This window comes from Microcebus murinus, chromosome 1 (genome assembly GCF_040939455.1).
Source record: "Microcebus murinus isolate Inina chromosome 1, M.murinus_Inina_mat1.0, whole genome shotgun sequence".
Classification (NCBI taxonomy): domain Eukaryota; kingdom Metazoa; phylum Chordata; class Mammalia; order Primates; family Cheirogaleidae; genus Microcebus; species Microcebus murinus.
This window is the reverse complement of record NC_134104.1, coordinates 33,761,366-33,833,454: the sequence shown is the minus strand read 5'-3', so window position 1 is coordinate 33,833,454 and position 72,089 is coordinate 33,761,366.

Here is a 72,089-nt window from a genome sequence, read left to right as displayed (position 1 = left end):
TTTGGGGTAAATGCCCAGTAATGACTGAGGGTAATTGCTGTAACAATTAAAATAAATTTATAAATGCTGCAAAAGATATTGGAAAACATTTATATATAGGTAATTAAAGTGAATCATGATCTGTGAAATCCCTACATTATCCTTCTAGATATGGATATATATCTATACAATGATAGTAATATAAACTTGTGATGTCTTCAGATATAGTAAAGGCTACAGTGAAAATAATGTGATCTTGGGAAGTTAATATCAGACAAAATGTATATTTCTTTTAAATGAGTATAGAAATCAAAGAGAATCCAGGAGACAAATAAGTTAGATTCAGTTCATATATCTGATGGAGTCAATTGTGGAACTACGGGTATGACTTTTTAATGTAAAAATCCATTTATTTATTATAATCATGGCTTTTATCATTGAATAAAATAATTCATGTAAAAGCTCTGAAGATTTCATTGAACATGATACCTACTACATTAAGAGTGCTGATATTATTGTTATTGACTTTCCTTTGTGTTAACTGTCAGATAATACAGATAAGAGCAAATTATCCATTCAGGCTGCTATATCAAAAATACTATAAACTAAGTGGCTTATAAACACCAGAAATTTGTTTTTTACATTTCTAGAGTCTGAGAAGTCCAAGATCCAAACTCTAGCAGATTTGATGAGGGCTTCCTCTGTGCTTCATAAATGGTGCTTGCTCCATGTATGGTGCCTTGTCGTTGCATCCTAATATGGTGGAAGGGAAAAACAAGCTCCCTCCAGAGTCTTTCATAAGAGCACTAATCCCATTATCACCTCCCAAAGGTCCTACCTCTTTGTACTACCACAATGGAGGCTAGATTTTAACATATGACTTTTGAGGGGACACAAGCTTTCAGACCATGACACAAACATAGATGTTTCAACAAGTGTTTTCTTTTATGCTTTGTAACTTTCTTGTTGATTTCTGTTTTTAGTTGTACTTATTTTATTAACGAGCTTTTGTTCTAGCTCCTAAATCTGTTCACCAAGAATTGGGGACATTTGGTAAAGAACTGTGATTCATTCTACCCTTTCTGATTGCTCTGACTCATATTCCTCAGCTTCCTTCATAAAGAGAGAGAACTACACATCCACTACATTCAATCTTACAATTAAAATGGCAGGCTTTGTTAGAATCATCTTGTCCACACATTGTTTTAATCCCTTATTTAGAAGGATTCTACAATGGACTGAGTGTGTTTGCCCCTATCCAGAAATTGAGTTGTTGAAATTCTAACCCCCAATGTGTTGGTATCAGGAGATAGGGCCTCTAGGAGGGAATTAGGTCATAAGAGTGAAACCCTAATGAATGGGATTAGTGTCTAGTAACAAAAGACCCTAGAGAGCTTTCTCACACTCTCCCCTCCGTATGATAATAAAACAAGAATCAGCAGTCTGCAACACAGTATAGGGCCTTCTCCAGAACTCGACTATTCTGTCATGTTTGTCTCAGACTTCTAGCCTCCAGAACTGAAAGAAATAAATTTTTGTTGTTTATAAACCACCCAGTCTATGGTACTTTGTTATAGCAGCCCAAACTAAGACAGACTACTGGTATTTCTATATTGGTGATAAGATATCAAAATGTAAATCTGGTGCTCTATTGAAATAGAGACAACTGATTCTGACTCTGGGCAGTAAACTACATCTTGGTCTTTACTACTACTTGATTTCCTGGGTATATTGACTCTGGTTGTTAGACTAGTTATCATCTTTAGTGCTTAACTGTAAGAGCAGTTGCCAGGCATCACTCAGGGTGGGATAATGGGTAGTGTCCATTTCTCACTAATATGGACTGGTGAAAAAGATTGGCCAAAGGGGAAGAAAACTGGAGAGTCTCCCTTTGTGGCTCAAGTCTGAGGAAGGGGATCAAATGCTAATGCAATAAAAGCACAAAATCCCACCTTGAGAATCCTCTTCTAAAGAAGGAAAACTTTAAGGGAAAGGGAGAGCAGCCATTTTTTACCCTTAGGACACAATTGAAGACCTATTGCTGCTGAGGGAAGAGTAAAAACAAAATAAAACAAACAAAAAATCTCTACATTATGTATAGGGCCAGGGCTAAGAAACAATCATGGACACACAATTCTAAGTAGTGTTGGTTTCCCATTGTTCCTACAAAAAAAATTATTAACACCACAAACTTCGTATCTCAGGAAAGTAGATCAGACATCCTACAGTGGTCTCACTGAAATAAAATCAGTGTCAGCAGGGCTGTATTCTTTCTGGAAGGTCTAAGGGATACTTTATTTGCTTGTCTTTTCCAGATTCTAGAAATCTCATTCATCCCTTGGCTCTTGGAAGTTTATGCCATCTTTAGAGATAGCAAGACAATATTATCCTCTACCATTATTGTTTATCTGACCACAGCTAGGAAATAATCTCTACTTTAAGGACTCATATGATTACAAGAGCCCACCTGATAATTCAGGATAATCTCCCTATCATATCTGCAATGTCTCTTTTGACATTTAAAACAGCATATTCACAGTTCCAGTGATTAAGACATGGACATTGTTTTAGATCTGGCTGCCATAACACAATACCAAGATTAGGTTCTTTGACAACAGAAATTTAATCTCTCATAGGTATGAAAACTGGAATTCTAAGGCCATGGTACCATTATGGTCAGGTACTGGTGAGGGATCTACTTTTGACTTACAGAGAGCAAGTATTTCTGTGTTGTCACATGGTGGGAAAAGAGAGAGCATGGGGGGCTGGAGACAGAGAGAGAGAGAGAGAGAGAAAGAGAGAGAGAGAAAGAGAGAGAGAGAGAGAGAGAGAGAGAGAGAGAGAGAGAAATCTAGAGTTCTTCCTCTCCTTATAAGGCCACATTTTTATCAAATTAGGGCCCTACTCTATGATTTTATTTGACCTTAATTATAAAAGCCCTATCTCCATATATAGTTACATCAGTGTTTAGGGCTTTAATGTATCTATTTTAGATGGGACACAGTTCAGTTCATAACAGACATCTAGCCACTATACATACAAATACCAATAGAAATATCTCAAACCCTGGAAAGTGGATGGAAACTTGCCTGCATATGTCTCAAAAATTATAAGGCACATTTTTGACTAACATAGGAAAGAGGAAAAATATCACTGGGAAAACCTTACACTGATATATAAGTAAACATATCTTGCCTAAAACTGGGGCTGAGTCATGACATCCAACAGCCATTGTGCTGGACACCAAGGTAGCAAACATGGAATAAACAGCAGAAATAGTCTACCACTGGGAGAGGAGCAAGTGCAGTGAGAAAGAACACTTTGGTGGCACAGGTACACAGGAAAGAGTGGAAGTTGAGGATAAAACAGGAACATTAATTAAAACGTTCAGTCAGTCATCCTAAATCATACAAAGCTGGAGAAATTTGAAACTGACGAGACACTCAAAATGGATATAGCAACACAAAACTGAAAATTAGCTTACCATCTGACTAGATTGATGCAATCTCCCATTGTATTGACTTAGAAGAAAAAGGCATGTTTATTTCTAGGCATAAATATATTTTATTTTAATTTCTCCTGCTCTACATATGCTGTCAGGCATTCAATAAAATATAAAGCCCATGAAATACACAAAAAACAAGAAAATGCAACCCACTGCCAACATACAGAGCAATAAACAGAACTAAGCTCAGAGATTACTCAGATATTAGAACCATCAGAGACAATCTAATCATCATTGTCATCATAACTATGATTGCTAAGTGAAATATCTTGTGGAAATATTGGCAACATGAATGATCAGATGAGCAATTTTAGCAGAGAAATGATGACTAAGATCAAAGCAATTCCAGAAAGAAAATATGCAATAAAAAGTGAAAAGTCCTTTGAAATATTCATTAGTATTATCAATACAACTAAGACAATAATCAGTGAACTTGAAGCTAATTCAATATAAATGACCATACAGAAAAACAAGTAGTAAAAGACAAGTCTTTTCGACAAATGGTGCTGGTAAAACTGTATATGCATATGCAGAAGAATGAAAATACACACCTATATCTTACCATATATAAAAGTAAAATCATCAAATAAGTTAAAGATTTAAATGTAAAACCTGAAACTATGAAACTACTCAAAAAAAAAAAAAAAACTGGGGAAAATGTTCCAGGACATTGTTCTGGGCCAAGATTTTTTTTATAAGAACATAAAAACACAGGCAATGAAAGTAATATGGAAAAATTGGATCATACTAAGCTAAAAAGTTTCTTCATAGAAAATGAGACAGATAAGAAAGTGAAGAGACAGCCTACAGACAGGGAAAAAGATATTTGCAAGCTATTCAACTGACACAGGATTAATAAACAGACTATATAAGGAACTCAACAAAAAGGGGGGGCTAAAGTTATGAACAGACATCTTTGAAAAGAAGAAATACATATGGCCAGCAAGGATAAGACAAATTCTCAACATCACTAATCACCAGGAAATGTAAATCAAAATCACAATGAGATATCATCTCAACCCAATTAAAATGTTTTTCATCAAAAAGACAAAAAAAAAATGGATGCTGGTGAGAAATTTGCAAAGAATAATATTTGTACACTTTTGTTAGCAATGTAAAGTAGTAGAGCCATTATGGAAATAGTTTGAAGATTCCTCAAAAAACTAAAAATAGAACTGCCATTTTATCCAACAATCACACTACTGGCTATATATCGAAAGGGAATCACTATATCAAAGTGATATCTGCATTCCTATTTTATCATAGCACTGCTCACAATAGCCATGGAATCAACCTAAGTATCTATCAATGGATGAATGCATAAAGAAAATGTGATATTGACCGGGTGTGTGCAGTGGCTTATGCCTATAATCCTAGCACTCTGGGGGGCCAAAATGAGAGAATTGCCTGAGGTCAGTAGTTTGAGACTAGCCTGAGCAAGAGTGAGATCCCATCCCTACCTAAAAATAGAAAGAAAAAAATAGCCCTGCATGGTGGCATGCATGTATAATCCCAGCTACTTGGGAGGCTGAGACAGGAGGATTGCATCAGCACAGGAATTTGAGGTTGCTGTCAATTAGGCTGATACCACAGTACTCTAGCCCAGGAAACAGAGCAAGACTGTCTAAAAAAAAGAAAGAAAGAAAAAAACAGAAAGAAAAAGAAAATGTGGTATATACACACAATGGAATATTATTTACCCATAAAAAGAATGAAATTCTGGCATTGCAACAACATGGATGAAACTGGAGAACATTGTATTAGGTGAAATAAGCCAGGCAAAGAAAGACAAGTTTTGCATCTTCTCACTCATATGTGGGAGCTAAAAGCAACTGATTTCATTGAGCTAGTAGAATGATGATTACCACAGGCTGAGAAGGTTATTGTGCACAAAAATATAGTTAAAATGAATAAAATCTAGGGTTCAGAAGCACAATAGTGTGACTATAATTAACAATAATTTATTGTGTATTTCAAAATAACTAAAGAAATGGATTTAGAATGTTCCCCACACATATAAATGATAAATATTTGAGATAATATTTTATTGTAGTAAATTATAAAATAGTCTAGTATTTACATATATTTTATAAGTTCGTGGCATAACTTTTGTTTTTACAGAAAGAAAATTACAGTGCGCTAGCACTGCTTATATTAGAAAAGTGTTGAGGGGAAGGGCATACCTCTAACCCTTGCTAGGGAAAGGCAAAGATATAAAGTGTAACCAAAATGTTAAAAAAAGCCCAACATTTATTGGGTGTTGGGCAGGTGGGAGCAGGAAGTGCAATGTGCACTGTCTGGGGGATGGACATGCTTGAAGCTCTGACTAGAGTGGGGAGGGGAGGCAAGGGCAATGTACGTAACCTTAACATTTGTACCCCCATATTATGCTGAAATAAAAAAAAAATTTATTAACAGTTGAAATATTTTATTTCTGTAGTCTTCTTTTAAACACTTGACAAACATATTTAATCAATGCAACATACATGCATGGATAAAAATATTAAAAATAAGAGACGGGATGAAAGACATATTATAAAGTACAGAATTATTTGTCTTTTCTCAGTCTACCATCCAAATAACTTTATTTCAGAATATTACAGGGATACAAACATTTTGGTTACATGAATTGCTTTTGTAGATTTGAGCCAAAGTTATGTGTGTCTATCACCCAAATAGTGTGCATTGTGCCCATTAGGTGTAAATTTCCCCATCCCTATCCCCTCTCCCCTGCTTGGTTTCCAGTGAGTGGTATTTCCATATGTGCTCATAAGTGTTCATCGATTCGTTCCAATTTAATGGTGAGTACATATGGTATTTGTTTTTCCATTCTTGTGATACTTCACTTAGAAGAATTGTCTTTTTAAAAATGTATTTCAATATTTCTGGACTATGTGTTTTATCTGCAAGTTTTTTCAAATTATCACAAATCTCAAAAAGTCTTACCTATATATTTATTGAAAAAAATTTTCACAGAGGTTGATCCAACCAGTTTAAATCCATGTTATCCAAAGGTTAACTAAAGTAAAGTTTACTCGAAGTTTATTCGAAGGTTAACTAAACACACACACACACACACACACACACACACACACACACACAGTTTGTGTTTAACCTTCGGATAAACTTTGGGTAAACTTTACTTAAAAAAGACTCAAAAAGTGAAATGAATACTTTCACAGATATATCATTCATACTGTGACCTTCTTTTTCTTTCAGTTATTTAAAAATGTTCCTGCATTGTCTTTTGGCTTACATTCTTTCCAATGATAAAAAAAAATTCTGTCATTCTTATCTTTGTTCATGTATATATAAATTATATTTTTCCTATGGGCGAGTTTAAGATTTTCTATTAATTATTGTTTTAAGCAACTTATTATAATGTTATTTGTGATTTCTTTATGTTTCTTGTGCCTGGAATTCATTGAGCTTCTTGATATTGAAGGTACACATTATTTTTTATCAAATTCGGATAATTTCTTACCATCATTTCTCTCACTCCTCCGTTGTCATAATTCCATTTATTAATATTAGATTTCTTTAAGTTAGTTAATAATAGGTTAATGGTCTATTTTTTATCTTTTAAATATTTTTAAGCAGTTTGCATTTCTGTGTCTTTAAATTCATTGACCTGATTTCTTCATTGTCTAATTTTTAAGAATCATATTCAGTATATAGTATATCTAATATCAGATAAATTTTCATATTTATTAAAGTATATTTTGTTTATATAAGTTATATGTGTTATATAAATTTTCAAGTGTATAGAGTTTCTGGGTTCTAGGTCTACACTTAATAAAGTCAAACTATTTTTGCCTTCTTATGTGAAACATAATTGTATTAATTCTTTTAATGACCGTGTTCATTGATTTTGTCATCTGTACCCTTCTAGTTTTGTTTTTTCCTCATCATGGGTCATAATTTTCTTCTTTTTATACCTAGTAATTCTTGCTGGGCTATTGGACATTATAATTTTCATCTTTTTGCATATTAGGTATTTTTGTATTCATATAAATACCTTTGAACTTTGTTCTGAAATGCAATTTTAATTTAGATATTTTTGAAACTTTTTTTTTTACACCTTTGTTGGGCTAATGCAGAAGAACTTGAATCTAGAGGTTATTTGTTTTCTTTTTTATTTCAGCATATTATGGGGGTACAAATGTTGAGGTAACATACATTTCCCATGCTCCCCTTCCCCCTCCAGTCAGAGCTTCAAGTGTGACCATCCCCCGATGGTACGCATCTCACTCATTATGTATGTATATACCCATCCCCTCCTCCACCCTCCCACCTGCCCAACATCTAAAAAATGTTATTACTATATGTCCACTTAGGTGTTGATCAGTTAATACCAATTTGCTGGTGAGTCCATGTAATGCTTGTTTTTCCATTTTTGGGATACTTCACTTAGTAGAATGGGTTTCAGCTCTATTCAGGTAAATACAAGAGATGCTATATCACCATTATTTCTTAGAGATGAATAGTACTCCATGGTATATATATATATATACTACATTTTATTAATCCACTCATGTATTGATGGACATTTGGGTTGTTTCCACAACTTTTATTTTGCCCCACTTCTAAGCAGTATTCTCTAAGTACTCAATCTATCATCCCATGGATTATAAGGCAGGTGGGTATATGAACTATAATATTACCTTGGCATTAAGAAGTCTACTTACTTGCATGGGGTGATAGTATTTAGCTGGATTCACTAAAAGGACACTTGCAGATCTTTAAAACTCTTTCTGGAAATTTCTCTTCTCTGGTTCTCTGCTTTGAAAATTTTATCTATATATTTTCCTTGGATTTTTTAGTGCCATCCACTCAACAGATAAAACCTAACAGGTTCCTCCTAACTTTCCCCTGGTAGCCTGGGAACTCTCTCCAGTTGGTATCCTGGGGCAATCACAGGGTTCACTTTATTCATTTGCCCCCTCTCAAGGATCACAGTCCTACACTGCCTGGTGCTCAATATTTAAAAAAAACCATTGTTTTGTATAATTTTACTTCCAGATTTTAAGTTGTTTCAGGCAAATTGTAAATATTATCCTTGTTACTTCATTTTAGTCAAAAGAGGAAGTCAACAGATGGTGAATTCTACAGTAGATAAATCATACCTCAATAGACTTAACATTAAAAACTAAGTAAGTAAATCAGCGTTATACTGGGGAAAGGAACATTAAGAAATTTGTTGCTTTTGTTCTTGGGTGAAACTCTTTGGAATAAGAAATGTATACATTTTATTAAAGAAAGATTTACATGAAGAGATTCATATGGCTAGGGGTTTGATTCAGCTGTCCTTCACTTTTAGAAATGAATTTTAACACACAAAAGCAGTAAGGTGGCAACAATCTCCAGGATATAAAAAAATTACTCAAATTCAATAAAATAATATTTAGCCCAGAAGTTTCTCTGTCAATAAGCAAACACATTCCAGATGTTGAAATCTGTCATTTATTGCAGTTGTAGCAATTATTTACTTCTTATAAAAATATTGACTTTCCTCCAAATTAATTTGATGTAAGACTAAATAAAGTACACTTTGTCAGGGAGAAAGAAGGTCAAGACTGGACTATCCTTGTAAGTAGACAAAATGGGGAGCTTGGGCAGGCAAAGATAAGAATTGGAGAAATTGCACAGAAATGCACTACAGAGGTTTAAGTCTGTTTTAAACACCTGCAATTTTTCAAGGAGATTTTATTATAAGAATTTATCCACAGAGTTGCAAGAGAAGAGTTTTAAACTAATAGAGTCAATGTCTGTGTCCTCAATCTTTTTGTTTATCTTCTCTTAAAAATTTAGTTAATCACAGCTGCAGGCCCCACTCCCCTGGATAGAAAAGTAATACCTGCTTATTGTTAAGAATATATCATAACAAGGATATAAATTCAAGAAATTAATGTCACTTATGATCTCCTCCCTTTGCCACAACAGAAATAGATATCATTAATATTGTGTCTCTCCACTCTTGAATAAATACATTGGTACACTAATATTTTTCATTCAGTTCATATCCACATTTTTGTAAGAATTATAACAATTTCTTACAGCATTATATGTTTCATAACAATTTTAAGAGCTGCAAAATTTTTCATTTTCTATTTCTGTATATTTAGATTGTTTTCATTTTTTAATTTTTTTTATGTTTTCATTTTTTTATTTCAGCATATTATGGGGCTACAAATTTTAAGGTTTCAAATGATGCCCTTGCACACCCCACCCACCACAAGTCTGAGCTTCAAGTGTGACCATCACGTAGACGGTGCACATCTCACTCATTATGGATGTATATACTCGCCCCCTCCTTCCCCTTCCCACCTGATCAATACTCAATTAATGTAATTCCTATGTGTCCACTTAGGTGTTGATCAGTTAATACCAATTTGCTGGTGAGTGTATATGGTGCTTGTTTTTCCATTCTTGGGATACTTCACTTAGTAGTATGGGTTCCAGCTCTAACCAGGAAAATACAAGATGTGCTATATCACTATCGTTTCTTTGGCATACATATACCACATTTTAATAATCCACTCATGAATTGATGGGCATTTGGGTTGTTTCCACTGCTTTGCAATGTGAATTGTGCTGCTATAAAAATTCAAGTGGAGGTGTCTTTTTGTAGAGTGTCACTGGATCTTTTGGGTAGATGCCCAGTAATGGGCATGTATGCATCATGTTTTAGAAATAGAATATGATAGACTATATTAAATAATTCCCAATTTTATTATTCTATAATCCTCAAGTGCTTTATTACTCATGATTATGTTTATATATGTATTTATAAATACATTATGTACATTAATCAAATTATTTTTTAAATAATTTAACTGGGCTTTTACACAAATAAAATATTTATAACACTAAATAATAATTTACCTTTTAGGTCCTAAATCACCTTTATTATGATGGTAATATCACAACTCTAAAGATTTTTAACATTGTTGACAATTTCCAGTGGAGAAAATTTCTGACTCACACATATAAATTAATCTCATAACTTGGAAAACACTGGTTTTGATTCTAAATATGATTGTAGATTTTGGTAATGATTTCCAGCTATTCAGAGAGAGTTATATTTTAAATATACGGACCTGGTGGTAACATAAAAACATTTGATATGTTCTGATAAAAACTCCAAAGCCAATCTCAGAAATAGTTTGAGCAAAGTCAGCATAAATGAAACACCTACTAGTCTCAAAGCAATTACTTTGAAGGAGAAAAAAATCTACATGAATAGGTGAATTTTCATGTGTTTGTCAAATCACTCATATATAATATTATAATGTTTAACAAACATTTGTAACTAGAAGAATTAATGAGTCTGGGGTTGAGGACATTTGACTCAATCTCTAAAATAGTATAGGTGCCTGATTAAGTGGAAAAGGTAGACAGTTGAAACATTCTATACTGTGTGAGTGCCTATTCACAGAGGTTGTTTTTCTGGACCTCATTAAATAAATTACTTTTTCTTTTTAGCCTACACATTGTTTCTGTGTGCTTAACCTGCTAAATTTGAAGAGACAACTCCCATAGAAAGCAGGACAATTGCATAGCTCAAGGTGTGGTGAGAATAAATAACTCCCAGTGAATTGTTATATAAACCATCATTATAGATCACTAATTTCACTATGGGAGAAGAGGGAACAAAGTCCACGTTGGATATCAAATTTTCCTTACTCTTACTTTGTTCATGGTGTTTTGTTTGCCTGGTTTTTTTTAAATATAAATATCAACATATTCAGATATTCTTAATAAAATAATATAATCTTACTTTTTAAAGTTATCTATGTACTTGGGGAAAACTTTTCCAACATAATTAGTATCAAAGAATGAAGCAGCAAAAAGGCTTTGTAGCACTTTTCAGCATGTGAAATGGTGTTTTCTCCATCATTTTTCAAAAAAGATATATATTTATCAAGATTTTAGAGGTATAAAACCAATAATGTGTGCATAATCCTAGCAAGCAGCTGGTAGAAATAGACTTATTTCTGCAAATTTGTCTTTAGATGATTCTTTTATTATTATTCCATACTTGAATGCATGAAATACCATTTCCACTTTTATCTAAACTATTAAGTCCTATGAATATTGCACAGTTGACACTGGTTAAATATAACTAATAACAAAAACACCAAGTTGAAATGTTTTCAAATTGTGTTGTAGCAAGAAAAAGTGTCTTTTGTGTATATATAAAGGAGAATGTTCACATGCTCCAATTACCCTAGAATATCATCCCCATTGCCTTTCTAGATTTCAGGGGCTTAAGGAATGTTGGAGAAATTTGAGATGGTCCTCACGGAATTTTATTTGGTGATTTAAATCTTCTAGGTAGGTTGGGATCGGTGGCTTATGCCTGTAATCCTAGCACTCTGAGGCAGGAGGATAGCCTGAGCTCAGGAGTTTGAGACCAGCATGAGCAAGACTGAGATCCTGTCTCTACTAAAAATAGAAAGAAATTAGCTGGACAACTAAATATATATAGAAAATGTTAGCTGGGCATGGTGGTGCATGCCTGTTGTCCTAGCTACTCAAGAGGCTGAGGCAGAAGGATTCCTTGAGCCCAGGAGTTTGAGGTTGCTGTGATCTAGGCTGACACCACGGCACTCTAGCCTGGGCAAGAGAGTGAGACTGTGTCTCAAAAAAAAAAAAAAAAAATCTTCTATGTAAGTAAATTTCATCTGGGTAACTTTTTTTTATGTCCTTTAGTAAAACCAAACTGTGATGATATGTCTAAAATATAAATATTATTATCATATACAGAAATTTTTGGTATAAATATGACATGAAAATAGTATAAATATTATGTACACACTAATATCTTACATGCATAAACTTAGCTATGTATGAAGTGTTTTCTACACATTAAGCACAACTCCCAAATAAACTGTTGGCAGTTCATAGTGTGTCTTTATGCTTTCTGTTCAAGTTGGCATCACCTGTTACTTTACTTGATTCTCTTTAAATTACACTAGGACTTGCTGTCCAAAAACTGCTGAAAAACAGGAGCAAAGTGGGTTTAACCCTCACCTCTTGTAACTTTTCTGTCCACCCTCAATAATAAATGATTCAGTGTAAGGTATAAAGTCCCTCCTCAATTATTTGTTCTGCCTTTTGGCTGCTGTCAACCTTTGTGGCACATGATATAGCTGAAAGAGGCTTGCAATTATAATAGAACCCTGGCTCCAACAGTAATATGATTTTGGGGGAGTTTCTTTGCATTTCACTCACAACATCGTCTATAAAATGAGAGAATGAAATAAATGTTTTAATATTCTATGATGTGCTCTTCTTTCCCATAACACCATGAGAATTTCTAGGGCATTTCTGGGAACTGCAGTTAAAATTATTGTTTAAATCATACATTCTTGTAATGAGACAGACTTAAACACAAGGACAAATGCTTCTTTTATTTCCTACCTTTTTACAGGTAATAACATAACAGCTTCTTTGAGGGTGAACAGTCACGAAGTTTCCTACTGGTATTTTAGCTTTCAAAAAAAAGATATATTAACATATACTTTCTGATCCATCCTCTTTTTCATATATGAAATACAATCATATATACCCTGGCTGTTGTCCTTGGATAATTAACACTCCTTTTCACTTTCAAATGTGTCTTATTTTAAACAATAAATTTTATGATAACTTTAATCTTTAACCCACAGATTCCTCAAGTTGTGAAAGAACCTTAAGACATGTCTTACTTCTAGTGTAAAGTCTCATCCAAGCCTATTAATAATATGGCTTCATCTTCACTATCTTTAAGAAGAAAAACAAGATTCCAGAGCAAGATTGCTGACCAGAGATACCAGATGCTGAAGTGTCTCAGTAAGAAGGAGATGTTTTAAATGAAAGAGAAAAAAGTGAACAGACAGATAAAGAGAGATCAGATGTGGATCCAAGGGAAGGATGCCAGAAACTTCAGGAGATTCCATGGGAAGAAATTGCAGAGCAGAACAGAAAGGAGCAAGTATTGGAAGAAATCAAACCATAAGAGGCTTGGAGTCCGGTAAGAAGAGTAGGTGGAGTGGATTTTTCCTCCCTCCATAGCATCTCTGAAAGTTTGTGAGCTTCCAAGATGTTGGAGAGACATTTTGCCCACACCAGTCCTCAGGGCACTGCCGTCAGTGAGCTCCTGGGAGCCTCTTGCAGATGGAGCACCAGGCTTCTAGCCCTACTGAGGTGCCTCCCTTCTCCGCAGACCTGAGGTAAAACAGCAGAAAACATATTGCTTCTATACCTACTATGTGCCTTTGTCCTCTCCAGGGGTCTACAATTTTTCTGGTTTGTCTTGTTTGTTCCCACACATGCATTTCCCAACACTGGCCCAGACCGTGGAGCCACAGGGACCCAGTGGGTCCTGGGTGATCTATGTGACTCCACTGCCTAAATATTCTGGGTGTGTGGCCTCCTGGAGTGAGGGACAGACACAACTAGAGTGCTAGCATTCCTACATTCAGTCTGTTTTTCTCCCCATCTCCTCCCCTACCCACCACTGCTGAGAGTGGCAAGCCATCACACTGAGACTTCCACAGAGAGTGGGGCTCAGACCTTTCCTCTTGGGGTCTTGTAGCAGACTGATGGGTGCTTGGACTGTAAGCTCCCTACCTGCCAGCCCTCCCTGGTGTTAATTGCCCAATGACTCCATTAAAACAGAGTACACCCCAAGGTGGAGGGACATAGAACCTACTTGTGCACAGCACAACCAATACAGGAACAGCTTGCTTGGGATTGTCATGGATTGATCTTTGGGGACCTGGAGACAGACCTATAGGCCAAATCTGATACCCCAGGTTTTGATCATGTTGCTTAGGGGCAAGGAGAAGAGATTTGTGAATTAGTCTCAGGAGGCGAGGGAGCCCACAGGGGCAGGTCAGGGTGAAGAAAAGTGAAATGTGAGTCCTAGCTGCAGCATGCTCATAAGCCACTCCTGCCCCCACATGGGGGCTGTGCTCTCAGCTCAGACCAGGATCCTGGGCAAAGAATCTCCTGGCCCACATCACAGTCATGGGGAACCTCAGCTGGTTTGAGGTCCTGCCTGCCAGCAGATGCTGGGGAAAAACTGCAGAGCAGGTAAAGGTAGAGAGTAGTGAGGTCTCCTGTAGGCTGCCAGATTGTGAGTCGCAGATGGCCCTGCTTCTACAAACAGACTTGCTGGTTAGGTGTGGCCACATTAGCCCCTCCCTGGTGGATTTTCCCAGAAGCTGAGAGCAGACTTTTGACCTCTGCTGAAACAGATACTAGCCAGCTTTTTTGAAGTCTGAGGGGAAGTTAACCTAATCCAGCCCTGTCCAGCCACACTCTCCCACCCAACTCTACTGTGACAGAGAATAACGATTCCTGAATCTCTAGGGCCATCCCCACCTCCTGGGACATTTGAGTGCTTCTCCTGAGGGACTAGAGCCAGTTACAGGATTCACAAATAACACTGCAACTTGTTCCTTCCTGCAAATGTCACCCACTGACAGGGAAGGTCAATTTGCACACTCTTTACAGCATTTACTGGCTCAATCATATAGGGTGAGTTAATTCATACCCACAATCACCACCTACTCTCTCAGAGATTAAACTGTGCATGCCACCACAACTCACACTGTTAAGAAAACCACAGGTCTGGGGAAAGAGAAAGGGTATCAAAGACTTCTATCCTCCTTCATTAAGGACACACAGGGAACATGCTTATCACTCCTATAGCCTAAAAACAACTGGCAACTGAGAAAACCACTAGACCAAGTATATCTATAAATAAGACATCCAGAACCTAGATTGCCATCAAAGTACCCACAAGCAAAGCCAAAGGTTCTTACCCAACATATACTACAAACACACTCATACAAGCGAGGCAAGGGGAAAAAGCCCTATATAAACAAAAGAAAATCCAAAAATAAGAAGTCACATCTGCTCCAGATGAGATATTATTGGTGAAAAAAACTCCAGAAATATAAAGAATCAGAGTGAAATTTTACTCCCAAAAGGAAACACCAGCTCTCTAGCAATGGAAACCAATCAAAATCAGAATACTGAAATGACAGATAAAGATTTCCAAATATGGATTATAAGTAAGCTCAATGAAATACAACAGAAAATGAAAGACCAACACAAAGAAACCATAAGAAAAATCATAAAATTAATGAAAAAGTTGCTAAAGAAATCAAATTATTACAAGAAATCAAATAGAACTTCTGGAAATAAAAAATAATTTATGGAAATACAAAAAACAGTGGAAATCCTTAAGAATAGACTATCCCATGTGGAACAAAGACTCTCAGAGTTTGAAGACAACAACTTTGAATTAAACAAGTCAGTCAAAGATAAAGAACAGTATTAAGAGAAAGGAACAAATATTACAAAAAATACGAGATTATGTAGAGAAGCTAAACATAAAATTGTAGGCTTCCACAAGGGTGAAGAAGAAAACACACAAGGGTTGAAAAACTTATTTGAGGGAATAATTGATAAAAACTTCCCTGGTCTTGCTAGAAATTTAGATAATGAGATACAATAAGCTCAACAAACACTAGCAAACACCTGGAAAATTCATTGTAAAGAGGCAATCACCATAACATAGTCATCTGACTAGTGAAAGTCAACATGAAAGAGGAACTTCTGCAAACCATAAGGTGAAAACATCAGGAAACTTATGAAGGGGAACCCATAAGACTAACTGCAGGCTTCTCAACTGAGATCCTTACAAACCAGAAAAGATTGAGGCCCCATCTTCAGTCTTCTTAAACAGAATAATGACCGGCCTATAATTTGTATTCCACAAATTAATATTCAAATATGAAAGAAAAATAAAGACTTTTTCAGACAAGCAAACACCTGATGGAATTTCTCAAGACAGATCTGCATTATACATTGACCATCACAATAGAAACCACAAGTGTAAAATCACCCAAAAGCTAACATTCAGAGCCCATATAAAATAATGGTTTAAGAAGTAAAACAAAGCAATAAGGTTCTACCAAACAGGATGAACAGAAATGCATCCAACTTATTAATCCTTTCAATAAACATGAACAGCATGAATTCCCCTTCCAAGATATATAGGCTGGCTGAATATATATGAATATAAATATAAAATATGAATTTAATATATGAATATGAATATAAAAAAACAAAAGCCAAGTATCTGATGTCTCCAGAAAGTACATCTAAATCACAAGGATTCATTCACACTCAAGGTGAAAGGATCTAAAAAATTTTCCACACAAATGAAAATCTAAAGAAAGCATATGTAGCCACTCTTATATCAGATAACATAGTCTTCAAATCAATAATAATAAAGAAAGACAAAGGCAGTTACTATATAATGGTAAAGTGAAAAATTCATCAAGAAGACATAACAATCCTAAATATTTATGCACCCCAAACAGGTGCCCACAGATTCATAGAGCAAACCATAAGAAATCTAAAGAAAGTGATAAACAGCAACATCACAATTGCTGGGGACTTCAACATCCCACTGAGAGAACTAGATAGATCCTCCAAGCAGAAACAAAGAAACAAACAGACAAACAAAAAAACCAATTAAATGAAACTCTAAAGCAAATGGGCCTACACACATTTAAAGAAAGGAACACTTATGCACTGTTCGTTGTACTGAAAACTAGTACCTTCTATGGAAACGAGTATGGAGATTCCTCAAAGAACTAAAAGTAGACCTATCATTTGATCCAGCAATCTCATTACTTGGTATTTACACAAAGGAAAATAAGCCATTTTATCAAAAAGACACTTGAACTAGAGTCTTTATTGCAGCGCAATTCACAATTGCAAAGATGTGGACTCAACTCAAGTGCCCACCAACTCATGAGTGGATTAATAAAATATGCTATATTTATATCATGGAATACTACTCAGCTGTAAAAATGAATTAATGTTTTGAAACAAACTGGATGGAACAGGAGACCATCCTCCTAAGTGAAGTATTGCAAGAATAGAAAAACAAATATCTCATGTACTCTCTATATTAAATTGGAACTAACCTTTCAGCACTCATGTGTACACATGCAAGTAAAACTCAATGAAAATCATGCAAGTGGGAGGGATAAGGAAGGAATGGGTGAAATCATACCTAATGAGTACAATGCACACTGTCTTATTGATGGTCACACATAACTTTTACTCAAGCAGTGCAAAAGCAATTTATGTAACTAAAACATCTATACCCCCATAATATTCTCAAACATAAAAAGAAACAAAAAAGAAGAAAAATAAATTCCTAGAGATGACATATTGAAAAAAATAATAATAATTGAAACAGTATAAGTTTTGTCTTGATTTATGTAAAAATTCATAATAGCTGAGGCTTTGTAAAAATGATAACAAAAACAATAGCATCAACAGTGAAAACTAAAAGTTATTCCATGCCTGTGCCATTTTATGCACTTTGCATTGATTATATCATTTAACTTTCAAAATCGCTGTAAAGTAGGCATTATTACTACATTTATTTTAGAGAAAAAGGAGCCAAGTCTTGAAGAATTAAACAAAAAAATTCTCTCAAAATTGCCTACCTAGCAAGGATAGAACTTGGAGTTGAATCTAGTCAATCTGTTGCCTTTATGAGAACTCAAGCACATTGAAGCTTTAAAAAATGTTCTCTACAACTTCTAACTTAATTATTGATATTAATTAATTCTAATGTTATTACAAACTCTTGAGTTGATTAGGGAGATAAATCTTTGTTGGGAAAATGGAACATAAATGTCTTGGTTTTATCTCACTCTATATAGAGAGTAAAATTATTTTTCTTTACTACAGAGTTACTCAACTTATGTTACTTTATAATTGAATCCAACAGTTGTAAACTAATTGGTGACCCCAAAAATGTAAACTTATTTGAGAACCAGGCATCACAGTTAAGCTAGAAGCCAACCACTGAAGATATTATAAAAGGATAAAATAACTATAAGAAGAAAACTAGCACACCTTTTAAAATGTACTAATTCTATTGCCTATTTTCTCTTGCCATTAACTGGAATTTTAAGAAATTTAATATGAACATATATTTTATAGTTGTCACAAAATATTAAGAGGTAATAATAAAATTACCCCTTAAAATGTCTAGTGGCACATGCATTTTGTTCTCTTAATTAGAAGAGAACAAAATGTATTAGAAAGAGAACAAAATAAGGTTTACTTTAGGGCATATGATTTCTCATATGGGATGCTGGGAAAATCTCTAATAGTTGCCTGGTATCCCTTTCTGTAAAAGGTTTTATTGACTCATTAGAATAAACAAAACTAATTAATATGTCCAATATTGGAATCAAATAAACAGAAGACCGAAAGCCATTGTATGAAATGAAGTAGGTAAAGTAATTAAATTGATGCTTTTTTATTATCCATTGGACTCCTATGCCAGTCAGAACAAGATAGAGAAAAAGTAACATAAAGGATAGAGCATACATACTATACTATATCCACTCACTATATATTATACTATATATAATATGTAGTTTTGCATGATATAACAATGTTTCAGTCAATGACAGACTGCTTATAAGATGGTGATCCCATAATCTTATAATAGTATATTTTTGCTGACCTTTCTACATTTAGATACACAAATACTTACCTTTGTGTTATGATTGCCTACAGTATTCAGTGTAATAAAATGATGTACAGTTTTGCAGTGTATGGTCAACCCCATCGTTATGTGACATATGACTGCATATACATTCATACTTATATACATGCACACACCTATGCAAATAAACATCACATACCTATTAATAGGTTTATTCTTTAAGAATATTTAATTTAATTCTTTAACAATATTTAATTTTTAGGCTCCTAAATGTGAAGAAAAAACTGAAAACAGAATATCTGCTAAGATTTTATAGCCATGACTTTCAAGTATACTCATGTATATCAGAAAGAAAAATGCATTTATGTGTTTTATTGAAAAATTTATTTATTACTTTGTTTTAAGCATAAGAATTTAGTTTTTTATAGTCTTCCCTGTGTTTGCACTTGTTGTCTGTGCTTTTGGTGTCATATTCATGAAAACATTGCCAAGACTAATGTCATGAAGATTTTTTTCTATGTTTTCACCTAGGAGTTTTATATAATAATTTAACATTTTACATTTAATTCTTTAATTCATTTTGAGTTGATTATGTATATGGTGTAAGATAAGAGTCCATTTTCATTATTTTGCATGTGAATATGCTGTTTTCCCAACACTGTTGAAGAGATTGTCCTTTCCACATTGTGAATTTCAGTCACCCTTGTTGAAGATGAGGTGATGGAGTATGTGTGTGTATTTATTTCTCAGGTTTCTATACTGTCCTATAGGTCTATATATCTGTCTTTGTGCCAGTTTCATATTGCAAAGGAAACAATCAATAGAGTGAAAAAGCAACCTATGGAATGGGAGAAAATATTTGCAAATCATATTTATGATAAAGGATTAAATTTTAAAATATATAAGAAATTTCTAAAAGTCTATAGCAAAACAAGTAAATAAATAACCTGATTTAGCAATGGCTAAAGACTTAAATAGACATTTCTCTAAAGAAGATATACAAATGGCCAACAGATATTAACGTATGATGAATATGCTTTAAAAATCACAAATCATCTGGGAAATGTGAATTAAATTCACAGGGAGATATCACCTCACATATATTAGGGTGGCTCTTAGCAAAAATGTGTCTGTAATCCCAGCACTTTACGAGGCCAAGGTGAGAAGGTGGCTTGAGGCCAGGAGTTCAAAACCATCCTTGGCAATACGGTCAGACCTTGCTTCTACAAAATAAGTTTTAAAAAATTAGCTAGATGTGCTGGTGTGCGGTTGTAATTCTAGTTACTCAAGAGGCTGAGGCTGGAATATCACTGGTAATTCAAGGCTGCAGTGAGCTATGATGTCATCACTGCACTCCAGCCTGGGTAATGGTGACAGAGTGAGACCCTATCTTAAAACAAACAAACAAACAAACAAACAAAAAAGGCAACAAATGTTGGTGAGGATGTAGAAAAATTAGAACACTGTTGTACACTGTTGGTGGGAATGCAAACTGGTGCAAATGCTATGAAAAACAATATGGAAGTGCTGGGAGTTAGCTACTATTCCAGAAAAACAGGCCCCAAGGCAGGATTATAGCAAGAGATTTGGAAATAATAGGAAATAAAGGAATAATATAGATGAAGAAATGATTGAGATGGAGACAAAGTACAGTTTAAATAATAGGGGACTTAGGGGGTCTCCAGCATTCCTATGAGCTGTGAGACCATGAATGAAGTCCCACATCAGTATTTATTGTTACAGCAAATAGTTGTCTTTTGTTAAAGTATTATATGTACAGCTCCTTTTTGAGGTTTCCAGGGGAACCTTACCTAATTCTGTCTACAAGAATAGATCATTACAGTATTTTTCTAAGATAAACATGTTAAGCCATAAGTTAGACAGACCTAGGTAAGCATACAAATTAAAGATAAAATGTATAAAATAAGAACATTGAGTCTGTGTACTACCCTAATCTACTTCTTCTAAACACAGAGACACGTAGTCAGGAGTGAAGTAGGAATAGCTTTGAAGTTTAGGATAGTCCCAGCTTCATGTCATCTGCTGGGCAGACATTTTGATCAGCTTCTCCACCAAGGACCCAAACCAAGCTTCCTCCTTGCAAAAATGCTAAAGGCAATGGCCGACAGCAAAGAAGAAATATTGCTTTGCAAACATCCTATGACGATGCCTCCCTTGTTGGAAGCAGCTTCTATTCTGTGAACTAACATGTATACAGATTTCTTGAAGACAGAGCCCGGCAAAACCCCTGAAACTTTTCAAATCTCCTAGCCTATTTCCAAACATGGAAGTTTTTCAAAACATTAAAAATAGGACTATGATATGGTCCAGTAATCCTACTTCTGGGTATTTATCTAAAAGTATTAAAATCAGGATCTTAATGAGAGATTAGCATTCCCAAATTCACTGAAACACTATCCATAAACTATACACTTGGAAATGATTAAGATGATAATTATGTTATTTGCTCTTAACCAAAATTAAATATAAAAAACATAGAATATTAGTATTAAACTTAGCATACTAAATTACTTATATTAACATAAGATGATCAATATTATATCACTAGTTTTATTTACACTTATAGTGATATTAACATTTTAAAGTATATACATCCAGTTTGCATATGTGAAGTTTTCCTTCATTTTATGAAAAGCAATATTTAATTAGAAAATACAAATTCCCTTATTGAATAAAGATCAAAATGCAAAATCTTTAAAAAATAAGCACAAAATAAAAGTAGTGGGTTAGAAGTTTATATAACAAGAAAATTTACTCTGGAAACACTTTTAAGCAGCTAAAGAACAATTACTACATCCGTTCACATAATTCTAGTACATTTTTATAAAATGTATAAATTTGACTCTCCATGTGATTATGCTTTTTCAACAAATTATTCTTATATTTTATTCATATTAATGAATAATATGGCATGTTATCAATAATATGTGGCATTCTTGATGGTTTACTTTTTAAAAGATATTGTGAATAACACTTTTTAAATGTACAGTTCATTGTAGTAATAGTGCATTAAATATTCTCTACGTTAAAATCTTGTTTTTGAGGTGTAGCTAACAATAGTAAATGTAAGTAATAGTGCAGAAGTTATAGCAAGAGCAACTGAAACATACACAGGAACAAAAAGATGTATAAAATTTGAAAGATAAATAAAGAAAACTGGAGTCTGGCTGAACATAACAACTAATAAAAGTTCCAGAAGGAGACAACAGAGAAAATGCAGGGAAGATAAGCATCAAAAATTAATGCAGGGGTGTATCCTCTACTGAGGGGAATGGATTTCTAGGTTACCATAACAAATAATGAACAAATGACTGACATTGACCATATCATTGCAACTGAAATTGCAAAGGTCTGAGATTTTATTCTACTTGCATGTTAATCTGTCTACAGACCTAATTTACGTCAGAGTTTAGATTTTAATGCTCACATCAAGAAGAGCATCCAGAGTAGAATCATAATACAAATTCCCCATCCCCCATTTCCTCAAAGAGTGATTTAATGGCCAGGAGTTGCTCTAGTCACCATATTCAATAGAGTTTGTGTTATAGAAGATGCTTGGAGTTTATATAGGGAGAATTGCACATCCTCCCTCTGAAGAAGAAGGAAGGGGAAAAGAGAGCTAGCAAGAAAGCCAGAGTCAGAGACAGAAGGAGAGAGAGAGAGAGAGTGGGGCAAGAGAACAAAGGTGAAACATAAGCAAATCTTTTCCAAGGATAGAATAGAGTCTTTGAAGAAAGTTGAGAAAGTGTTTAGCATTCTTTCATTTCTCTTGAATCTGAAGAAACAGCTCTAGGAGAAAGAAGACCAAGTCATTCCAGAAAAATACACAATCTTCTAATGTTCAATATCTGTTTGTCATAGAAGCATACCTTTAACCTTGGTTATAAGTAATATTTGCTCTGTAAGCCTACCTTTAACCTTGGTTATAAGTAATATTTGCTCTGTAAATCCTGGTCTTACAAATGTGAAAATATTTTTGAAACATTGTTTTTAAAAACATGTTTCATAAAATCCTTGAAGAGTGAGTATAAAATGAAAATGCTAATAAAGAGGAAATAAAGTGAATTATATATACAAATGTGTGTGTGTGTATATATATATATATGTATATATATATGTATGTATATATATATATATAGTCAATATTCCATAGAATTCCACAACAGTAACACCAGCAGTGAGAAGTTAAAGGTGCAGCACCTTCTATATTCCAAGGAAAAATAAATTTTAACTGTGATTCTTTATTCAGTTAAATCTCAAATAAAAACAAAAGTAAAATAGGGACATTTTCAAGCTTACAATATCTCAAAGATGTACCATCTATGCAAATCATTATCAACACTTATCTGGAAGCCATAGTCTAGCAAAATGGAGGAAAAAACTGATCCAAAGAAGAATATCAGAAATAGGAAGAGCCAGCTGTGCTGCTGGCCCAGAGAACCAGAGTACAAATAGGGGCAAAAAGAATAGAAAGTGCCAAGAGGAATGACTCCAGGAAAGAAAATTAATTGGAACTGATACATCACCTGATGTGCTTCACTATGTGGGAAATTGCATTCTTGTAGAAAGTTTGGAAGAATTATAAATAGCAATGTAAAACATCAGAGAAATTAAAACTTGAAATAAAATCCTCTGGGAAAAATATTGCACAGAAAGAAAGTGTTGTCATAGTACATAGATTGGCATAACACTAAAAATATGTAAATAGGCATAATTAAGTAAAAAATGAATCTTGACATAATTGAATATTATGACATATCTATATTGGGAAGATAATGTGATAAAATATTGGAGTATATTGTTTATAAATAATCACAATAAGAAGCTAAAACTATTGGAAGTCTTTCCACCAGGGAGTGGAAATGAAGAGTAGGGATAAATGAGACAAAAGTGTACATAAATACTATTTGATGTATTAAATCATTATATATTTTCTTTAGTAAATAATAAAAATATAATTGTTAAGGTATAGTAAAAAAATATTGTGCCTTAAAACTATAGGAACTTAGTAAATGTTGGGATCATTCTGATCCATTTTTAACAATATTTGGTATCACCTTTTGAATGAAATATTCTTTTTATACAGAGAGTTAAGAGCTGGTGTCTGAAGACACACCAGCATATGTTGAACTATAGTTCCACCATTCACTGACAACATTGAACAATTCTATTAAACTCCCTGAGTCTAAGTTTCCTACGTAAAAATGAGGAAAATTATCTACTTATATTAATATCATGATGAATAAATGACATAATCCATGACAAGTGACTATGAATATTGTGAGTGTTAAGTAAATATTAGTTAATTAGTAGCAGTAGCAGAAGTCATAGTGGTAGTAATAGCTAATATTTTTACCCCCCAAAATTCTTTTTTTTAATAAACATTAGGTTATAATCTGAAATTGTCTTCAATGACAGAGCTAATCAACTGATGATGCTTTGGTAGAATTATATTGTCATTTCCTTATTTATTTGAATTATGGCAGAGATGGTCTCTGTGACATTTGTTTTTTGATAATAATGATCATATATCAAAGTTTTCATTGTTTTGTCTAAATTCTTTGAAAAAAGGAAGAAAATATTTGTATCATTATAATTGTTCTCTTCCCTTTTATTAGCAATACCACTATTTCTTGAGTGTAGTCATCAATTGTCCTGTATTATAATGTAAAAATACTTACTTATATCTTTTTTAAGAGTCCAGTAGATAGACATTTTTATTCAAAGTGTTTAATACTTTAAATCAATTACTGAGAGAATTACTTCTTTAATGTTTTGGAATTGGGAATTTCTTTTGCTCTATAGCTGGGGTCCCTAACCCCCAAGCCATGAACTGGTACCTGTCCATAGCTTGTTAGGAACTGGGCTACCAGTAGGAGTTGGCAGTGTGGGAGCAAGCAAATCTTCATTTGTATTTACAGCCTTTCCTCATTATTCATATAACTGCCTGAGCTCTGTTTTCTATCAGATCAGTGGTGGCATTAGAGTCTCATAAGAGTGCAAGCCCTACTATAAACTGTACATACAAGGGATCTACCTTGTGCATTCCTTATGAGAATCTAATGCATATGATCTGAGTTGGAGCTGATGTGGTGATGCTAGCACTAGGGAGTGGCTGCAATACAAATTATCATTAACAGAGAAGTTTGACTGCACAAAGACCATAATAAAACAATTGCTTGCAGACTCATATCAAAACCTTATCAGTGAGTGGCAAGTAACAACTAAGCTTCATTTGGTGGCAGGTTTTATAGTGGCAAGTGAGTTGATGTACTTCAATTGTATAGTTGCATCTGGTGGCAGGCTTTAAGTCAGAATCTGACACTTATTTCAGTCTGCAGGTGGCTTGCCCATTATTTATTTTTTATTTCAGCATATTATGGGGGTACAAATGTTAAGGTATGTATATTGCCCATGTCCTACCCCCTCAAGTCAGAGCTTCAAGTGTGACCATCCCCCAAATGTTGCACATCTCACTCATTATGTTTGTATATACCCATCCCCCCATCTGATAAATGTTATTCCTATATGTCCATTTAGGTGTTGATCCGTTAATATCAATTTGCTGGTGAGTACATGTGGTGCTTGTTTTTCCATTCTTGAGATACTTCATTTAGTAGGATGGGTTCCAGCTCTATCCAGGAAAAAAACAAGAGGTGCTATGTCACCATTTTTTCTTAAAGCTGAATAGTACTCCATGGTATACATATACCACATTTTATTAATCCACACATGTATTGATGGGCACTTGGGTTGTTTCCACAACTTTGCAATTGTGAACTGTGCTGCTATAAACATTTGAGTGCAGGTGTCCCTTTTGTAGAGTGTCATTTGATCTTTTGGATAGATTCCCAGTAGTGGAATTGCTGGATCAAATGGTAGATCTACTTGTATCGCTTTAAGGTATCTTCATGTTGCTTTTCACAGAGGCTGAACCAGTTTGCAGTCCCACCAGCAATGTAGGAGTGTTCCTATTTCTCCACATCCATGCCAACATTTATCATTTGGGGACTTTTTGATAAAGACTATTCTTACTGGAGATAAGTGATATCTCATTGCGGTTTTGATTTGCATTTCTCTGATTATTAGAGATGTTGAGCATTTTTTCATGTTTGTTGGCCTTTATTCTGTCTCCTTTTGAAAAATTTCTGTTCATGTCCTTTGCCCACTTTTTGATAGATTTGTTTGATTTTTCCTTGCTGATTTTCCTGAGTTCTAAATCGATTCTAGTTATCAGCCCTTTATCAGATGTGTAGCTTGCAAAACTTTTCTCCCATTCTGTGGGTTGTCTGTTTGCTCTCTTGGCAGTTTCTTTGGCTGTGCAGAAGCTTTTAATTTGATCAGGTCCCATTTATTTATTTTTGTTGCTGCTGTGATTGCCTTTGGGGTCTTCTTCATAAATTCTTTGCCTAGGCCAATGTCTAGAAGAGTATTTCCAACATTTTCCTCTAGAATTCTAATAATTTCACACCTAATGTTCATGTCTGTTACCCAGAGTGAGATGATTTTTGTTGAAATAATGAAGAAAAATCAAACCGAACTCCTTGCCCATTATTTTATTTACTGTTTCCATCTGCACCTCTTTCCTGCACAACACACTTGTCTCAGACACTGTTTTGGTAAACCAACAAGCTAACCTAGCAAAAATGAGTAAAAAACAAACACTGCTAGAGAGTTTCTTTGAAAAAGGGGAAAGAACAAATGGTGAGAGAGCAGTTGACTATAAGACTGCCAAAAAAATGAAAGCTTCCTTCAAAATAAAACACCAAGATTTCTACTTAAATTATGTGTTTATTGCAACAGGTAATTCACATTCTCCAAGCCCTACTTTGTATAATATGTGGAGACCGGCTATCCAACGAAGCCATCAAAACTTCCAAACTGCTTTGCCACATGGAGACCATGCAACCTACATTAAAAGACAAGCCTTTGGAATTTTTTCAAAAGAAAAAATCATGAACACGAAGAACAGAAGCAATTATTGAAGGCCACCACTTCATCAAATGTGTCTGCACGAGAGCATCATTCTTAATGGCTCACCTCATTGCTAAAGCTAAAAAGCCCTTTACTATTGTTGAAGAGTTGATACTGTCTGCTAGTTAGGACATTTGCCATAAACTGTTAGGAGAGACTGCAGTTCAAAAGGTTGCACATGTTCCTCTTTTGGCTAACACCATAACTAAATGAATTGATGAAATAGCACAAGGTATTGGGGCACAATTGTTAGAGAAGATTAATCAGTACCATGGTAAACAATCCAGGTTAACAAGTCTGCTGATGTTGACAAGTCAACAATGCTTATTTTTGTGTGATATGTTTTTCAGGAGGATGTACATGAGGATATGTTACATGTACTTTTGTTGCAAATCAACACCATAGCTGTGGAACTATTCAAGCCTTTGAATGATTTCATACCATCAGTGGATGGCTTTCTAGTTTCACTACTAGAATAGTCCAGGAGGTCTCTACTGAATGTGAGTCTATGCACTGTGTCATACATACAGAAATACTGGCTAGCCAAAAAACGTCACCTGAACTAAACAATGCTTTGCAGGGTATGATTAAAACTATCAACCACTTTAAAGTACATGTCGTTAACTCATGTCTGTTTGCACAGCTCTGTGAGGAGATGGGCGCAGAGCACACACGTCTTAAACACAGAATTGACATGTCTTTCTAAAGGTAGATTACTGGCCAGAGTTTTTAAGTTATGAAAGTCACTTCAGAGATTTCTTTTAGAAAAACAGTCACCCCTGGAAGCACATATCAGTAACACAGAATGGATCACAAAACTTGCTTACTTGTGTGACATATTCAACCTGCTCAATGAACTCAATCTGTCACTTAAGGGTAGAATAACTGTGTCCAAGTTTGCAGATACAGTGGCTGCATTCAAAGCCAAATGGGAATTATGGAGGCAATGAGTGATCATTGGGATTTTTTTTTTTTTTTTTTTTTTTTTTGAGACAGAGTCTCACTTTGTTGGCCAGGCTAGAGTGAGTGCCGTGGCGTCAGCCTGGCTCACAGCAACCTCAATCTCCGGGGCTCAGCGATCCTACTGCCTCAGCCTCCCGAGTAGCTGGGACTACAGGCATGCACCACCATGCCTGGCTAATTTTTTGTATATATATTTTTAGTTGGTCAATTAATTTCTTTCTATTTTTGGTAGAGACGGGGGTCTCGCTCAGGCTGGTTTCGAACTCCTGACCTTGAGCGATCCGCCCGCCTTGGCCTCTTAAAGTGCTAGGATTACAGGCGTGAGCCACCACGCCCGGCCTGATCATTGGGATTTTTGACATGTTTAAAACATCAGCAAATATTTTGAAAGAGACTGTACCAGGGCCTTCTTTCTCTCAGATGGCACATGATTACCTATCTCAGCTCTCAAAAAAGATTGAGCATTACTTCCCAACCACAAAAGACCCGGAACTAGGAAGAAATGGACCCATTTGTGAAAAATCCAGGTGAATTGACTTTGTCCATAATAGAAGAGGATTAACCACTCGAGACTGCAAATCATGTTGGCCTTAAAAGTATGTTTGAGAGAACTTCAAATCTCCATACCTTCTGGATTAAAGTCAAGATGGAAAATCCTGAAATTCCCACATAAGCACTGGAAAGCCTGCTTTCATTTCCAACATCCTATCTTTATGAAGTAGGGTTTTCTGCAGTAACAGCAACTGAAATGAGATTATAGAGTAGACTGGACATAAGCAACACACTTTGGGTGTCACTGCCTCCCATCACCTCCAGATGAGACTGTCTAATTGCAGGAAAACAAGCTTAGGGCTCCCACTGATTCTGCATCATGGTGAGTTGTATAATTATTTCACTATATATTAGAATGTAATAAGAATAGAAATAAAGTGCATAATAAATATAATATGCTTGAATCATCCCCAAACCATCTCCCCATTGCCACTGCAGTCTGTGGAAAAATTGTCTTCCATGAAACTGATCCCTGGTGCAAAAAGGCTGGAGAACACTCCTCAGTATGATTCAACATAGTATTGCATCCCTTTCAAAACTTCAGTAATGATAGCTCTACCCAAAATCCTCCTTCAAGAATACTTTCTCTAAGAAACTTCTTCCAGTTAAGAATTATGGAAAGAATACATCATATTTTTTCACAAATCACCTCCCTGTGAAATCTGAAACACATTTTTATTGGCTAGAAAACAACAAAGCATAAATATGCATCAGAATTGTGAAGATGAGCTGCTCTTACCTGTAGAGTAAGCACAACTATAAATTGATGCATAAAGTGATTGCTATGGAATAACTCCTAGAGGGGGAAAATCCATCTTATTTTTTTTGTTTGATTTTCAGTGGATGTGGTTAGTTAAAATTGACCAAATTTAGAAAGTGTAGTTGGACCATTCAGATTAAAGATAGCTGTTTATTACAGTGAACATTGCAAGTGATACATTTAATATATATTAAGCCTTGTCTAATAAAATTATGCACTCTACATTAAAATAATTAAGTTTTAAGGTGAAGTTAACATCAACAACTTTAATAATGTAGCTTTATTTTTGCATTATGAAGGCCATAAGATGTGACAAATATAAAAAAATATTGATTTTTTTTCCCAAGTGATTTATCAGATTCAGTTTCTAGGGATCAGAAAGGAGGAGTAATGACTCACAAATAACTCCTTTCATTGGAATTCAAAGGACAGATTATCACTTGTTGTTTGAGTTTAAAGGTAGGTGCACCAAATTTCTCACACAGAATTTTGTATAACTTCCTCATTATTTCTATTTTCATTAAATGGTATTGTATAGGTTCTTTCAGACTTTTGATTTCTTTCATTTGTCTTCCTTTCTGAGATTAAGAAATATATCCTAGAATTCCATTAATCCATGAAAGAAAATTATTGTATTTAATAGATACTAAATACATGCTTAGTCAAGGAAAATATGTAAATAGAAAAGAAAATCTTGTAAGATGGGTAGTTCAACTCAATTTAATATATTAGATAATTTATAGTGTTATAAGCCCTAACAAATGACAATATATAAGCATTATTTAAACAACCTAGATTTTAATCATAAATTATCTCATGATTGTATTTCAGATTTGCACTTAATAACTTGAAAGAATTCTTAAGGTGTACAAAGACCCCATTTGACCAAGTCAGTGAATATATTTCTGTCAAACCTGTTCTAAATCTCTGCAGTCTATAAAAATATACCTGATTACCCCATCCTTTATGAAACATTTTTCTGTCTGAGATTCTTTGATACAATCTTTCTGATTTCTCCACTAACTTTTTAGGTCCTCCTTCTAAATATCTATTGCAGATTCATCCTCCTTTAAATTATTACCAGCCTGCATCACGAAACTTTCGATTTTGTCTAAGGAAATCTTTTTTCTCTGTGATATCATCCCTGGTCTTACTCTAAACATTACTTTTATTGACAGCTCTCATCCTACCTTTTTAGAAAAGAACCAATTGTTGATTTGGCATCTCCATTTCTAAATCCAACAGACCTCTCAAACTTAACATGCTGAAAAGAGAGAATTTGATTACAACCCTCACCTTTGATTTTTTAATTTATACATTCTTCCCAATTTCATGAAACACCATTCTTCTATATGTGCTTGCTTTAGGTTAAAACTTACAAATCATGGCTTAATTTCCCCCCTTTCACATCTCTAACATCAAATCTATTAGTAAGATTTTTAGGTTCCATCTGAAATGTCAATTTCAAATCCATCCACTTCTCTGTATGCCTATCTCCACCACTGAATCTGATCCAAGATTATCTCACTGGGATAGAAAATAGCCTCCTAATCATGAATCCAACTTTAATTCTTGCTCCACTCTTCAATCTCTTTTGCATAAATAAACCAGAGGATTATTATAAAGCATAAATTAGACACGACTCCTCTAGTTTATAACTTCTAAAGAGATTTATGGAGTACAAGGAATACAGTCCAAATTATTTATCTGCAAGGCTCTATGTTAGCTGTCCTCTGTTTACCTCTTCAACGTCATGTTATCCTTCTCGCCAAGATTGAAACACACTGGCTTATTTAGGTTTTTGAAGAACTTTCTGGATTCAAACAGTTAGCTTTTCCTTTCTTGTAATGTTCTTGTTCTGGAAATTTGCATAGCTGAGTCTTTCATTTCATTCAGGTCTTAGTTCAAACGTCACCTCCCAGATAGGGTTGCCACATAAAATACAGGATGTTCAATTAGATTTGAACTTCAGATCAACAATTTCATGTTATTGCAAGGATGTTAGATGTTTCAAATATTGCATCAGATATAAGTATACATATAGAAAATGTGTTGGTTATCTAAAATTTGAATTTAACTGATATCTGTATTTTTACTAGTTCAGCCTGATAAACCTATGCCTAGAGGCCTTCCCTGGCTGCCTGTATCTCTCACTCTGTGTATAACTTTTATTGCACCACGGTTTGTGATTACCTTGTTTATTTATATATTTATTTTATGAAGGCACAAGGCCCAGAAGGATGGTGAACTTTTCTGTCATTCTTAGCACAATAGCCATTCTTTGCACATAGTAGGCACTCAACATATATCTCACTAATGAATTAACTAAATCAATGTATAGCTTTAAAAGTGTGACAGAGTAACTGTAGAGGCCTGACTTCTTGTGTGGCCTCTTATACTTGCCTGCTAATGAGATAATGCAAATGGTATAATTTCTCTAAGGGTCGGGTGATTGGGAATATAAAATGACTTTCTTTCCTGTTTCACAGAGTGATTGATAGGACTAAATATTATGTTTATAAAAAACATTTTTAACAATTTTTAAAGTGATAATTACATTATGAAAACATAATTAATCTTTATATAATAGTAATTCTAAAATGCCTAGTTTACCTACTGATAAAGATAAATTGTACCTTTATGTAATTCAAAACTAAAGGCATAGCTTTAGTTTGTGAAAGGATGTGTAAAATACTGCATATCGAAAATATAGACCTTTATGTTTATCATTTACTGCATCTTCTCTGCTATCATCTTGTATACAATCAACCCGAGTTTATGTGGAACTGAATTGAATGTGGGAAGTGTTTTTTTTTTTTTCTTTGACTCTTCACTAGTCATTGAGGAAGAAGTGTCACACTAAAATTTTAGTTCAATAAGTAGAAGAACAAACTGCTGTCAATGTGTGAATATCACAGAGCTGCAGTAAGTTGCCATTGCAAAACCCAGTTGTGCCCAGAAGGGATAGGTCTATAGGAAAGATGTACAGTCATATATTCCCATATTCCCTGGGATATTTTCCAACTAAACTTGTGGAACGAGACAGCTGTGCCCTTTAATCTGTTCCCCATTGCCTCTTTATATGGTTAGTTCCAAATGAAATATTTTGCCTGGTGCTTGGATTGTCACTTTATGAATTCATGTCTAGTTTTGTGGAAGCACAATGTGTTGGTTTAATATTTATTGATCTCACACAATATGTTAGGAGAGATACAGAAAATACACACAACATGGCCAGCAATTTCTAGGAATTTATATTTTAAAGTACTGCACATGTCTGCTATAAATGTATACTACACACACAAACACACTCTCCTTTTTTTTGCAAGGAACTATTTTTAAACCACATTTGTCTGATATGACAAACTCAACATAAGTAGTTTGGGAGAAATGGGTAATCGATTGTTTTAATGAAACCAATCCCTCTGGCCAATGTGGTTAGGTTTTCTGATGACTTGCTGCCAGAATTTTCTGGATGGAATTGCTATTGGACAACATACATTTGGTAAGCATTTTATTGAAAAGAAATAAAGAAAATGTGCTTCTTTCAATAACTTTGGATGCTAGATAATTTTCTTTTTAAGTATTTTACTACCAATGTACAGCCTTTACAAAGAAAAACAGAAATTGTTTCATAATTGTTGTTATTAACAAGTAGAAATGTGAATGAATAAAAGGAGATTAAATCACGATGGGAAAAAAAGGTGAATGTCCATGTGTCAGCATTATGGCTGGAACTCTAAAACATTAATTAATCTATCCCTTACTCTCTGAGGTAAATATGATTATCACCTTTTTACAATAAATATAACTAAGGTTTCTGAAAGTTAAGTGAATTACCCAAATTCTCACATTAAACAAGTAACAGAGCTAAAAATTAAAACCCATGTCTTGCTGATTCCAAACTGAAATTGTTCAGGATTATTCTTCTAAAGAAAGGTAAGAGAAAATGGTCTGATGACACTGTGAATTAAAAGGTAGACATGAATGAGTAATGTACCAGTTTACTTCCAAAAGTAAGGGAGTAGTTGGGGAAAAAAGATCATTCAATTGTCTTCATATATTTTCCTCACTGAAACAGACAGATTAACTAGGATGAAAATAGAGAAAAATATTTCAACAAAACTATTAGCATAATATGCCCAAGAACTTCAGAATACAAGTGAGTTTTCCAAACCACTTATATCAAGGAGATATACATGATACACAGTGGGGCAGAGGAGAGTGAAGAAAATATAAAGAAAAATACTGTATTTAGGCAGTGGGTGAAATGACATCAAATACTGGACACTGGTTTAAAGCCATACCCTAGTCACAGAAGTGTCTGTCTTCCAGCTGATGCTCCCACTGGACTTCCAGGGAAATATTCCATTAGTCTGTAGATAGCTGTTTGTGGTTCATGTGGCAGGACCAGTGAATTTCATACAGTTGATCACATTGCTGCTCTTCCTTTGCTGGAAAATGTGTTATGTGGTCAGAGGTGATGTTGTGTGGGACCTCACGATTTTAAAAAGGCATTTCTGTAAGTCTTAGAAGAGGTGATGCTAGAGGAAGAATTGAGAATCATACACAAAAAAATCATATGTAGAAAAAGCATCAAATCCCATATGGGGGGAAAAAGACAATAAAACACCCACACAAAGGAAACACTGCTGTCACTAGAATGGAAGAGGTCTATAAAAATCCATATTATATGATAAAAGTAAAAAAAGTGAATTGAAATGAATGCATGTAATTTTTAAAGGAACTTGATGCTGTAATAATATATTTAAAAATTATTTCAAATGACTCTGTATTATTACTGGAATTTACATTAGAATAATAACTCAAAAAAGTCTTAAACTGCATCAATAATATTATTTTAGTACAGATGTTATTATTTTAAAAAATGTATTAAATATAAGATAAAGCAAATAAGAAATAATGTTGAAGTCATTGGGAGATAAGATTTTGTGTGTAATCCAAAAGGAATATTACTATAAAATATAAATAAATAAACTTGAATTAGAAAAAGTATAAATGCATGATTTTTTCTATTTTCTAAATAATAATTGTTCCTTAGATATGTCTTCTTAAAAATTCATGAATCATGAAGCCAGTAACAATGAGTAGATGTTTCACATTGTAATCTCTAAATATGGTTTTCCTTTTGGTGAAAATAGTTGAGTTCTTTGGAGAAATGGTGGATTCTAGATGAGGATCAGGAAATTTACAAGATGGTGCTGAGACATTTTGGTTTTGCCAGAAAGCATGGAAGCTATCAGTGTCTGTAAAAAAAAAAAAAAAAAAAAGCACATAGAAACGAACTTGATGGGGCAATCCCTAACCATAGCTAGCTATTCAAAGCATTAAACAGAATAATAATGATAACTCATTCAAACACACTCAATTATTCTGAAAATAATAAATGCATGAATGTAATCAAACATTGATACTCTGTTTCCTGTACAGTTCATTTTCAGGGTAGCTGGAGCTGATGAGTGAGAATTTTTAAATGAAGGGCTCCAGGTAATAATCGCAGAAGGAGCGATAAAATTAGAAAATAATTATTTGTGACCCCTAGTGAAATAATTAATCTAGACAAAATGCATCAGTAGTTGGTTAAATTAGCTGGTGAAAAGTTAACAGAAGACAGTGGATGAAGCAGGATGACAACATCAGAACTCATTGATCAAATTTAACATGACTAAATGACAGAAAAATCAGACTTTATGTGTCATTAAGCTGAAAGACAACATACACACCCTGATAAAATGAATGAGTTTGACCAGAAAAGAAACATAATATTTATTAATAAGGTTTCTACATAGAATCACCAGTTTATAAGAAATAAAGAGGATAGATGTACATGTTAGAAAACACCACAAAAATGATACCGACCTCAAATTACCCAACTTCTTCAACCATTAAATAGCCTAAATGGTAAGGGGAATCTGTCACAGAATAAATGAGATAAGAAATATATCAAGTAAACACAAACTTGTTTATATCGTGATTCCAATACCAATACCAAAAATGTTTTTGAAACTAGTATAGAAATTTAAGCAGAAACAAGGTCTTAGATAATGTTGAATAAATATTGCTAATTATATTTAGTGCAATAACTTTGGATTATTGGAAATGAATGCTGCAATATGTATGGGCAAAATAAAATCATATCTGGGATTCATTTTTAGCACCCTAATGTCTAAAAATAAATTGGAATAAAGGATGATATTCATAATCATAAATATGAAAGGTGAATGATGAGGTTTATGATACTCTTCTCTAATTTACAAATTTAAAAAATATACAAAATATAATGGAAAATTTATCAAGCATAGCAAAAATAGAAATTAAAAAGCTCCTTTGTATGGCAAGAGCTTTTCTACAGGTGCATCCTGATAGTGCTATTTAGTTTAACATGGAACCTACAAATTGTACGATTATAAAGTTCACATAACAAAGTAAATATTTTACAACCCAAGTGCCCATCAATACATGAGAGTATTAATAAAATGTGGTGTATGTATTCCATAGAGTTCTATTCAGGCACAAAAAACAATGTTGATATAGTACCTCTTGTATATTCCTGGATAGAGCTGGAACCCATTCTACTAAGTGAAGTATCTCAAGAATGGAAAAACAATTACCACATGCACTCACCATCAAATTGGTTCTAACTGATTAACACTTAAGTGCACATATATTAATAACATTCATTGGGTGTCCAACAGATGAGAAGGGAGAGGAAAAGATGGGTATATTCACACCTAATGGGTGCGGTGCGCACTGTCTGGGGGATGGACACGTTTGAAGCTCTGACTCCCGGGGGGTGGGGAGAAGGGCAATGTATGCAACCTAAACATTTGTACCCTCATAATATGCTGAAATAAAAAATAAAAAAATAATAAAAAAGAAAAGCCTATGGAAGATGTTAACAGAAATGGAACTGTATAAAAATAAAAATTTTAACATTAAAGAAATAGAGTTACAAAACTTTTTTATATTAATTTGATTACCTGGTCCGAAACCATTTTTGGCCATACCACTTTTGAATATAGACTAACAAAACTATTCCTGCAGAGACACTGTGTGCTACATAGCTAGTGCATCTTCTGTGTTAGTCTTCAGTTTTGGTGGACACACATTGATGAAACTCTTCCTCTTTGCTTCTCTTTATCTCTAAATCCTGCCCTTCTTCAAGTTTAAGACTCACCACCTTCATGAAGTATTTCCTGATCAGTACAGTTATCAATGGTCTCCATTTTCTTTGACCTCTGTATACCACGACTTACATCACTATTTACCATTTATTTACATATTTCCTTGTGCTATTTTAATAGATTTTACATTATACTTTTCTCTGACTACATTAACCACAAATTTAGTGTTTAGTGTTATATTGATTGTTTATTGTTTCAACTGTGTGTACATTAGTTTTATGTCTTCACTGGAGCTTTCATTTATTTAAATCAATCTTCTTTATTATCTAGGCCTGTATTAGGTTTTCAATAAATATTTATTCAGGAAGTAATTTTCAACTTGGAAGGAAGGAAACCAAAATATACCAAACCTCAGCATGCCAAGCATTATGCTAAGTTCTTTACATATGATAAGTATTATCATATTAGTTTTTCAGATCTGGAGAAGAGAAAACTGATGCTCAGAACATGCATGTAACTTTCTCAGTGTTGCCTTGCTAATAGATGAAGAAACTGAAACCTGAACCCAACATGTAAGTGGCTATAGGTATGTGCTTTGTCCACTATTCACAAGTGAATTTAAATTTTTGAAAACATTGTCCCACCAAAAATAAAATTTGCTATATATTATTTTTTACCTTAAGGTAAGTAAATTTTGCTTTAAATGTGTTTTGAAACAGTTGGGGACATCTGTCCTGCTGGAGAACATTAGATACCAAGATGTGATCATTGTTGTCAGGGATGCTCACTCTTGTGACCTACATGAGGATTATTTGTTTTGTCTTTTTAATTTTTAAAACACATCTCCTGACATTTTGTTCCACAGAGCCTGTATTGGGGCTGAGTTTTATTTATTTATTTTCCCTTTTTGTTGTTGTTGTTTTTGGTTTTTTGGTCTTTATATGTGTGGAAGTAAAAAGTAACACAGAGTAGGGGGATAATACTAGTGAGAATGCTCGTTTGGGACAAAATTGATTCTTTTCTCATCTAAAAATAATTCTTTATTCTGCTTTTACAAAAAATTCTTCATTCTCTTTAGGAATTTTGTTTCTTTTTTACCCTCTCTTAAAAACCTAGTTACCATCATATCCATGTGCATTTCTCTAGCTCTTTGTCTGGATCAGTAAACACCCCCACAGGGATATATGGGTATGGGCTCTTTTAATTTTTAATTAAAAATTGTAACTGCAGTTGTGCCCTAAGAGATTAACACTCTCATGCTAAGACCCTGAACAGTGTGAACATCACCAGCATCTTCTTGTTAGTTAATGTGTCCACTGTGCTGTCTGTAATATTATCACTCATTTCAAAGTGTCTGTGTAAGAAAGCACCCAGGGTCTCTTCACCAGTAGGAAAACGAAGAATGTGCAGATTGAAAAATATATTTGCTTTATGAAAAAGACACTCAGAAATATCTATATTTTCCTCTAGCATTGTCCAGTATCCAGAATGTGGAACTCTGCTTGTGCCATCTAAGAAATGTGTCCAACTCCTCTTTGTTTCTATCTTGCCAAACCATGCTACCCTTGAATTCTGGACAAGCTATACTGCTCCTCCACTTTCCCCTTATTTGGTTCAATATAAGTGCTGTTATTACTCCCACTGCTCTCCTTTGCTGTCTTCCCTGCCCAGTACCACAGGCCCCACACAGTGTAGGAGGATGTGATAACAGACCCCAGGGGATAACAGAATATAATGAGAGAAAAGAGACAATGCTCCTCCTTCTATAGCTTCTTATGTTTTACTGAGAACCTTCCAAATTTTGTTATAGCTTATTCTCTTCTCTGTTTTATTCATTACTTTCTATAGCTTCTCTATTATATTTGTTTCCTTTCACCCCAATCCTTTTTTATATTTTGTGCCTACAATTATTAATATTAGAACATGCAATTTTCCTTCACATTTTACAATTCTTCAAACCAAAACCTAGAGATGAAAAAACTCCTTGTGCCATGTAAACTCAGCCTCCAACAAATTCATATTATCCAGTTATTGTAGGAGAGCCATGAAATAATAGAATATAACTAATACATACCTTTGGTATTGTTATCAGTATAACAAAAATTTTTCAGATTTTTAAGATAACTGAGCAGTTTTTAATGATCTACCTTTCTTCAAGCATCAAAATTCATGGAGTATCCTGTTTGTTTACCACTGAATGTTGAATCTTTGATTTTTCAGAAAAGAAGACAAAATACAGTACCAATTTTAATATTTATACTCTTGTAAGTAACCGTTGTTCCCCCCCCCTCTTTATTTCAGGGTATTTATAAGGGTACAAACATTTTGGTTACATTTTATGTCTTTACCTCTCCCTGGCAAGAGTTAGAGGTATGCCCTTCCCCTCTACAATGCGCACCATGTCCTTTAGTTGTGAGTTTACCCCTGCAACCCCCTAATCCATGGAGAATATTACTATATAAGTAATGTATAATGTAAGTAACTATATAAGTCCATTTACATAAAACCATGTAAGTAACTATGTAAGTAACTATATAAGCAACTATATAAGTAAGTATATAAGTCCATTTACCATGTAAGTAACTATGTAAGTAACTATATAAGTAACTATATAAGTAAGTATATAAGTCCATTTACCATGTAAGTAACTATATAAGTTACTTGTAACTATAAGTAACTATATAAGTCCATTCAAGTAACTATATGTAAGTAACTATATAAGTAAGTAACTATATAAGTCCATTCACATAAAACAATCCCCATATACCATATAATTAAACTCACTACCCTAAAGATGCATAATCATTCTTTATCAATCCCATCACCTCAAGGCCTGACATTCGTGAGTTTCTATTTGAAGCAGGTACAATGACTTAGGTTTTTCATCATACCCACAACACCTAGAACATGACTAAAATATAGTAGGAGTTTAATACTAAATTAATGAATAATAACCATGCTTTAAATGCCTCTCAGTTGATAATGAGAAAATTAATTTTAGTGTTTTACAATTGATTATGTAGTTACAAATTATATATTAAGTCAGAAAAATGAAGAATTTTAGGGAAATTAGCACTTTTTGGACCTTCCCTGGACCAGATAGTTTTGATATTGGGTATGTATTCCATGTCTGTTTTCTGTGCTATGATGATGACACTATTCAAGTAAAGACATTTCTTCTCAGTAGGAACATGAATTCTGTCCTAGCTACTTAGTGCATTTTGACCTCTGTGTTTTTCTCTTTCTTATGAAATTCTGGGGTCTTGAGAACAAGCAACATGTTTACTTGTTTAATTCAAATTTGTATTTCCTCCATCAGCTAGCATTGACAAAATTTGCACATTAAAATTTAAAAAATGTCAAATTTTCTACTATCTAAGAAGATCTTTACTCTATTCAGATCTTTCATATTATAATATATTACAGTAAATTTAATGACATGTATAAGATTTATATCTAAAGTATTAGTTCTCCAAATAGTCCACTGGTGTGCTGAATTTCTGTTCTACCATCAAAGATCAAGTTATCCATTAAATGATCCATTTTTTAAAATTTATAATCCTATAAGGATACTTTCAATATTATTTGAACTTTTTAGGATTCTCCTTTATTCTTGTATTTCTGCTTTGTAGTATAAATATTGCTTAATTGTATTGTTAGTTGTTTAAAATGTCTATATGGAATAACAAAAGCCTTTTGCTGTACATTCAAAGCACAGACTTTCAAGTTTTGATTCCAAAGTTATTCAAGGATCTCTACAATGATATATATATAACTCTTTAGCATGATATTCTGTGTTTTATTCACTCTGACATTATATAATCTGGTATTCTTCCTAGAATTATAAGATGATGTGATCAGTTCAAAATTCACTTTATAAACCATCTTTATAAACTGTCTTGTTAGTAAATATTATAATGATCTATAAGTGAAATTTTAAACAAAATGTATACTCATAGTGTTAATATTGTACATTTAAAAATTATAAATGAAGTATATCTATGACATTGATAAGTTTGGAAAGAATTTAGGCCCAGGAGAAAAATTTTCTAAATGGTCTCAAAGCCAGCTTCAGAGAATATTTTGCCTATGGTCTATTAGATAATATTATTGTATCAGTGATAATATTATTGTATCAGCGATTTCCTGGGTCTGGTTATAAAGAGGATGTAATATAATTGCTAAAATATTTAAGAGTAAAGTCTTGAGATGTTTGCAAATGGTTTTAAGTGGTTCAGCAGAAAACTAAAAAGGGTAAGAGGAAAAATGTGTGAATGCTGGTGAAGTTACACTTTATAATGTTTGGTTTTCATCTTCTTGGCAATTTTTAGAAATTTTTAAAGTAAAATGACAGGTTTAAAGCTAAAATTTTATATACATAGAATAATGAGTGAAAATGGAAGCCACTTTTATATTATTTTTTTCTACTTATTTGGAAACATCTACTAACTGCACATCCCAGAATGTGTTAATGAAATGTGCTACTAAAATTTCCTATAATAAACATTACATTGGCATGATGTGTGAGTCACAAACACTAAGTGGCAGGTTTTCTACATGCTCTGGGTATGGATATCTTGCATTTAGTTAATATTCTTTTCTGATACCTGAAGAGCTACTGTTAAAGAAATCTCCCTTCACAATTCCCCACTGGATTTTATGCAAGTCATTCTAAATAAACTTGCAAGTCTATTATTTATATTAAGTTATGCATTACATTATATGCTGTTAAATATTTGGCATGTGGCCATACTATAATGAAAACATGTAAACCTAGGTAATAAATAAATCAGATTTTCTTGAAGCATGACATTAGAATAAGAAGAAGTGACTAAAACTATATGCTGGTAATATTCTCTTATGCTTAGATAGAGTCTTAGACCAAATATTCCAAAAAGGATCCTCCAATATTCCAAATAGCAGCATTTGCTGATACTTAGGGGACACTCTGTACATGGTACACATGTTCAGAGAAAATCTCAGGTGGTGTCTACGGATGAATCACCATGTTCACATTTATAAATTAAAGGCATTAGACCAAATTGGTATTAACTGATCAACACTTACTGCACATATACTAGTAACATTCATTGCGTGTTGGGCAGTTAGGAGCGGGGAGAAGGGGATGTGTATATTCACACCTAATGGGTGCAAAGTGCACTGTCTGGAGTATGGACACACCTTGATGCTCTAACTCGGGTGGGGCAAAGGCAATATATGTAACCTAAACATGTGTATGCCCGTAATATGTTGAAATAAAAAAATTAATAAATGAAAGAAAAGAAAAAGGAAACCTTTATCTCTAATATGTTTAATCTGTGAACTATGGTAAACACAGTATGCATTATATTTCAGGTCTTCTGGCCTTGCTGTTACGTGGACATTGTCACTAAAGAAAAACTAAGCTTATATTCCTTTAATGCTTACTATGTGCTATACAGCTAAAACATTTTCCATGTTTTCTCCTTATAACAACTCTATTTTTCTCTTCCCATTATCCAGGTGGGAAAACTTAGACTCAAAGAGAAAGAAAAGTTACTTTCTTGTGGCAGAAAATCACACAGTATTTTAATGGTGGACCTGAGATTTAAATCTAGATATTTTGGGTTGCAACGAAAATAAAAGCATACATTCTCTATAATTTCCATAATAAAACCTTTTTCTCTCTAAGTCCTAGTACAACCACTGTATTTACTTCACAATTAGAAATTCATTCTTCTCTATCTAGTTCTGGAAGCATTTAATGTGTTTACTTAGAAATTACAGCAATAGTTTAACTTCCTTTCCAGCCCATAACATCTAATATGGTTTTGGGCTTAGAGCAGCCATTAAATAAACAATTGATGATTAAAGTAATTGTTTTCATTGCTATTTCAACACAGGAAGTGGTGATATGATTATGTTTTAATGTTATCCTTTTAGGCAGTTTTAGATGTAATGTCCTATCATTTTTTTTTTTACAGTTCAGAGATTTAAGTTTTTAAATATCAAATCGTCAGCCAATCATCAGTCGACATGCATGCATTCAGCAACCTCAGGGTACATTATCAGAGTTTTCAACAGTACTTTCATAAAAATGTTTCTTCAAAAATATATGTAAATTTACTTACTGGTTTAAACCTCTCTTTCCTAAAATATCAGCATTTTTCATATGCACTTATGTACACGTTTATTTGAAATAACTGCATCATTTCTAAATCATGTTACCCCAATTCTCTGCATGTCCTTGAGATTCCTTTATCATCTGGATCATTGTGCTGCATGTTCAGCCCTATTAGTTTTTAGCTTAATGCTGTGCAGTTTAGCTCACTGATAAAAGCCTTATTGTAGTGTTTTTAATACCTACAGCGCCTCTGTGATTTTGCACAAATTAATTGTTCTTTTGTAGCTATTTCAGCTTTTAGTACTTTGAAGCTGTTACTGAGGAGATAGACAAGGGGGAACTGTGGTTTACAGCACGACAGCTTAATTTACATAGGCAATGTGAAGTGGAATGATGAGGAAATTAAATCGTGGAAGAAGAAAAAACCTACACGATTGAAAACCATTTGTATTTGACCTGAATGATCCAGCTTGAAAAACTACCTAAATAGAACTCCCTGGACAATTGCTCTGGCCTTCACTTAAGTTTATTTGAATAATAGACTAAAAGACTAAAACTCATATTTCTTTAAAAAACTAAAACCAACAAGATTTATGATCATAAGCAACACTCAATTTGAAGTAAGAGATAGGAAGATAATTTATAATATTTGAACATTTTCCAGAAAGTGATAAAAGAAATATCCTGGCCTACATGCTGATCTATGTACAAGGGGAAATTGAGAGGGGCATCTTTTCAAATTGCCTCTTTGATTCAAGAGCTCAGATGAACTCCACTCACTCTCACTCCCTGTATATGTGTCTCTGAAGTAGTCCTTTTCAGAGCTCATCAATTGTGCTTTATGTCTCTTATGTTATCATAAAGGGTCATATATTCAATCCTGTGGAATGTTCTAATACTCTTTTCATACCTTTAAGAATTCTTGTAATGCATTTTTTAAATTAAACAAACAAATCATTTAGGTCATTGAACTTGATGCTAGAGATAAAAGAATAAGCTGAAGAGGCACAACACCTGCCTTACAAGAATTTATATAGTACACAAATATAGAATCAAAGCATAAATACACAATTAAAAATTAAAAATATAAAACTTATAATGCAAGTATTAATATAAATATTAAATGATACAATTAAAATTAGGAAAGACTATGGCAGTGCAGTTTACAGAATCAAGGAAGAATTGAAGGCAAGACTGAACTTAATGGTTAAGGCTGTGATTTTCTATGTGTAATTTGAAGGCAGATGATTATAGAGAGCCAGCAAGGCTCTAGTTATATTTCAGTGACAATCATTTTCCATTTCTTTACTTAGTTGCTTTACAAGATTTTTCTAGTATTTGATGGGAACTCTTAATACCCCAGAAATGTCCGGGATCAATCACAGTGTAGTTAATATTCATTTTCCTCACCACAAGGACTAAGGTCTGAAACATGATTACTGTTTAGGTGCCTTTGGTTTCTCCAACTCTAGGTCACCTGTGGGGTTCACTTATATCCATGGTTAGGAAATAAGGTAAAAAAAGAGATGGTGTTAGGGAAAAAGGGAGAAAAATATAGAAAAATAAAGAAGGAAAGAGTAAGAGAAGGAGAAAAAGGAGGAGAAAAAAGGAGGAATGGAAAGAAAGATGGAATGAATGAAAAAGAAAGAGATGGAATCCCATTACTTGGCAACTACCCAAAGAAAAAATCCATTCTATGACAATGACATCTGCACTAGAATGTTTACAGCAGCACAATTCACAATTAAAAAGATGTGGAAGCAACCGAAGTGCCCATCAATACATGAGTGGACTAATAAAATGTGTTATATGTAAAACCATGGAATTCTACTCAACCACAAAAAAACCAATGGTAATATAGCACCTCTTGTATTATCCTGGATAGAGCTAGAGCCCATTCTACTAAGTGAAGTATCCCAAGAATGGAAAAACAAGCACCACATGTACTCACCAGCAAATTGGTATTAATTGCCCAACACTTATGTGTACATATAGTAGTAACATTCATTGGGTGTTGGGCAGATGGGAGCAAGGAGGAGGAGATGGGAACATTCACACCTAATGAGTGCAGTGCGCACTGTCTGGGGGATGGACACACTTGAAGCTCTGAACGGGTGGGGCAAAGGCAATATATGTAACCTAAACATTTGTAACCCTGAAAAAAAAGAAAGAGAGAGAGAAATGGAAAATGAAAGAGATGTATGAAGAGAATTTATGGGAGGAATTGCAAGTGATTATGGTAAGTTCGATATGAAAATTCTGATATGGAGAAAACTATATGTCACCAGGTATAAAAGCTTTCTAGCTTAATCTTAAATAATACTATTACCGTATATTCTTTTCTTGTCTCTGACTTTCCAAAGTACGTCATTCTAAAGAACAGTTAGCAGCAGAACAGGCTTACTGGGATAAATACAAAATTAAAAAAAAAAAACTGCCTAAACATCTGTGACTATCACAAGCATTGGTTATAACAAGCATTGGCTCTTAGAAAGAAGAAAGTCTTTTGAAAATATTAATGCTTACCTATTCAATTTTCCTACTCCTGGGCATGGGAGAGTAAGCTAAATAGTATGAAGTCATTAATGTATTGATTTAAAAAAACAAGTTTTAGTTATGATGTGATTCTGAATATTTGTTTCTTTTTAAATTTTACATTGGATTTCACTAGCGAAATTCCTCCAGCATCCTAATGAGAAATTCCCACATTTGCTATTTTCACAATTTTAAGGAAGTTTCAATTTCTGTAATATTCTGTGTGCCATGGTGGTTTTACTGATTCTTATAAACCATTTTATTTCTATGAATTAATAGCAAAGATAAAATTAATTAAAATCAGCAGTAGGCAAGTTTTTTCTGTAAAGGTGTAGATAGTAAAGATTTTAAGCTTTGCTTAAAATAACAGAAACACTATAAAGTCTCTGTTGTAACTATTCAACTCTGCCATTACAGTACATAAGCAGGCATAGACAAAAACTAAACAAATGAACATGTCTGTGTTACAATATAAGTTTATATACAAAAACAGAAGATAAGCTGAACGTAGCTCACATTCCCTAGCTTGGCCACCCCTCTACCAGAACCTGAGAAAAATTTTATGAAAATTTTATATTTGTAAATGTGTGTAGATTCTTTTGCTTTTATATTATTTCTCATTATTTGAGAGATGACAGAGATTCCTATTTGGATATCGGGTGATAAAAATAAAGAAAGAAACATCAAATTTGTGAATTAGAACTCATTCTTAAATTCTTGAAAATTCAAAAATAGTTTAAAGTATGTAAAAACTAAGCAATTTTTATTAATTATTAGTATTGTCATTTTATTGCAATGTTTTCATGTAACAAATCTATTTTCATTTATTTTTCTGCAGTGCTAATTAATCTTTCATGTTTTAACACTCTTTAGGATATTAAGGTGATAAAGTATTGCCTACCTACTTTGAAATTAGGCTGGTCTTTTATAATAATGAGGATAACTCTAACTTTGGCATTTGACCTTAGATAGGCTCCCTTGCTCTCTCTGTCTGCTTGTAACACTTTGCCACCTTTCCACTTTTGTTAAGCATAGGAAAGATCACCATGTGTGTCCTCTGCCTCTGATGGCTGGCAGGGATTTTAAACTGCAGCCTCTAACACAGATGAGAAGCCTCTTTCGTGCTCCATTCCTCACAATAAAAACCCAAAGCCATGTCTCTTCCCCTTTGTTCTTCAGATTCCTGTGTGAGCTCTTTCCCTCCTAAGAATCCTCAACTTGTTATGAATACTAGATGTGCTTTATTTATATTCATTGGCAAGTGATTTGTGCCATGTCTCTACATCTAAATAAGCACCTGAGCAGGTGATCATGCCAGACTCTGGTTGACTCTGGGTTGATGTTTTCAAAAACATCTCCTTATATCAAACACTAGCAAAAATATGGTGACCCTCTGTGAGGTCCATTACAAAAGGAAGAAAATCTGAGAGATATCAGATACTGAAAATAAACTAGGTTGTAGCACTAAAGAAATTTGAAACCTGCATTTCACTGAGAGAAACTGTAACAACAAATCTTAAATCAGCTTAGCGCCTAACTAGATTGACCCAAATACATACATATCAAAAGACAAGGTGTGCTCATTTCCTTCCAGACAAAATACTATTTATCATCTTAGCCTTTATTGTCCTCAAAACAATAACGAGATTTCAAACAAAAATTACAAGGTGCTCAAGAAGCATGAAAGAGCAACCCATTATCAAGAGACAAAGCAATGACAGAACCATACACAAATGTTGAAATGATCAGACAAGGAATTTAGAATAATACAAATAATACGTTAAAACTCTAGTGGTAAAAGTGGACAACTTGCATGAACATATGGGCAATTTCAGTGAGAAGAAAAAAATAAAAGAAAGAATTAAGTGGAAATGCCAGAAATGAAAAGCATGGTGACAGAGATAAAGAATTTCTTTGACATTTTCTTCATTAGACTCAATGTAGCTAAGAAAAGAATAAGTGAACTTTAAGACAGATGAATAGAAATTATCCAAACTGAAACACAAAAAGAACAAAAGAATGAACATAAACAAACAAAACAGAGCATTTGACATCTGTGGAACAATATCAAGCAGCCTTTCATACACGTGCTTGAAATTCCAAAAGGAGAAGAGAGAGAACAGGACAGAAAAAATAATTTTCCAAAATCAGTAAGACACCAAACCACAGACTTTAGAAACTCAGAAAACACCAGGTAGGATAAAAGTCTTAATACCTGCATAAATATTTTAAAGTAAAAAGAAAACAAGTGTTATTCAAAATTACCAAGATTTTATGGGATAAAATGAGGATTTAATTGAAATATTCTGAAAAAGATTCCTTAACCTTAAAATGATCAAAAAGGAGCTTCTGATATTCCCCATAATATTTCCCAATATTTATGGGCTTTTTAATTGCTTATAGGCTGTTTTACTATTTTATCAATTATTAAAAGATAGTACATTATTGTTATATATTGTTTATTCCTTTAATATTCCTAATGGTAGTATTTCTCATTCAAAATATAAGCAGATTTTATAATTTTATTGATATTATTAAATTGTCTTCCAAATATATCAATTATTTTTTTCACACTGTTGCCTATCTGACATATAAAAATATTTATATATTATTATTTTCTTAAAAATTTGTTATGGGCCCCCTATCATGTTTATTTTCTATTTTTACATGTAATGTTTGAATTTGTTTTCATATCATTTTTCTAATTTTTTAATTTAGTTACTATGCTTTATAATAGTTTATAAAACAAATGTCAATGATTTATATCTTATTTATGTTGCAAACATTTTGATTTTTATAATTATTCTATTATTATCTTTACAACACATGTAATTTATTTTACATATTTACCTTTTGACTATTTTATGTAATTAAATAATGTGTTAGCCCCATAGCATCTGGGTTCTTGGTTTTAAATTGGAAGGCTTTCCGTTGACTGAAAATCTAATATTGTGAATGTATTTTCTTGTATATTTTCAGATATACTTATAGATTTCTAAAAATATATTTATCCCTGAGCCATCCACACTCAACACAATAGCCAAAGTAACCGTCCAAATGTAAGACAAATTGTTTTTCTCTATTCTCAAATATCCCTATTGCTTTTGAAAGTCTTAAAAATAATACAAAGTCTGGCTCACTACCTCTCAGATCTTGTATCTTGCTTTCTACCTCATATTCATTTATTTTTGATGATCCTAGACCACACCGGATATGTTTCTGCCTCAAGGCCTTTGCCTTAGAAATCCCTTCTCTCTTGTGTCCTATTTGTGCAAATATTTTATATGGCTCACTCCTTCACCTCCTTCAGATTTTTAAGCATTTATCCTCTTCATAATGAGAACTTTTCTGAGCATCCTTACCATAATTTTTTCATAGTCTCATAGCATCCAGAATCTAAGTATATCTCACATGCTCCTACCCCACCCAATGCTACCTACCCCCTTGTCCAAGCCACTAGCCACTAAAATTTCTCATCTGGATCATTACACTTATTTTCTAATTCCTCTCTTTGCTCCACTTTTGCCCTCGTTCAGTCTATTCTCAATACAGTAGCAAATTGATTTGATGCTAAGTCAGAACATCCTATTCCTCTGTTCAAAACCCTAAATTACTCCCCATATTACTCAGATTAAACCTGAAGACATATAGTTGTCTAAGAGACCTTTGTTATTTGGTCTCACCACCCCATACATCTCAAGATCTATCTGACTTTTTACTCTGATTCTCTGCTGCAGTCACACTTACTAGCTTTTCCTCAAGTGCTTTAAACACCTCCTTTAATGCAGGGCCTTTGCACCTGATCTTTCATCTGCCTGGAACACTTCACCATCAGAGAGTCAAATATCTTCGACTTCTTATTTTGAGTTTAAACTCAATTGTCCTTTTATTGGAAAATATCCCTTATCAACCTCTATAAAACAATAACTCTTGAAGAGCTCCATTTCCTCTTACTCTTCATTTTTCACCACAGCACCAAACATCTAACATGTTCCACGTTTTTATGTTTACTGATCCTTTTAGAATAGTCTTCATAAGAACACATTTTCATCTGTTTTGTTTGTTGCTAAATCTCAAGCTCCCAGAAAATAATACATAATAAATGCTAATATATCCTTGTTAAGGAAAGAAGTCAGTGCATTAGTGTGTTGGCATTATATATAATTTTTCTTATATATCTCTCCAATCTTCCTATGGTATTCTAATATTATTTTGTATAATTAAAAATAAATATAAGGAAAGAAACACAAGATGCCTTATAGTTTTGTTAGAAATTAAGTTTAGCACTGCCATCAATACTATACTCATTTATTCTCTACTTCATGAGACATTCAATTTTCTTTGGATTTTTGTTCCAAAGATTATTTTCTTTCATATATTTTCTAAATATAAAAACACTCAAATACTCCCAATATATCATTGTCCCCAAATTCCCTATTATATTTCTCTATTTTAAATTAAATATCATATTAATTTTATTTTTTATTTTTTTTATTTCGGCATATTATGGGGGTACAGATTTTAAGGTTTCAATAAATGCCCATTTCCCCCCCGCCCCCCAAAAGTCTGAGTCTCCATCATGACCATCCCCCAGATGGTGCACATCTCACTCATTATGTATGTATATACCCGCCCCTCTCCCCCCTCCCACCTGCCCAATACCCTATTACTGTAGTACCTATGTGTCCACTTAGGTGCTACTCAGTTAATACCAGTTTGCTGGAGAATATATCTGGTGCTTGTTTCTCCATTCTTGGGATACTTCACTTAGTAGTATGGGTTCCAGCTCTAACCAGGAAAATATAAGATGTGCTATATCACCATTGTTTCTTAGAGCTGAATAGTACTCCATGGTATACATATACTACATTTTATTAATCCATTCTTGGATTGATGGGCACTTGGGCTGTTTCCACAGCCTTGCAATTATGAATTGTGCTGCTATAAACATTCGAGTGCAGGTGTCTTTTTTGTAGAGTGTCATTGGATCATTTGGGTAGATGCCCAGCAATGGGATTGCTGGATCAAATGGTAGATTCAGTTGTATCGCTTTAAGGTATCTCCATATTGCTTTCCACAGAGGTTGAACTAGTTTGCAGTCCCACCAGCAGTGTAGGAGTGTTCCTCTCTCTCCGCAACCACACCAGCATTTATTGTTTGGAGATTTTTTGATAAAGGCCATTCTCACTGGGGTTAAGTGATATCTCATTGTGGTTTTGATTTGCATTTCCCTGATGATTAGAGATGTTGAGCATTTTTTCCTATGTCTGTTGGCCATTCTTCTGTCTTCTTTAGAAAAATTTCTGTTCAAGTCCTTTGCCCACTTTTTAATGGGGTTATTTGATTTTTTCTTCCTGATTTTCGTGAGTTCTAAGTATATCCTATTAATTTTATTTTTAAATGATGCTGAAACAAAGTGTTGTTACCTAGGCTATTTACATAGATTAATTTATAATATCATTAAATTGTTTTTCACTAAATCAATAGTGTCATCAACTGTAAAATATAGAAACTTCTCAAAACAGAAAAAAATTTCTATCAATTAAAACATGACATAATGCTTTTCTAATAATTTATGTTATATAAATTGAGAGAGCTACTTTAGTTGTATTTTTATAAAGTTAGACATAAATATGCGTTATTGGTAAAGATCTACAACAAGTAAAATGGATAAAGATCCTTAAAATAGGTTTTTGGAAACTGATTCTCCTAAATCACTTAAATCACATTCCTACTTAGAGTCACCATATTTGTATTTTTTTAAAAATATTCTCTGTGCAATCAAGAATGTAGTGATGTAGAACTTCTTACAATTTTTTTTCATTATTATCACCTGGAATTTTCTTCCAAGCTGTGATTCTCATTCTGCAATTTTGAAGCTGACATTTTCATTTATCAGGTCAGATAGTTTTATCAGAAGGTATTCAAACAACAACAGAATTCATATTTCTTCTTTAAGCAGTCCTTAAATGATGTGTTGACTAAAACTTAAGAGTTTGCAGTTGGCCATTTGTGACACAAAAAGTAACCTAGTTTGTGCATGTATAAGCAATAGCAATTATAAAATGACTGCCCCTTGTTAGAGCAAGGGAAATACAGAGATAATAAAATCAAAAGTCTTGGATTGGACCACATGTATCACACTACTGGTCATTAATTTTAAGAATGCAAAACATAATATGTAGAAATGCAAATAGAACAGGGAATTAAGGTCTTCCTATATTCATTTGGCTAGTAAATAACTGACTTTATATTGAGTAATTTTAAATCTCATAATCATACCCTGATAATTTGAAGTATAATTATAAATATACCTAAATTATTTAAATTATATTATTACGCAATAATTTATTTAGATTTAGATTTTGTTCTCATGCTAGAATTGTAAAAAAGATATATGTTCCTAAAGATTTTTTATGTCTTGGAAATTCAGATTTTTTTCTACTAATTTAAGCCCTTAGATTATGAATTATAAATATAATTTTTTAAATTTTTTGTCTATGTCTTTAATCTCAGTCACAAAAATATATCTGACTTGGAAAAATGGAAAATGGTTACTTATTAATCTGGATGATTCATTTAGTGGCAAAATACAATCTTAATGAGAAAAACCAACCTTTGTTAAACTTATTACTTAAATTGAGTATTCTTTATTTAAGTATAAGTGTCTTTTACTCAAAGGTAAAATTAAATGACTTTACAAATAAAAGGAGTCTTTCTAATGTCTGATCACTAGTAAGATTTACCATTTTTCCAATGAATAATCTTTGAAACTAAAAGGTTAAATAAGTCTCTCAATGTCACACTACTTTTAGTGGCCACATTCAAACCAAATCTGAGTCCTTGACACAAAATCTGCTTGTTCTTCCTACTTCTTTACTCTGGAGGGATTATATCTGTGGATTTTCACTTTTTTGAAACAAGTGTTTTGATTTCTTTCTGTATATCCCTAGTACCTAGCACAATGCATTATTATGTAAAGGTATTCCCTAGTTTGCCAAATAAAGGAATGTCTTGACCATCTGGCCTCAAGCAGGAATTTAAATGGGATAAATACTTTAGAAATATTGCCTAAAGAAGAAAATCATTTTTATATTTTTTGAAATTGATTTTTAGAATTTTTTAATTGTTTGATTTGTTTTAAGTTTAATTATATAAACACACACACATAGTCAAGAATATATAGTTTGACTGTTATGGTTATGCAACTAAAAAATAAAATCAGTTTCAAAAGACAAGCAATGTGATGTTCTAATTTGGGGTATCAAATCTTAATGATTGAAGTGACTACTCTAGACTGATTATATATATATATATATATACATATACATATATATGCACATAATACAGTATTGACTATCTTTTCTTTATGCTACTAATGGTTCATATACTTCAGCATTTAGAAGGGTATATATTTTACTAAAAAGCAAATAAAAAGTGATCCTTTTTCTGAAATAATATCGGACAAGACCATGCTTTAATTTTGTGTACTATGGTAATGTACTACCCAACTTTAAAAGTTATCATCAATGTGGTTATTTCATATCAATTAAGGAAACAAATCTCATTGCCCAAGTGTATCTTTAATATTTTTTCTGCAATATAGTAGAATTAAAATTTCAGTACCTTCTAATCACACCATAAGCAGAGCAGTAATCAAGCATTAATTTAGCAAGTTCATTTTTCCATTATACTGTTTTCAGCACAAAGTTACTGCATATTTTCATAGCTCTCAGGAAAAATTGAAAGAGATTTTGCAAAAGTAACTATAAAAAACACCTTCAGTTAAGGATAATAGAGGTTGACTTTGAGATTCCTTCAGTCAAGCTTAAAATTAGTCTCTTATTTAATCATATTCAAAGGAAAAGATAATAGTATTTTATTGAAAAATTTAAGGCATTAGCATTTTAGAAATTTACATCAGGGGCAGCTGTTCAAAAAAGAAAAATCTTACTCTTTCATGTTATTCACAGTTCTTAGTCTCTCTATTGACTTGTTTGTCCTAAATTAATGCTGAATATTTTTTAAATATACTTTTGATAAATATTAAAGTAATAATAAAGTGATCTTCTATTTCAGCTTGAATATTCATGTCTTAAATATGAATTTGTTAAAATAGTTGGACATAAAATCATTTGCTTGGTTGCTTGAAAAGTATAATGGAAAACAGTAAAAGCAAAAGAATTTAGTGTACCCTGTAGATGTTACTAAAATGTAGGAATTGGAAAACTATAGCTTGCTGAGCAACCCTGGTCTTTGCCTGTTTTACAGAATTATGTTTTGTTGGAACACATCTATGCCCATCCATTTGTGTATGACTGGTTTCACACTACGATGATGGTTAAGTAGTTACAACAAAGATTATATGTGGCCCTCAAAAACTAAAATATTTACTATCTGGCTGTTGGTAGAAATATATTGCCAAGCCAGTGGTAAGAGCTTGAAAACAGAGATCTTAGGGTAATCCCTTTTTAATCAGACAGAATTGAACTGCCTCTTTCGAAGCATGATCACTGCATTCCTACTAAAATACATCTCTTTACCTCTCTTAAGAGGAAAAGTTTAGACAAGTTAAATTTAGCATATATTGTATGAACAGAGAACATTTCATGGATTCAGGAGCACCCTAAACCAGTGGAGATTCAGAGAGCTGTCCCCAGTAGTGTGAACAGCAAGTTTTGTCCACCAAACACAGAAGCAAATTAGAGAAATCATCTGATTGGCTACAGCCTACAGGTATCTGCCTTATTTTGTGTAATGAGGCATGTCTGATAAGTGTCTGCCTGTGATTGGCTGAAGCTTAATTCTGTTATTTGTGATTGGCTGTTTGTTATATAGAAACTTATAGTACAGGGGCAGCCTCATCCTAATGGTCCCCTGTTTATTCAATTTAAGACCTATTAAAGTTGTTATGGACTGTTCTTTGTCCAGCTATCTGAACAGCTCACTTCCTCTCCTTATTTCCATCTCTATGCAAAGTCTCCTGGTTAAGTCTTCCTTGGAGATACTACTTAAATTATCATCTACATACTTATTTTAATACTCTCTATCTTCTAAATTTCTTTATCTTTATAGCACCATGTTGCTGAGACAATGTTGAATGTTCACCAAACCTATTTCTTATTCTCCCTAGATATAAAGATCATGTTTCCCACTTTTTCTTGCACTCATTGAGTCACTGAGTTCTGGCCAATGTAGGCAGAAGGGATAAAGGACTGGGTTCTAGAATCTAAAAGTTTCTACACAATCCTCCAGATTCCCATTCTGTTTCCTACAAGAATGATGAGTAGCCTATGAGAATGGTGGAACAACACAGTAAAACAGCTAAGGACCTTAAATGACTCTTCAGAACAGAGACTACATTCGACTCTGTTTCAAATTCTGAGATGTTAAAGCTGTTTGTGTCAGATGATACTTTACTCTAACATTTACTCTAACACCTGAAATAATATATATTCATTCTGTGCTGTTACAAATAGAACATAAACTTCATAAGCATCTTGGACCATGGAATTTATTTTTATTCACTATTAGAGCACTGGTTGGCGTGCAATAGGTGCACAATAAATGTATTCAATTTGTTGTGGAGTAAATAGTTGAATGAATGCATGGGGAAGGCAAAATATCACAATCACCCTGGGGATTTATTCCAAATACGTACATTCAAGCACTCTCTCTCTCTCACACACACAGATTATGCAGTGCTTTCTTAAAAATGTTCTTCCCTTTCAATCAGTGTCTCAATTAGCAAGTGTTCTTGATGATAGTGAAAGTAGTGATGAACACAATGAAAATAGTAATGAACACATACTGAGCACTTATGCATCAGATACTTTCTACATACTTCCATAATATTATGCCATTTAATATTCATAACACATTTGTAAGGAAGGTAATCTACTGTGTTTCCCCCAAAATAAGACCTACCCATAAAATAAGCCCTAGCTGGATTTCTAAGCATTTGCCCAATATAAGCCTTACCCTGAAAATAAGACCTAGTGATGGGCGTGGCTATGCAGCTTATCTGCACAACCCATGCATTTCGTTGTGGAGAGGGAAAGAAGACAGCAGCCCTTCTCATCTGCCCCATAGTGACAGCTATTATCCCAGAGGCAACAGGAAAGGTGCAGGCAGCCCCACCAACAAGGTCAGCTTCCCCTGTCTGGTCCCAGCCCTCCTGTGCATGCTGCAAGCTGAGGCTTTGAGGGGAAAGTCTCCTCAGTGAAGTGAGGAGCTGTATTGTGTGTCCCCAGGGGGAAGAAGGAAAGCTGTGGCTGCTATTTTACTATGATGATGTTCCAGAAGAAGACAACTTAACTATATTTGAATAAATGTAGATTGTTGTACTGTACTTAAAAAAATAACACATCCCCTGAAAATAAGCCCTAGGGTGTCTTCTTGAGGAAAACTAAATATAAGATACTGTCTTATTTTGGGGGAAACATGGTAAGTGTCATTATAATATCTCTGTTTTACAGATGAGTAAAATGATCCACAGAGAGGCCAAGTAACTCTTTCTTGGGTGACACATCTAATTAAATGCCACACTAGGATTTAAACTCAGGCAGTCTGGCTCTGCTGTGCTCTCATCCATGGACTCCCAATGTACTACAGTAATAAGTGTACGTCAGGTAAGATGGGGAAATATAGAATGTATAAATGCATATAAATTACAAATTCCACAAATATGGAGGAGGCATGGAGATGTCCTGATTTCTGTTATTCTTTTTAACCAAACCTACTAACACAAACTTTTTTCTACTTAGTAGCAATAACATAATTTCAATTAATGACTTATAAACTCAGTTAAAGCAGGTTTCTTTCAATGGTTTCAAGTTTTTCTTACATTCTGTCCATTTCGAAAAGGTTTTATTAAAGATCTTGGAGGTAACTACACATGTTCATATCTTGTCTGGCTCCCTTTCTCCTTGCTATTCCACTCTTTTGCTCCACTGGTTCATAGTTATTGGCATGTGCTCTCTGAACTCTTCAATTATTATCTGGCTAAAAGCCCATGAAAATCATTTAGCATCCTCCTAATCTCGACTGTAGGATTCTTCAGCTCTATGCATATTCTCCATCTATCTCTCTGATTCTTCTGGAGAACCCTGGAGAATTCTGGAGTAGTCCCATGTAATGATGAATCTGCAGTAAATTCAGGAGTGTTGTTTCCGAGCCTCTGTATGTGAATAGCCTATGCTATTTATAATATGATACCTAATTAATTGTTATTAAGCCATAGCAAAATGTGAAGGAATTCTTAAAACTTACTGATTTCCTCAGTCCCATTTGGGACATAAGGATCAAGATTCCTTTGTTATAGATTCCAAAATTTAATTAAAGATGATATTCTTCCTCTAGGATTTTGACCCCATTATGGGTAAAAAATACATTTCCAGAACTTCTCAACAGGGACCTTCATCAGCATCTAACTGTGTCCTCTGCTTTTGCCTTAAAAAATCAGATTTCCTCTGTGGCAAGAAAAATTTTCTTTTCGTTTATATTTTTTGAAAGTTAAAATCCAAATTACCATCTACTTTTCTCTATATTCCCATATAACAATCACTCTTTGAGAGAAATTCACATAGACACTCTCTCCTCTTATCTTTCTAAATGGGAAAAGGGTCAGTTATCAGAATATTTCTGCAACAAAAGGAAATATTAATATTTCAAAATAGTATCACACTATTGCATTCATGCAACTGATATAAAAGTCTGATGAATTAGGAGACAGCTGGGATTAATCTTAGTCTAAGTTCTGTTAAGAATTTTAAGAATCAAAAAATAGCTCTAAATTCCATAGGCCTTTTGTTTACACATATGACAGAGGACACAACGAATATAAAATGACCTAGAAAGTAAAGAAGAGGGAATATACAGAGCTACCAGGCCCTCCTCTAAGCATGTTAGTATATTATATAATCTGCACCCTAAAACCTTCTTTGGCAGTAGATTGTATTGTCCTCATACTGCAATGTTAGAATAGAGATGGATTTGGGATTCCATCCAGGCTTGTCTGAATGCAAACGCTGGGTGTATTGTGGCCTCCAAATAAACAATTAAAAAATGAATCAAAAATGACAAATTTTGTCCAATAGAATTTCTTAAAACTATAAAAGAATATGGCATGTTGAATCTGAGGGAATCAAGTGAAAATATAATCATTTTATATTGGAGGAATATATTGAAATTTGATATGAATTTAAAAGGCAATATAGTATTAGGGTTAAAAATTTTCTCCCAACTAGTGTAAGTCCTGACTTTAGTACTTAGCATTTGTTTGACTTTGGGAAAGTAACTCACATTCTCTAATATTTACACTTTTTAAAAATACATGGTGTTATAGACAGAATGTTTGTGCCCCCTTCCCCCAATTCGTATGTTGAAACATAATACCCAATGTGATCATATCTGAAGGGGTGTCTTTAGGAGGTGATGAGGCATGAGGGTATAGGCCTCATTAATGGAATTAGTGCCTTTATGAAAAAGATCGAGGTGAATGGCCTTGCTCCTTCGGCCATGTGAAGACACGGTGAGAAAGCAGCCATCTGCAAACCCAGAAAGCATGCCTTACCAGAGGTCTATTCTGCCAGGGTCTTGACCATGAACTTCTCAGTTTCCAGAGCTATAAGAAATCAATTTATGCTGTTTGTAAGCCACCTCACCTATGATATTCAGGTGTAACAGCCCAAACAGACTAAACCACATGGGAATAATAATTTTGAAATGTCAGCATTAGATACTAAATGTACATTCTTAAAACGGTATCTGGCGCATACAAAGTACTCTATCAATGTTAATTTCTGATGTCATTTAGCTAAACTAACAAACTTAATAAGCTAACTTATTCTGCCATATTAGCACTTTAATTTTTCAGTCTATCCAATGCTACTTCTAAGCATAGCACCTATGACAGGCAGATGCTTCATCTCTAGGTGGCAGTTACCATGACAAGTGTCATGGACGATCTGAGCAATGACATCACTTTATTTCACATATTTCTTCAGGGCTTTTCTCTCATCCTGAGTCAACTTCAGCTGATTAAACGTATTAAGGTTATTAAGTATGAAATATTTGATTTCCTTAAGTGCTAAGTTTGACAGTTGATGTATCTGACATTTCACATTGACACTTCTTGTTTTATTGTTATTGTGAAGGTACATCCTCAGTCTTTCAAATGGATGTTTGGCTTGTAATTATATTTCAAAAAATTTTAGGGCAATTTTTGTGAAACCATGGATAAGTCCAGAATTCATGTTATTTCCAAATATGAGTTCCATCATGGAACCAATGCAGTCAAACAGCTTGAAATATCAATGAAGTGTTCAGGAAGGAAATGGCTAATGAATGCACAGTATGTGAATGGTTTGAGAAGTTCCAGTCTGGTGATTTTAATATTGAAAATGTGCCATGTGGGTAACCTGAGACCAAGGTGGATAATTATGTGCTGAACATTGTAATGAAAGCAAATCCATCCTAACTTACATGTGAATTAGCAGAAATATTTGGCATTACTATTCCAATAATATTGGATAATTTTAAACAAATGGGCAAGGTAAAGAAGCTGGATAGATTGGTACTGTATGAATTAAATGAGCATCAGAAGAAAAATCCTCTCAAAGCTTGCCTTTCTTTGCTGTCAGGATGTGAAGGTGAACCATTTCTACACCATACTGTTACATGGGATAAAAAATGGATTCTTTTGACAATCACAAGCATTTGGCACAGTGGTTGGGTAAAGATGAAGTGCCAAAACACAGTCCAAAACCAAATAGTTACCAAAAAAAAAAATCTAATGGTGTTTGTTTGTTGGTTCAGCACTGATATTATCCACTGCAGCTTCATGAAACCTGGTCAATCAATTACAACGGATGTCTACTGCAACTGATTGGATGAATGGTTAGGATGCTGTGATTAAGCAGCTGAGATTGGTCAATAAAGACAGGTCAATCCTCTTGCAAGACAATCCTAAACCACATATTGCACAAACAACATTGCTCAAGCTATAGAAGTTGGGCTTGGAAACTCTTGGTCATCCACCATATTCATCAGACCTTGCACCAATTGTCTACCACTTCTTCCAGGCTTTGGACCACTTCTTGTAAGGAAAAATATTCAATTCTCAACACGCTGTGAAAAACATCCTTTGCAATTTCATAGCCACTTGCTCTCCAGGCTTTTTTGCTGCTGGCATAAAGATGCTACCATTAACATCGCAAAACTGTACAAGTAGATCTACCATTTGATTCAGCAATTCCACTACTGGGCATCTATCCAAAAGATCAAAAGTCACTGAAAAAGACACTTGCATCGAATGTTTATAGCAGCACAATTCACAATTTCAAAGTTGTGGAAACAACCCAGGTGCCCATCAATTCATGAGTGGATTAGTAAAATGTGGTATATGTATACCATGGAGGACTATTCAGCTTTAAGAAACAATGGTGATATAACACCTCTTGTATTTTCCTGGATAGAGCTGGAACCCATACTACTAAATGAAATATCCCAAGAATGGAAAAACAAGCACCATATGTACTCACCAGCAAATTGGTATTAACTGATCATCACCTAAGTGGACACATAGGAATTACATTAATTGGGTATTGGGCAGGGGGGAGTCGGAAGGGGGATGAGTATATACTTATGTGATAAGTGAGATGTGCACCATCTAGGAGATGGTCACACTTAAAGCTCAGACTTGTGGGGGGATGGGGGCAAGGGCATTATTTGAAACCTTAAAATTTGTTCCCCCATAATATGCTGAAATAAAAAAAAACATCGCAAAACTGTGTTGATAGTTTAGGCACATACTTTGATTAATTGTACTGCTTCTTATTTGAGATATAATAAACTACACTTTTCATTCAAAATTGGACATTTCATATTTAATGACCTAATACAAATTTTTGGTCTTTATTTCCTATTTTATGCATTTTGTTTATATTCCTTTTTTTCAAATTTTAGAATATTTCCTAGACACTCGCATCATATATAAAAACATAAGGTAGTTTACATCAGTTCAGTATGCTTTTACCTTTTGTCCAGGACACTTGCTTGGAACTTGGTTAAATTTCTGCAACACATAGAATAATCCTATAATAAATAAAATTTTTAAACCTACCTATAAAAAATAATGTTTTTAAAATCCCCTTAAAGGAATGAATTTCTTTATCCTAAGGGTACATGAATCAGATAAAAGCAATACTGCTGTGGTTGAAATAGAAGAAGCAGTGTTAGCCCTGGCTGCTTTGTTTCTCCATTCACTCCATGTTTGAAAGTTGAAGTATTTTTACTTGCCTAAGAGACAGTTTATAAACCACTGTTCTAAGCCTGCGGCTGCCTTTCTACTAGCCTTCTTCTATCTATTCCTTCAATTTCCATTATATTATCACAAAAAGCTTTTAAGTGTTTCTGATCAATTCAAATGTAAATGAATTTAGTCATAAAAATGATTGTCTTATACATTGACTAAAATCTATTCTATGGTTTTAATTATTAATCTCAATTATATACCCACATATATGTTTATTTTAATACTTTTTGATAGGAGAATATAGTTTTATGCTACATGGACAAATTTATCTCTTTGAAATTTTTTTCTTGATGAGTCAGCACCTTATAATTTTTTAAGCATGTAGTGTCTGGAGGGAACTCTTAAAACTTCTCAACTTTTTATACCAATAGCCATAAAAGTTATATTTTTCCAGTGTTGGAAAAAATTATTCCTTCCATTCTGAGGTGCTCCTAGGAAAGAATAAAATCCCCCAAACATGATAATATATTAGTTATTTCTACCTACAATGATGAGAAAATACTAACGAATAGAGATTACTGAAATCTCCTTTCCATTATGGTTCTGAAATGCAAGCAGGATGCTTTACGTGGCCCAATAAAAAGACATAGGGGTTAAGGAGACCTAGAGTTCTCATAACACTTTACTACTCATGACTACTCTGTTTACATTGTCTAATTTTTATCTTCAACATAATCCTTTGAAGTAGACAGGACATATATTAATACAGTCATGGGTTGCTTAACTACCAGGCCATGTTCTGAGAAATGTGGCATTAAGCGATTTCATTGTTTTACAAACATCATACATGGTACTTACACAAACCTAGATAGTATAGCCTACTACACACCTAGGCAAAATAGTATAGCCTATGTAGACAATTCTAACATAATGTTAAATATTTATGTATCTAAACATAGAAAAAGTACAATAAAAATAAGGTATTATAATGTTAGGGAACTACCATCATATATATGATCTGTTGTTGACCAAAACATTATTATGCAGTGCATGGCTGTATTCTAGTTTGACTAAAATAAAAATAAAATTAGGTCCAAAGAGTTTAAGCAACATTTTTAAAACATCCAGTTGCTGGGGGATAACACCTAGCTCACCTGAATCTAGCATCCCTGTTATTTCTACTAGAGCATTCTGACAATTACATCTTGCACATTTGGCTAGAATGTGAGTGAGTTTCCAAGGTCAAAAAAGGAGGGAGTGAGTAAGTATAATTTGAATAGTCCGTTTAAGGAAAATATTTTCTTACTTTGTTAAAAGCAAGACTAGATGATTAATTGAGACTGAGAAGAATGATCATTAGGATAGAAAACTAACTAACTTCATTGGTAATATCAAATCATTATATCAGAGAATATTTTTCTTGAACAAAGACTTACAGTACAACCTAATATACAAAGCAAGATATCTGTTCTTTTTTTGTTTTGTTTTGTTTTTTAAGTTTAAAGGAGCAGTGCAATATCTGGGCATTAATTTTATTTCCACAAGCATTTATTTAGGTCTTCCTCTAAGCCAAGTAATAAGCTACCAGCTTCATATTAAAGACTGACATAATGGAGTCCTTTGTGGGAGAAATTGCTAGCATTCCACGCAATCTATTATCCTCTTCCTTCTCTGAACCGTAGACCTAATTTCTGTCCGAGATTCCTTGCCTTTAGGTATGACAATGAGACTAAGTTGTTCACAGTGAAATGTGAGTGAAAATAGGGATATCAACCATTTTTCTTTGCCAGTGACTAAGGGGGTTCCCAGATATAGGACTTTCAGTGCTAAAGCCAGGAAAGACTCTGGCAAACTGCAGTGAACTAGTCACCCTAAGTGAAAATGGTGTTACCTGCTTTCAGGCCTGTTCTCTAAGAACTTCCCATATTAACTTCTGATGTTCTTTCTCCTTTCTAGCTGATTGATATGGAGATGACGTTAACAGCCAAAACTCTACATTGGCAAAGCCTCCATCAGGCTGGGCCCCTGTGTGGCCACTTGGAACAAGCAACCATAGATGAGGAACATCATATCTAGAATCCCCAGGATAGATTATTTATATATATATATATATATAAATAATCATTATATATATATATAGTGATCACAATAAACTTACCTTCTACAAATCTATGAACTATTGTATCCATTTTTTAACATATCTATCTTTTCAAAGTAAGATAAAATGCTTGCTCTTAAAGTACTTATACTCATAGTATTAAAAGAGAAAAAAAGCAGATTATTCTATTATAAAAAGATAATTAAAACAGGGACAAGTTGAACTTTTCATTTAGTGATATTTAAAATTGAAATGCAAAGTATTGTCATGGTATGTTCAAACATATTTTTAAAAGGACATTTCTAGAGGCATATGATTACTTGAGAAATAGATGATGGATGTTGCTAATTACTACTCCTTGACCCAATATATCAGTGAAATTATCACAAAGAAGTACAATTGTCTAGATTTTTCTATAATAAATGATAAAGAATGGAAATGAAGAAGTTATAAGGACCCTTCATAGAGAAGTTTTGTTATTTGTATTTTAAAATTAAAGCACTTTTCAAAAAAGCAAAAGAGTTTTATTTAAGCAGAAATTCATTTCACAAAACTATTCTTCATTGTGCTATTTTTTGTTGGCAGCACACTTAAAAAGGGTTTCACTGCTTTTAAAAAAGCAATAATCATGAAGATTTATTTTCAATAACCTAGGTAATTATTTTGTGAGTGCCATTTATTTTACTACTGCTATCCATCCTCTTCACAGCAATAACTGTATAATTCTTATATTAGTTGCCTCATAAAGCAAAAGTTGTAGCTGTATATGCTGCTTATGGTTACAAAGATTGAGCAACTTAAAGTCTTCCCATTATTTTCATAACCATGGAAATTTGACTTATTTTAACTTATTTTCAAATAACTATGAGTATTGTCACCGAAGTGTTGAATTTTCCCTTTGTAGTACATAAAACCCTACAAAATTTGATTTAATTTTTGTAGAACAGACTTTCATAAGGACCTAACACCAAAGAATGACTAAAATGGGAGCTAAGATTAAGACTACAAGGCTTTCCAATTATTCAAAATACTTCTTCAAGTTTATCCACCATTGCATCAGAAAGTAACTTTTAGATTTTTTTATCAAAATTCAACAAATAAATTTAATATTTTTTTATTTCAGCATATTATGGGGGTACAGATTTTAAGGTTTCAATAAATGCCCTTTCCCCTCCTCCCCCCACAAGTCTGAGTTTCCAGCATGACCATCCCCCAGATGGTGCACATCTCACTCATTATGTATGTATATACCCGCCCCCCCCCACCTGCCCAATACCCTATTATTGTAGTACCTATTACTGTAGTGTCCACTTAGGTGCTGCTCAGTTAATACCAGTTTGCTGGTGAGTATATGTGGTGCTTGTTTTTCCATTCTTGGGATACTTCACTTAGTAGTATGGGTTTCAGCTCTAACTAGAAAAATATAAGATGTGCTATATCACCGTTGTTTCTTAGAGCTGAATAGTACTCCATGGTATACATATATAGTATAGTACTTCATGGTATACATATACCACATTTTATTATTCCATTCTTGGATTAATGGGCACTTGGGCTGTTTCCACAGCCTTGCAATGACAGTGAATTATTAATTGTTGATTTCCATTGTCAAATTCTAGATATATATGCTTTCCTCAATAAATAACTATAGACTCTGGAATTATTGATAAATTAGTGTTTTCTTAGAAAGCTAAACATCTTAGAGAATAAACTGGAAAATAAACAAAATCAAACTACATATGAAAAATATTTTAGGAAAAATCACATAGCCACTGATGTACTTTCCTTATAATCAACACTCTAAATAGAATCCTTTGGTGAACATCAACTTTGTAAAATATTTTTGTTCCTCAAAAATAATTTCTTACAGGATATTCTGGTAAAATTGCACAAATATTAGCTCAGGTATTACCTATGAGTTGAACCAGCTTTTTCTGTGTATGACTCATGTCCCTAGTGTATTTTCTCTGAATTGATCATGTACATGTACATGCTGCATGGTATATCAGGATATAAATAAAACAGCAAAATGTTTGAACAGTTTTCAAGTTGTAGAAATTATTTAAGAAGCAGAGGCTAAAAATAAGAATAGTACATCCATGTATGTGAAAGCTTAAAAATTTGAAAAGAATAACACTGATACTCTGGGGAAAAAAATCAAGATGTTAATAAATAAAATTCCAGGAAAATGTAAAAAAAAGATTAAGTTGTAATCACAAGCTCAAATAAAAAAGTTATCATCAATATAGATTAAAACATTAAATTCTACTTAGTTTCAAACTGATGAAAATAGATTATGATAATTACTATAGATCCATGAAATATATTTACCAAGATAAAATCAGTTTTAGCATGAGAAAATATAAAATTTGAAATTATAATCTTATATTGAATAGAAATTTCTTTCTCTCTATATAAGTAAACCACAATGAGAATGTGAGATTCAGAAAGATTACAAAGAGCTTCTAGCTAGTAAATATATATTAGCATATAGTTAAGAAGTATTCTATATTTGCTAAGAGATTGCAGCTATATTAGGTAGAAATTATTAAATTCAGCCAAAACTAATATAAATTTGGAGAGAATAACAAGCAAAAATAAATAATCTGAAATTTTTAAAAATTTTTATTATTTTTAAATAATAATGTGGACTATGTACATAGTAATGTACATAGTACATAGTACGTAGTAATGTAGACTATGTACATAAAGCCTCATTATATTTCAATTTCATTTTTGTTATTTAATTCTCATGAACAAAATCAAACAATATAGATATAAAAACATTTCTCTATAAAATGAATAGTTGAATGATCTCTGAGGCAACTGTCACAATAAGCTCCTCTGCATATGTACAGTCTGACTGATCACAATAATTTATATTATGGGTACAAACTAGTGTGCAATATCATTAATTAAACTTTGCCTTAAATTCTAGCAAATATACGTTATTGATGTTAGCTTCATTATTTCTATTGGTTGATCCTGCATTATTTCTATAAATTGATCCTGCATTAATTAACATACAAACAAATTATAGATAATCCTACTAGTATATATAATAATTAACACCAAATACTAAAATAACATTCTGATGATATAAACTATAATATTTTCTGGAAAGAAAAGCTATGAAGTGAAGCCTGCCTTATTAATAAGAGGTGTTTTTGTAAATTAACTGGTTAAATTATATGTAAACTTAATATAGCTTTCTTTCCTTGTTGAGGTGTAAAATATTAACATAAGCATATTAGTTGGCAGTGTGAATTTTCACATTTTTTTATTAATGTTGTTATATTTGCTACAAGAAAATCACCTTTAAATATACAACACAAATATAAATATTGAAAATGGAGGAAAGTTGTAAACAGTTTTCTGGAAAATTTATAGATAGTCAAGCTGAAGAACTTGTCTTAATTTTACTTTGATGTTATAGAAATACTATAAATTTTTTGCATCATTAACACACATACATTTTAAAGAAAATTTTAACTTTTATAATTAAATGTAGCTCTTTAATTCAAAGTATATCTAAAATGTTAATGTTTTAAAATATGTTTGGGCAGAAGAAAATTATTGTTACTAAATCACATTATCAATCAAAATAGTCAATCAGAATGTGACAGACCAATAATATTTTGCTATGTTTCTGGTCAGTGATTGGTTGTGGTTTTTAAATGATTATTTTTAGGAGAGAAGAGCATTGCATTCGGGCTCATATTTTTTCCTTCCAAATACACCATCTTCTATGTAATCACAATAATTCCTCAAAATTGATTGATCCTCTGTTTAAAAAAATGCTTTCCTAAACCTAAACCAGGCACTAGGCTGTACATGGGAGAATGAGAGTGTGTGTAGATGGGCAAGTAGGAAGAGAGGAAGAACAGTTACTTAGAAACAAAAGTTTTCAAAGCAAAATAGCAAGATTGTATTTGTATTTTACTTGGAGAATGGGAGATAGGGAGGTAGAGCAATTTCCTTAATCATTATTTTTTTTTTTAAGAATGTAGATGAATACCTTTTTTTGATGGTAAGCTTATTTCTCCACAAAGTAATTCCTTTAGGACAACTTTATAGTGACACTTACAAATTAAATGCGCTATAATGAAATAATTCTATGTCGTTCTATCAGTAAATGTGATTAGCATGAAACTTCATACCTCTAACTTAAATATAGTATAAAACTTCATGCCTTCGACTTAAATATTCTCTTCTTGTAAACAGCTTGTTCTTTTCACACATTGTTGAATTATATTAATCAACAATTAGTATATATAGTAACAAATTGTCAATGAATTCAATTAAAGTGGAAAACTTTCAAACTTTCCCCTTTCCCCCATTTACTCCAAAGCATAAAGAGTTTAAGTAGTGTTTCAATGATATAAATATTTTTCTTTGTTCATCTCAAATAAATTAATGAGAAATACCCATGCCTCTAACCAGAATCATAGTTCTGTAAATAAAGCTATTTTGAATAAAAAGCAATAAGAAAAAAGCTGTAAGATATTTTTCTCTATAAAGTACAAGGATGAAAGAAATTCAGGTTGAAGGGACTAACCACAATCCTACAGGACAAAGCCAAGATGGACTTAGAAGAAAAATGTCTAAAAATTACTAAAAGAAGATATAGGTAAATATTAATCAGCTCTCAAAAAGAGAAAGGCATTTCTATGTGTGGAATCAAAAAATTGTGTTTTGGGCCACAAAACATTAAGCAATTACGTATCAAAATATTTAAAACAAAAACAAAAGATTAACAAACTAAAAACATATATGTATGTATATATGTGTGTATATATCATACACAACAAACATATGTGTATGTATATCATACACAACTAATATATGTGTATGTATATCACATACACATATGTATGTGATATACATACAAAAACACATAAGGAGATTTTACTAATCAAATATATACATCTATTATATGAAGAGCTCTTAATAATCAACCAAATATAAACTTCAATTTAAACAAAGTAAAAGGCATAGACCGAAAAAAAAAAAGAAATCAACATGACCAAAAATGAATTCACTTATTCTCTAAATATCTTGTATCTAATACATATTTGAAACCAAGAAGATTGTTATTGTTTTTCCCCAATGTAAACTTCATTTTGAAAGCAATGACTAAATAAGTGGCTAAATAGCTTGAGTTTCTCATAAAACAAAATAAGAAAAGAAAAACATTGCCTTGAACTGAGAAAATTATTCATCCTGTTCTAGAGTTATTCATCCTTTTCTCCAATTTTGCATACTTTGTCTCTGGTCTCTTGACCATCCATTCATAAATAGCATTTATATTCCAGATCTTAGGAGATACTACCAGTTGCTTAGAAGTAGAAAATACTTTGTTCTCCTGCCCACCAGCAAATGAGTTATTTTCTTGCTAAGCACACTTTACTAGACATCCTAACAAAATTCAGCAGCTTGTGTTTAGAATATACATTTGTTTCTTTATGGAGTTACAGCTTTTCTTCCTTTTCCTAGTTATGGTGGTACATCCAATTAGTCTTGTTCTTTTGAAAGGCAAATAAGTATTGCCTGTGAAGGTTGGTAACTCAGGACAGCTATGTTTTAATGAAGAGCATAAGAGATTGAAGCAAAAAAACGCTACAGCACAGTGCACTTTTCTGGGGTTCTTCCAGTCATATGAGAAATACATATAGTGACATTTTGCTTTGTGTAGTGATAATTAGCATAAACTTCAAAGTCACAGTCTCTAGATTCAAATCCCAGCTCTATTGATAGTACTATATTTTGACCTTGGACAACTTACTTAAGCTCTTTGCACCTCAGTTCCTCTGTCCATGAAATAGGATAATAATAAAAGTACCTATTTCATATGGTGGTTACAAAGATTAAACAAGTTAATCCATATAAAGTGCCCAGAAGAGTATGAGTCATATAGTCAGCACTCAATAAATATTAGTAACTATTTTATTCATGGTCCTGGTCAAAAGATTTTTTGAAATCTTTTAAATTCATGATCACTGTTTCTATGAATCAGCAAAATTAATAAAATAGCAGGGTGCCATTCTGAGGGATGTGAAGGGGAAGGGGTCATCAAACAAGGAACTATCATGAACTTTGTCTAGATTTTGTTTAGGCATTGTTTTGATATTGAGCATGACAGAGAAATGCACTGATTTAAACTCTATATCATTGCTTCACTCAAACTCACTTTTTGATCTGGAGATGAGAAATACTGCAGATGAGCTTCTGCTAAACTATAACATTAACTCAGGGCAGTTTCTTAGGACGTTTCAGAAATCACAATAGACTTCTGTTCAAAGTCCCAGAGATACAGTCATATGAATACTGAGGTACAGAAAGCTTAATTTATTTTTTGAAAAAAATAAAACAATATACGATATCAACATAGGAGTGGTTTTCCACTGCAACTATAATAGCATAGGTAAATTTTAAGATATTATGTAATTTAGATAACACTTAAGTTCATAATATGTATAAGGCTGTTTTATTTCCTAGCCAATCACATGGTTGATGCCTGCATAAAATTTAACTTCCCTTAAAATATAACTTAAGTATTTTTTAACTATAGTAATCCACAATTTTCTTTTTCTCATGGATTACAGGAGGTGCTTATTTAATCAGTTTGTGGTGGGACCTAAGCACATTTATTTTTAAAATCTCCTTAGACATTTCTGATTTGTACTACTTCTTGAAAGCACTGACCTATATGCTTTCCTACAAACCCACTGAGGCCTTATTATAAATTTGCATTACAAGTATTTTAAACTATTTTCAGTTTTATTATATGGATATCCACTTTGTGAGCATTCCCTACCACTTTTTGTAATGACCTCTGTCTATTCCTAGAAAAGAATCAAGGAGAAACGTTTTTCCTTTTCACTTTGCAGCAACAGTTTGAAAGATATACATGCATGCTAGAAAGGCCACAAATAATCATTTATTTGTATTTTGTTGACAGGAAAATCTCTGTTTAGGGGAAAAAACGCAATTAAAATATGAAATATAAAATTAGGAAGGGGTAGGTTATCATGTGTCAAAATACGCTTGTGTGGGGGTGTGCCAAAATTCAGAGATAATATTAATTTGAGAGTAATTTCCAATTGAATGGGTAAAATAGTTTCTTAAAACAGAGATACAATCATAAAGATCTCTTAAATTTGACAATGTATTGATGTAAATGTACTTTGAAAATTGTTAAAATATTATAAAACCAGAAACAATCAAGCAACTCTTTTATATGTTAAATAAAAACAATTAGCTTGACTTGATCGAAAACTAGTATAGGAATATCTGGAAATGTTTCTGTGATATTGGATACTTGCTCGGAGTCATTTTCAATTAACAGTTTATAAATGTAACTTATTTAACTGATAAGTTTTCTATCTTTTTTTATTTCAGAATATTATGGGAGTACAAATGTTTGAGTTACATGGTTTGCTTTCGTGCAGCTTGAGTCAAAGTATAAGTGGGCCCTTCACCCAGATAGTGTACATTGTACCATTAGATGTGATTTTTACTCATCCCCTTGTCCCCTTCCCACCTGCTTGATTTCTTTGAGTTTTACTTTCATATATGCTTATGAGTGCTGATTGGTTAGTTCCAGTTTAATACTGAGTACATTTGGTGTTTGTTTTTCCACTCTTGCGATACTTCACTTAGCAAAATGGACTCCAGTTCTATCCAGGTTGTTGCAAAAAGTATTAATTCATTTTTTATGGAAGAGTAGTACTCCATGGTATACATATACCACATTTTATTAATCCACTTATGAATTGATGGACACTTGGTTTGATTCCACAGCTTTGCAATTGTGAACTGTGCCACCATAATCATTCAAGTGCAAGTGTCTTTTTGGTAAAATGACATTTTTCCCTTTGGATAAATACACAGTAGTGAGATTGCTGGATCAAATGATAGGTCTACTTTTAGTTCTTTGAGGAATCTCTATACTGTTTTCCATAGAGATTGTCCTAGTTCACAGTCCCACTCCACCCCATGTGCAAGTGTTCCTTTCTTTCCACAGCCACACCAGCATCCATTGTTTTGGGAAATTTGACAAAAGCCATTTACTGGAGTTAAGTGATATCTCACTGTGGTTTTGATTTGCTTTTCCCTGATAATTAGTGATGTTGAGCACTTTTTCATAGTTTATTGGTCATTTGTGTGTCTTCTTTTGAAAAGCTTATGGTCATGTCTTTTGTCCACTTTTTAATGGGGTTGACTTTTTCTTGTTTATTTGCTTGAGTTCTTTAGAGATTCTAGTTATTAGCCCTTTATGGGATGTATAGCATGCAAATATTTTCTCCCTGTCTGTAGGTTGTCTATTTGCTCTGTTGATTGTTTCCTTGGCTGTGCAAAAGCTTTTTAATTTAATCAAGTCCCATTTATGAAATTTTTTGTTGCTGGATTGATATTTTCAAATGATATATGGAAATAAATATTTACCAAAAAAAGTACTTCATGAACAGAGAACATTAAGTATGTAGTGCAGACTTTTTTCTGAGACTGTACATACTTTTGTCTATAAATCAGTCTCTGAAAGGAAATATAAGATGGATTATGTCCTAAATATATTCAATAAAATCTATATTACTTTTATAAAGTTTTACAAAAATAGTTTCTCAAGAAGGATACCTTGGTAAATTTTGATGTATACAGAAACAAGAGACAACATGGCTTAGGAGACCCACATACAAAAGGAAATGCTTTTCATTTGTCATTTCTGAAATTACAGACTTTGATACTGAGTAAAATAAATATAGAAAAATGTGCTGTCATTTATTTTAGAATAATTAAGTATTGATTTACTTTTAATTTGAATGAATTGGCCTCTAAAATATTTGAGAGCATATGTAATTGATTTTGAAGCATTAAATGATAATAATACTCACAAATAAAATTATGTTTAGTTTCACATTTGAAAATACATCTATTTTAAAATATGGTAATTAATGTAAAACTCATGTCCAATGCAGGTTAAATATTTCACAAAGCTTCAGTAAAATGCATGGAAATCAGAAATAAGAATTTTTCTTGTTGAATTTTAAGAGAACAACTTAATGTTCTTATAATGATAGTTATATATTAAATATTTTTAAAGAAAATATCATATTTAATTTTTTTATTTTTAATCATTCTGGGTACATGATAGTTGTATGTATTTATAGGGTACATGTGATATTTCAATACAGGCCTGCGATGTGAATTAATCAAATCAGGGTAATTGAAGTATCTATCACTTCAGGCATTTATCATTTCTTTGTGTTAGGAACATTCCTATTCCACTCTTTCAGCTGTTTTAAAGTAACCCTAACTTGTTGATTATAGTCACTTTGATGCCAAAGGTCCCCAGTTCATAATCAGACAGAAAAACCAAAAAAGTAAATAAATAACTTAAATTTTAAAAAAAGAAAACATTGCATTTGACAAAACTGTACAGTGACTAACTTAACAATATACACTTGAAACTGAAAATTATTAAAAGATATAGTGGAGAAATGATAAGAGATTTCATTTTAAGAGATAAACAAAATAAAGTATTTATCTTATGGAAAGCAGCTATTCTATTCAGGATTTTTTAGTCTCCCTTTTGGACTAGTGACTGAAACAAACATTAAACAGATTACAAAGCAATGGGCTCAAATCTATCAA